The following is a 67,776-nucleotide window of genomic DNA, read 5'->3' on the forward strand; positions in this document are numbered from 1 at the left end:
AGCCAAAGATTGGTTAGAATCGTTACCTGAAGGAGCGATTGATACATGAGATGTTTTAGTTGAAAATTTTCTTAAAAGATTCTTTCCGGCATCTAAAGCCGTGATACTTCAAGGAGAAATTGTTACGTTCACGCAAAAGCTAAATGAAACATTATATGAGGCGTGGACAAGATTCGGAAAGTTATTGAGAGGATGTCCTCAGCACGGTTTAGACACTTATCAAATAGTACAAATATTCTACCAAGGTGTCGATGTTGCTACACGAAAAGACATCGACACAGCAGCTGGTGGTTCTATTATGAAGAAAACCGCAACCGAAGCTCACAATATAATTGATAACACAGCCTCCCACTCACATGAGTGGCACCAGGAAAAAGATATTTTTCGTTCATCGAAAACGGCTAGAGCCGATTCTAGCCATGACTTTGATTCCGTTTATGCAAAAATAGATGCTTTTGAGAGACGAATGGAAAAGATGACTAAAGATATTCACACAATATGAATCAGTTGTGATCAATGTGGTGGACCACACTTAACGAAAGATTGTCACATTGAACAAACGATGGAATAAAGAGAGAATGTTTCATACATGACCCAAAGGCCGGGAAATAATTATCAAAATAATTATCAACCGCCAAGGCCAAACTTCAATCGAAATCAAAACATTCTTTACAATCCAAATGGACCCAATAATAACTTGTACAACCAACAAGTTCCGAATAACCAACCAACTCAAAACAACACTTTCAATCAACAAAGACCTGGCTTGTATAAACCACCACAACAAACCGAAGAGAAAAAGCCAAATATGGAAGAAATGATGGCAAAGCTAATGGAATCTCAAACACAATTTATTACATCTCAAACCCAAACAAATGAGAGGTTTGATCAGTCATTTAGAACTCAACAAGCTTCCATTTTGAATTTAGAAAAACACGTAGGTACTCTTGCTAGCATGATGAGTGAGAGGGAACAAGGAAAGCTACCGAGTGATACTGAAGTAAATCTTCGGAATGAGAATGTTAATATGGTGTCAACAAATTCTGAAAAACCAGCACCAGAAGATGGGAAGGTTTTAGATGTGAGTAACAATGAAGAAGTTACAACAACACCACCACCCGAGTATGTAAAACCAGTGGTGGCACTATACAGGCCACCCATCCCTTTTCCAAGAAAAGGAGTTGAGTATGAGCAAATGATAGGTAATAAAGTTTGTGATACCTTTGGAAAGAAGAAGAAGAATAAGAAAGTGCAAGAAACTAAAACCGTAAAAATAAACCCGGTGAAGACAGTTCCACCAAAACTTCCACCAAGGTTGGGTGATCCGGGTGAATTTATTGTTCCTTATCTACTTAGTGATTGTGTCATGTATGATGCACTAGCAGATTTAGGTGCAAGTGTGAGTGTTATGCCTCTTTCATTATATTAGAGATTAGGAGTAGGTGAGTTAAGTCCAACGAAAATGAGTGTTCGACTCCTTGATCAAACCATTAAGCACCTAGTTGGAATTGCTGACAACCTACCCGTTCAAGTGGGTAATTTAACCTTTCTAGTCGAATTTATTGTCATTGACATCGAAGAGGACTCAAACATTCCTCTAATTTTAGGTCGACCATTCTTAGCGTCCACCGAGGCTTTATTTGATGTAAGAGAGGGTAGAATGACAGTTAGTGATGGTGACAAATCGGTCACCTTTATGATTCGAAAGTCTAAATCTCCACCAACCAAAACCGTTGAACCAATAAAGATGATTGGTAAGAACCATGTTGTTTTACCAACTTCAGCGGTAGTGCTTAACAATAATAAAACGCCTAAGTAATGATGACTTGATAACAAAGAACTCCGTTGTTGATACGAAATTAAATGACCCCGATATTAACAGTTCAATGAAGAAACTTTATAAACGGGTTTACGGTGCTAGAACTAAGGGGAACTTTAAGTTATGTAATCGGTTAGTATCCAATCTATTGCCTAAAGAAAAGGCGAAACTAGTTGAATTTGTGGATATTACACAAGAATCCGACCAATGGCTTAAAGCAAAAGTCACAGATATGCAAGTTGATTATGGTCCAAGAGAAATTGACGATGAAGTTAATCACAAATTCGACACCGCAGCTACCTAAGTGTGGGGAGATTCAAATGTTCTAAAAAGAAAATGCTGTTTAGAGTTAGTTGTTCTGTTCTCGTGTAGTTTCGAGAATGGAATCCGATTGGTCTTTTCCACTAGCAGACACTAAAGAACTAGTTTTCTCCCCCCATTCTGAATTTTTTTTGTTTTGTAGGTTTTATATGAAATTAATATGCTTTTTAAATTTAAGTTTTGTGTAAATTTTAAAATAACAAAATTTACTTTATTTCATTAAGTTTAAAAAATGATTTCTAAAATTCTTCGTAAGTTAAAGACTAGGTCATGAAACCGAAATTGCTTAACCCAAAGACGGGGCGAAAAATTTTGTTATCATTATTTTTAAAATTATTGATCTAAAGTATGCCAAAAAATTAAAAAACTCGAAAATCTTTGTTTTTAAAACAATCGCTTTAAAATGACAATTTTTAAATTTTGTCGAGGGATGGACTAGGTAAACGTACCGAAACTACCTCTACCTAAAGTAAAAGGAAACAAAATTTTAAAAAAATTATTCATTTAAATTGTTTTAATAAATAAAGGTTTTATATATATATATATATATATATATATATATATATATATATATATATATGTATATATGTATGTATGTATATATATGTATATATGTTTGTAGTCTATCTTATGTACAAAACAGGTGTAAGACCCTAATATTTAGTATACTTAGAGTATAAATGATGTGCGTATAATGGGTGAAGCGTGTTATAAATCAAAAGGCTCAGATTCTGCCCAGACCAGTGTGCGCGCCGCGCACCCTTGGGTGAGCGCGCCGCGCACTAGCCCAGCGACAGAATCCTGTCTTTTTCTATTTTGAGTTTAATGAAGGGCATTTTGATCTTTTCACATGAGTCCGGATCTCAGGCCATATCAGCTGGTTTGGATTCACTTTTGGATCATATTTCACATCCACAAACACTCTCAAATATCTAGAGAGAGGGAGTTCTAGAGAGGGAATTGGGGTTTTGGTGAAGAAGAAGCTTGGTTTGATCAAAAGCTCAAGTGTTAAAGTTGTTCACCTCGTTCCTAGCTACGTTTTGGTTGCTGTGGTAAGTTCTAACTTCGAATTTCATTGTTTGATTTGATATTCAAAGTTAGGGTTTGAACTTAAATTGTTAAGAAACCCATTTAAAACTCTTGAAGTGAGTTTGTTGATGCTAGTAATCGGGTTTATTGTTATTGTTGGTGGATTTTGGGTTGGTGAACAAATTGGTCTTGTTTATGACTTGTAATTGGGTTTAATCACTAGGTTTAGTGATTATGGAAGTATTGGAACCCTTTTTGGTGTGTTTGAAAGACTAATTTTGGAATTGAGTCAAAATTAGGGTTTTTGGGTGATTTTGAGATTGATAAGTGTTAAACACTTAAGTTTGGGTTCATTTGGCTTATTAGGACCATTTTCACTTGTGATTAGTGATTAGTGGTTAGTTTGGACGCGTTTGGTGTTTGTAAGTGCAATTGGTCGAATTTGCACTAAGTGTCGAATTGAGTTGGTTTGTAAATCCACTCTAAGTGTGTTATTGTATTTGTGATAATGGATTAGGTACTTTCCATTGACGTGTTGCGGAATTACTCGGTTGCATTCATCAAGGCGACAAGGTGAGTGTTAATATCCTATGTGCATATGTATGTGTAGGATGGGTGCGGGTCGGGTGAAGTAGTTCTCGGTTATAGAGCTCACTTCACATATAGGTGGATTTGATGGACTTGCGTTTAGATCCAATTGGCACGGTTGTGCATTTTGGTTGACCACCTTTGGCGAGGTACACGTTTTGTGTGTACACTATCACACGTGGTTGTGATGTGGATGATATAACCCCAATGGCGAAGGGTTTTGATGTTGAAAGTGAATCGCGTGTGGTTTCGGGTTCACGATGACATGTGTAGTTCGGTCATCTTATTGAGGTAGTGATCTCGTGTAGTTCGGATTACTAAGGCTCGTATAGTTCGGCCAACCTCGATGTTGTCTTGTTAAAGATAGTAATCTCGTGTGGTTTCGGATTACTAAGGCTCGTGTAGTTCGGCCAATCTTCATTGTGGTGTTTGGTATTCGGTAATGGGTTAAGGGGTTAACCTTACTCGTTTATATATTGTTATATATATATTGTTGTATTGTCGTGATGTAGCTAACCCTCCGGGTGTAGCTTCTTGGCGTTGTTCGCATCGTCGTTGGTGAACTTATGTTTGTTGATGCATATTTAGCTTGTTGCTTAGTGATCGTACGGTATGATATTCTGTGGCGTGTCCATTTTATGCATATATATGTATGTAGTATATTTTCACTCACTAAGCATTAGCTTACCCTCTCGTTGTTTACATTTTTATAGATTGAATGGACGTGGTGGCTCGGGTAAGCGTGAGACTAGTGAACTCGCGTAGTTGCTTTAGAAGGCTTGCTTTTAGATTGTTTAGGATTGGGTAGCGTATCCCCAATCGCCATGCTCAGCTTTATTTTGTATTAAAAGTCGTGTGGTCGAAACTAGTATTATATACTTAAAGGGTAATTTGGGCATATGTGGGCCCGGTGTCGTAAAACCCTTTTTATTAATGGAACGTGTTAATTTTAACTATTGTATTATGTTGTGAAAAGCATTTGGTCTAAATGTGTCGGGAAGTCGAAGATCTTTTCGCGTGAGTTGGAAAATCCGGACAGCGGGCTGCCAGGCCCTGTGCGAGCCGCGCACAGGTGTGTGTGCGCGCCGCGCACCCCATCTGGTCAGCCCAGTCAGTTTTATTTTTTTTTTATTCCGCGTTTTTGGTTTGTTAACGGGTTGAGATGTTACAACAGGGTAAAACAGCGCACTTTCAAAGACTGACATTAAATTCAGCAAAAGCTACTAATTTTGACGATAAGACGCAAAACATATGTGAAATTACAACAAAAGGAATGAACGATGAGGCGCGCCATCTATCATTCGACGAGCTTAGTAATTACAAATTGGGTATTTTTAATCACTTTTCTACACTAATTACCCTCATGAATTTATAATTATAGTCTGATTTCTTGCAAATGAGGGCATTGCAAGATCTTAAGTGTGGAAAGGGATTAAATTCTTTCGGGTTTTAAACATTTGACTTATACACTTGGTTTAATAGTCACCGTTAAATTTTACTAGTAAAGCAGTAGTTGTGTTAGAATCTAGTGCTCTCTGATAATAAAGAACAGCCCTAGTCTTATATACTGGCTACCCACTTCTAGTAAAAAAATTTAAAATTTTTTCAAATAAATGAATTCAAAATCATGTTTATACATATTTATGAACGATAAAACTAGGTATTAACACCGAAATTATTGTTACCTCGGAAAGGACATAAATTGAGAAACACCCAAAAACGTTTGAATTCATTTAAAATGAAATAGAAGAGAATAAAAAGGCAAAGAAAGAAATATAAAAGCCAAGTGTGGGAAAAATTTACCATGTTATTTAAATCACATATTGTTATACAAATAATTGAAAGTACTTTTGTTTTGGACGATTTTAATCAGTTTTACCCGATTTCTTATAATATATTTGAAAGAAATGTTCCACTTGATTTAAAAGGAAGTAAAGTCTTTCGGAAAAAGAAATAAAGGAAGTAAAGTCTTCCGTAAAAGACACGCGCTTTTTGATTTAGGTCAAGAAGTTGTCGTCCAGACCAGCTGTAGGTTGACGAAAAATCTAGAAAAGTCATCTCTAAAATCAGCAGAAAATCCACGGACCTCAGCATCAAACAGTGTCGCCATGTGGTCAGACTTATCCTAACCATGAGAGGATCTGTCTCGTAAAATGGGGAGGGCACCGTGCAAATTAGGTTGATAAGACTAATGAATCAGACTCCCAGAAAGGATAATCTCATTAAAGATTAAAAATCAGCTTTTAAGCCTGATATTACTCAATCCTTGAGATTGACTTTAAAGATTGAGAATTCAAACTCATGGAATTCAATGATATATAAACTCGAGCTTGAACGAGAAAATATTTTGATCAAAATTAAAACCGATTTGTTTTCCGAAAACCTATTTTCAATACGTTCATTACCATTAAACGTAAAATCCTAGGAATTCACCTGGAATTCATTAGGTCACCTGAACTAAATCGGGTGTCAACAGTAAGAACGGTGGTTGCATAGCATGGTCGAAGACAGGACCTTGTGCCAGACCAAAAAATTATAGGGTGATCTTTACTATTGCTCCTACAAATGATAGTAACTGCATCCGACACGTTTTTGACCATAATTATCTGCATGTCATGGGACATTGCCTTAACAGTTGCTTGTTCATCGCTTTCCTTTACAACCGGACAGTAGTTTACTGAAAGGTAATATACGGAGCAAGTATACTAGACGTGTGCTTTCCTAATACAAGGTTAGCAAGTGGGTGACACAAAACGGCAAGTTTTGAGCTAAAATTTTAAAATATGAAACCCACAAAAATATTTTGCAACACCGGTGAAGGGTTATTCCGGAAAACTTATCTAGGGTGAAATCTAGAATGAATTTTCAAAAGATCAAATGTTTTCATAAAGATTCAATTTCCTTAAAGGATCTAAATTTTCATAGTCATGTGGGACTGTAAACCACATTGTTACTATCATTGTTTATACCACCGTATCAAAATCACTGATGTATAAAGTGTGAGAATAAAAAAGTGATTCGAGTGAAGTGTGATTTAATTTCAAGTTGTATATTGCTTGAGGACAAGCAACGTTCAAGTGTGGGGATATTTGATAGTGCTCTAAATGAACATATATTTAGTATCAATATCCTTCCAATATGTAAAGCTTTTAGTTGCAATTGTTCTATTTTCAAGTAATATTCGTTTAAATAAATAAGTGCGAAGACAAAAGAAGAAAACGACGATTTGAAGACGCAAATGACCAAAAAGGCCCAAATGTACAAGATATAATTCAAGCGGTTCAATTTATTGATGGATAACGTCTAAAAATGACAAGAGTACAAGCTGCGAAATACAAAGTACAAGATATCTAAGCGTACGAAAGGACGTTTGAAAATCCGGAACTGAGACATAAACCGAGCATCAACGCGCGAGGCAACGGAGCTAAAATTACAAGTCTACTATGCACATGAATATAATATAATATATATATAATTATATAAAATTATATATATTATATTATATTATTAAATAAAACGTCGGAAAACTAGAAAACAAACTGATGGGAGCATGCCAGGCTGGCCATGCGATCGTATGGGAATAACACTGAGAATCCATGCGATCGCATGGCCCTCAGGATCAGGTCAGGTCTATAAAAGCCAGCGAATTCTGCTCGAATGATACACTCTCTTTTCATTTTTCTTCCTTCTGTAAACATAAATATATATTTATAATTTTAATTTAAGTTAATTTTAATAATAAAGTTATGGTTTAGTTGGGTTAGTGTAAGAAATGTTGTACGGGCTTTAGAGTCGAAACTCTGTCCGTGTGACGCTACGCGATAAATAATCACTGTAAGCTATGTTCTTCCGTTTTAAATAAATGTCTCGTAACTAAGTTATTATTATGCTTATTTGAGGCGAAGTAATCGTGATGTTGGACTAAATATTAAAGACGGGGTTATTGGATTTTGTACCATAATTTGGGTTTGGACAAAAGATAGACACTTGTGAACATTGGACTATGGACTATTAACAGATGGGGGGTATTATCTAATCAAATGACAACTCATTGGAACCTGTCGAACCTATCTTCAAATTAGTTAATCTAATAATTATTAAAATGATTACGAATGTCCTATTTAGTGACATTTATACGACATCGTTTACAATCATTTAATTAATCAATTGGATTGGGTAATTGATTATTCATTATGGCCAAGTGAATAAATTAATGTATCATGGACTAATTAAAATAGGGGTGGATTACATACAAGGATAATTGGTGTAATTATTAACAAAGTATTAAAACCTTGGATTACACGCAATCGATAACCTGGTGTAATTATAAACAAAGTACTAGTATTAAAACTTTGTTGCAGTTCGAATCCCTAATTAGTTGGAATATTTGACTTCGGGAATAAGATTAATTTGACGAGCATATTATACTTATGACCGATGGACTATTATGGGCAAAACCCAGATAGGTATCAAATAAGCCAGGACAAAGAACAATTAACCCAGAGTAATGAATTAAAATCAAAACGTCAAACATCATGATTACGGAAGCTTAAATAAGCATAATACTTTTATTTCATATTTCATCGTACCTTTATCTACTGTCATTTAATTACTGCAATTTACTTTATCACAATTTAAATTCTGTTATTTATATTATTGTCATTTATCTTTACGCTTAAAATATAAAATCGACAAACTGGTCATTAAATGGTAAACCCCCCTTTTTATAATAATAATATTAGTATATATATTTATATAAATTTCATATAAATGTTGTTGTTAAAAATATAGTACGTAATCACTAGCTCCCTGTGGAACGAACCGAACTTACTAAAAACTACATTACTCTACGATTAGGTACACTGCCTATAGTGTTGTAGCAGAGTTTAGGTATATCTGATCCGTAAATAAATAATAAAACTTGTGTAAATTATATCGTATTTCGCAATAAAAATAATAGTATTTCGTATACACCGCTGCGCACATCAAGTTTTTGGCGCCGCTGCCGGGGAACCGGCGAAACGCTATATTTTTACGCTATATTTTAGTAAAACTATATTTTAAATATATATATATATATATATATATATATATATATATATATATATATATATATATATATATATATATATATATATATATATATTATTTCTTATTTCGTAAAAATATTTTGTATAAGTGTTAAAAAAATTAAAAAAATATATAAAAATATAAATATTTTTAAGATTTTATTTAAAATATATAAAATTAAAAAGTATTTCTATTTTATTTTCAGTTTTTTTTATAAGTTTGTTTTTATTATTTGGTAAAAAATTAAAAATCAAATAAATATATAAATTATATTTGGGCCGAAGCCTGTTAAAGGCCAGATGGATTCAGGAATTCTTGGGCCATGCGATCGCATGACCCAGAGGACCAAAAACTCATGCGGTCGCATGAGCTGGTCTGACAGGCACAATACCTCGTACAACAATTAATACGCGTAGGGTTTTATTTAATAATTATTATTAATTGGAGACAAATATGAACATTTATTAAAGAAACTTTGTGATAAATGTTTTTATTTTGTTGGAAAAACGCTCGAAGAATTAATATATAACAATTATCGTATTTTTCGAGCGTATGTTGAGGTTTTAGATATTAGGGTTTATAGGGTTTAGATATTAGAGTTTAGAAATATGGGGTTTAGATTTAGGGTTTAGATTTACATAAATATTCTAAGTGGTTGAGCACTTGGTAACCATACTTAACATTTAATCAACGTCGCATATTCCCTTTATTATGAAATCTCACTACACTGTACCAAGTGTAGTCACCGAAACGAAGCACTGTGCAACCGTTAAATACTGGTCGTCCAGCCCGGTTGGGGTTGTCAAGCCCGATAGATCTATCAACAGGATTCGCGTTTACAATACCGCATGTAAATGGTAGTTACCAAGCTATACGGAAGTATGCCAGTGGTACAACTCAACGTAGAATATATTTTAAGTACTTATGTCTATTTCGTAAAGCATTCATAAAAGCAGCGCATGTATTTTTAGCCCAAAAATATATATTGCAAAAGCAATTAAAAAGGGAGCAAATGAAACTCACCATACTGTATTTTGTAGTAAAAATACATATGACGTCATTGAACAAATATAGGGTTGGCCTCAGATTCACGAACCTATATCATTCATATATATATTAAAACATATATTCGTAATTGAACAAGTTTTATATTATTATATATATATTTATTAACACACATAATATTAATCAACTAATTTTTATATATAGGATATAATTTAATTAACGTTATAATAATAATATATTAGTTAAGATATAAAAACATAGTAACTTGTAACTTTAGTTATACTTATGTTATATGTAATGATTATAAATCATATTTGTTGTAAAGATAATAATACTATTAGTAATTTTAGTAATACTCAATAATGATAATAATAATATTGTTAAAAATAATAATAATAAAAATAATGATCACTCTAATAATAAAAATGATAGTTTTAATGATAAAAATGATAATTTTAATAATACTAATAATAATACTAATAATACTTATATAGTAATAATAATAATAATAATAATAATAATAATAATAATAATAATAATAATAATAATAATAATAATAATAATAATAATAATAATAATAAATAAATAAAATGACTACCTTAAATGGAAAAAGGCTTTTCAAATAAAATAAACTACTCCGGCCCGGGCTCAAACCCACGACCTCCCGCTAACCCGTTAACGCCTTTAACCATTTCTTCTATCTTATTCATCTCTGATTTATATAAAAGCCTAAATCTATTTAACTCGTATATTCGTCTGTTTTCCTTTTTCTCCTTCTTCACCAAACAATCCGATCCCACTAAACCAAAACCAACCAATCAATTACAGTTTCCTTATCATTTTGCTATAACCATCGTCATAATAGTTCTAACCGTAACCATCATAAACATGATCACGTATCATATTTTCATCATCATTAACTTGTTTATTATCATCATGATCCATCATTGATCTACCATCACTCCCAATACCAAGATCCAAAAAAAATATAACACGTATGATCTCAAGGATTTTTGTCAAGCATTTGGGCCCGATAACACAAAAGAAAATCGGCTCAATCAAAACACTTGGATCTCGGCCCAAGTTGATACCACAGCCCACGTTTCATCAATTAAATCAAGGCTTCAGTATACAAAAGGAAAAATAAAAATAATAGTGGCCGACACAGGTAGATAAAAGGGTTTCTTCCTTTATAAATATATATATTTTTTTAATCGATGGATTAGAAACCATGAGTGACGGTTTGTATGGTGCTCTGGACGAGTTCTAATTTCAATCGATCATCTTCATCTTATCGTTTCATCATTTTATCTTTACGTTTTTGCTGAATAGAAAAAGAAGTGTAACAGTAATGGCTGCCATTGCAGCTGTGATTTTATGATAGCGACAAGTGATTTCTAGTTGGGTTTTGGTCTCGGTTTAGTTTGCAACATGAAAACAATCTCACTGGTATAAATTTGAGACCTGTGGGTGGCGAATTGAATCATTAATGGCAGCGGTTTATGGTTGTTAATGGCTAGTTTATGGTTTGAATGAAAACAGAAAAAAAATATAAGTGGGTTTCGATTTAACATGGTAGAGTTATGATTGGGTTGTTGTTAATAGTGGTGGGTTTCGGATATAACCCAAACGGTAGTAGCAGCTCTTGATTATAACAGGAAGTTTGATGGTGATGATAGGTTGTCATGGTGAGTTTTATGTTGGTGACGATGATTGAATCAACAGAAACGATATTCATAGCAGCGGTTTAATTAGAACAGAAAAACTGTAGCGGCAAAAAAAAAAGATGAGAGAGAGTGAGTGAGGTGATGATGGCTGTACGTGTTAGAAAGACAGAAGACAGTCGAGAAGTTTTAAAGAAAGTAAAGGGTTGTTCATGGTGGTGACGAGGGTGATTGGTGGTTGTGAAAATGGTGTTTTCGACTTCAGTTTAACAGAAAAATGTCGAATAGCAATACGATTAACAACTCGATGGTGTTTTGATCTTCTCGATCGGAACAGTAGTAAAAGTCATAGTGATGGTGGTGGTTTGGTTGTTCATGATGTTGGAAGTGGGTTGGGTGGTTTTATGACTCAAGTAGTCTCAACAGGTGGTGATATTTGAGTTGAATCGAAACAAATGCAAAAATTAGTTCGGAGGTTGGTGATCGGTCGATGGTGGTGATCACTAGTAACTGAAATAAGTATTATGTGGGTTTGGTCGAGCAAGAACCCAAACAGGAACTAGTTATGGTGATGTTTGTAGTGGAGATCATGAGTGAGTGTGATGGGGTTTATGGTGATGGTTTTTGCTTACAAAGAAGAAGAAGCACGAAGTAGAAGTGAGTGTTGGTTTAATTTGCAGAAGAATGGAAGAGATAAATGTATGTATAAGAGATATGAGTGGTTACCAATCATTCATTTATATATAAAGAAAAGTGTGAGAAAAACAAAATATATAAAAAAAATATCCTACTTGACATGTAGAAGGAATCATATAACAACCCGTGAGTTAACTTGGATGTTTGCTACCGACACTTTTAACTCACAGTATAATATCGTGTCCACTGATAAACAATTAATGTATAAAAGTGTCCCTAAAAATCCCAAATTTTTAGATTAAATATATTTAATTATTTCACTCATTAACTGTTTGAAACCTGATAAAAAAGGTTCGATAATTATTTATTTTCTATTCCAATTTATATGTACAGAGTACTAATATTTAGACTTAAAAAGGTAAAAATATTTTTAACAAATCTAACATCTTCGTAATTGATTTACAGTTCAACTTTTATTTCGATCCATCATGAACATGTATTATTTTTATATTAAAACTAACGAAATGTCAACCGAGTATTACTGACGTTTACTAATTAGGCTCGAAATCATTTATTTTCCATATACTATATGTATATATAAATATATTTTAATATCAGGTTTTATTATATAACTAAATATATATTTTTTCAAATAAATATATTTACAATTAATATTCATATATATATATATATATATATATATATATATATATATATATATTCATATATATATATATACATACATATATATATGTATCTATTTACAAAGAGTTGTTCGTGAATCGTCGAGAACAGTCGAAGGTCAATTGAATATATGAACAGTTCAAAATTTTTGAGACTCAACCTAACAGACTTTGCTTATCGTGTCAAAGATAATGAATCATATCGAGAGTTTGGTTTAAAATTAGTCGAAATTTTCCAGGTCGTGACAGTACCTACCCGTTAAAGAAATTTCATCCCGAAATTTGATCGAGGTCGTCATGGCTAACAATAAAAATGTTTTCATGATGAATATGAGTTGATAAATAGAGTTTTATCATCATTGAGTAAATGGATAAAATGATTCGATTACTTGAAGAGTATAGGTGAAGCTATCACAAAAGAGTGAAAAGTGTCGTCTTAACTTTTGACGTAGTCATGGTGGATTTCTGGAATTCAAGGAATTTAAGTAAATCTTCTAATCAGAAAGAAAATGTGATATCATGATTAATTAGCAAACTGTTGGAATCACGATAAGGATAGAACTATCAAGAAAATAATCTCTTGATATGTTTAGAGGTTAAGTAGAATGAAAGAGTTATGTAACATGACACATGATGAAGGTAAGATCTGTGAATCATCATATTTCATTAGAACTTTCAGCATGACTTACTGTAATATAATCACGTTGGCCAAGTGTCATTATATTATACTAACTCATGCTCAAATTCTTAACACTTCTCCAGAATTCATTCGTAATGATACTTAGGTTTTATAGAAGTTTCCAATATAAGGTAACACAGAAAGCACGAAGAGGTATATAATTTCGGACTAGAATACTTATGAAAATATCCTCTGAAATATCGAGGATATTTATGATGATATTTTGGAATTTCTAAGTTCGAAGGTTGATGAAGAAAGATTTTCTGCAAGATTTTAATCATGGGTATGGAGCAAGATATTCGTTGAAGGTTTCATCGGATCCAGAATTACCTGGATTCTTTGAATATAGGGCTTGGTCCTTGTATTTGTCCATGGTCTCCTTCATGGTTAGCTCAATCCGTTTTTCAGTACCAAATTTTCTATCGAGCGTTCCCTAACACTCCATTCTTTATCATCAACCTCTTGGCCATTAGGCTATCTACAATTTTACTGTTTCCTCTGCATTTAATGCAGCCATATCTGAATTCATTGGTTAGCAATCCGAGGTGTTTTCAAGAGAATTGTGTTTTTAGATGATTAACACTGATGGTAATATGGTGGAATATAAAAGGTTTTCTGGTAACAATAAATAAGCACGCTTATATATCAAGGTTATAATAAGGTTGTTTTGAATGAAAAGTCAAAGTTGTCTTGCTGGAGCTGTGACAAAATTGGCTATTTTGAAAAAGAACTGCAAAGTTATTTTAGGTAATAATAACACTAAAGGAATTAACACAGCTACGTGTTAAATGTTTACTCAGTTTTCGAGAGTTTTTCAGGTGCCATACTATATGCATTAATCTTTTCTTCCGTAGATGAAGTGCGGTTGGTTCATCCTCCCGATTGAGGTGTTTTCAAGAATCATGAAAGGTTTGAACGCAGGTTGTAATTGTCAAGATACAAATGAGGTTTAAGATGAAATCAAGTGGCAAACTTGAAAAATTGTTTAGTTTCATATGTTATAATCAATATTTTAAATTCGTTTTTAATTGTCCAATGTTGATAGTACAATAATCGATTTATATATATATAATCTTAGAATTATCTCACAACGTATTGTATACGTATTGTCTTTGCATCAACCCAGAGACGTATTGTATACGTATTATCTTAGAATTAACTAAGACGTATTGTGTACGTATTGTCTTAGGATTTATCAAAACGTATTGTATACTTATTGTGTTAGGATGTACCAAGAATATTATTATACATATATACAATTACCTTTGTATACGTGTCCCGATATTTAAAGTTCGTAAAATAAATAACAGAAATTAAATGACGATAAATAAAATTGCTAGAATTAAATTGCGGTAAATAAAATGTAACCAGTTAGCTAGGAACAGTTAGCTAGGAACAGTTAGCGTGGATTCTTAACAAAATTCTTTATAATTAATTTTTTTGTTTCTAACAAATTTTATTTTGTCCAATGTTTTCTTCATTATGCCACTTGTTGGATTCTGATAGGTCAAAATCCAAATATGAAATTGAATGAAAATGGTTATTCTGCGGTGAACGGATTCGTATCTCTGTGGATATAAGTAGGATAGTAAATGACTGTTGAATCAGATTTGAAGAATGTACAGTGTAACTTATTAAAACCCAAATATTCCTCGGGTATTACCTACCCGTTAAAATATTCTCATCATTAACAGTTTGTACAAAAGATTTTTTTTTAATTACAATCTTTATGAAAATATATATACATATATTTTCTTCAGATGAAATCATGGATTTAATGAGTCAATAAGATATTAAACTCATTTGATTTATTGTTAATACTAGATTACATAATCTCTAAAACTTTAGAAATTACATAATCGCCATGTCGAGCGAAGATAATCGATGTAGAACGATATGTAGAACGAAGATAAAGTAAATAGAACGATACGTAGAACGATGATTATGCTCGAGGTATAGATTGTGATGTTGAGATGTGTGGTGTTGAGGCTTGTGTTGTTGATGGTATTGGTGCTGATGCTGGTGGTACTGTTGGTGCCGGTGTTGACGGTGATGCCTGCAAGTTGTGTATCGTAATCTCCAAAGCTACTACTCGAGCACGAAGTTCGTTGACTTCTTCTATTATTCCAGGATGATTGGCGGTTTGAACAAGAGGATGAATAAGGTTTAGAATTTTAGATAGTAGATAATCGTGACGAGCTACCCTGGAGATGAGGCTAAAAATGGTGTTTCAGATAGATTCACCGGTAAGTGCTTCAGGTTCTTCGCCGAGGGTGCAGGTTGGTGGGTAGAAAGGATCGCCTTCTTCTTGTCTCCATTGGTTAAGTCGACTATGAACCCATCCCCATTTCATCCAAAATAGGTGATGTCTAAGTGGTTGATCCATTCCGGTTACACTGCTTTCGGAGCTCAAGTGTATATCCAGGTCGGAATAGCTGTCGAAATCTGAAGAATTTGAACTAGTTGCGAGTTTCATCTTGCACGGTCAAATAAAGTATTTTCGATAGGAAATAGATTATAGGATTTAGTTTGGTATGGTTCAATACATAATTTACTTATGTATATACAATACCAAAATCCCATAAGCCACAGAGGAATCTTCGGAAGCTGTCGGACAAAGTTTATAGTAACTGATACGCTAGGATATGAATTTATCTATACACTATCTATACAATAAGTGCAGGAAGTCGTGTCTAGACTTAGGAATAATAAGCAGGTAATTTTCCACTAGGAATGATAAACAATACGTATAATATGCAGCTAAGGTCGAAGTTCAGACTGCTAATGCATCCTAACAACTATCAGTTAGTGATAGTGCTCTAAATGAACATATATTTAGTATCAATATCCTTCCGAAATGACAAGATTTTAGTTGTAATTGTTCCATATTCAAGTAATATTCGTTTATATTAAATAAGTGCGAAGACAAAAGGCGAAAACGACGAATTGAAGACAAAAAGGTCCAAAATGCTCAAATATACAAGATACAATTAAAAAGGCTCAAAATATTGATGAAGAACGTCTAAAAATGACAAGAGTACAAATCGCGGAACGCAAAGTACACGATAAAAAATAGTACGAAAAGACGTTCGAAAATCCGGAATCGAGACCCGAGCCAAGAAGAAACGCCCGACGCAATGTACCAAAAATATCTAGTCTACTATGCATATAAATATAATATAATATATAAATAATTATTAAAATTATTTATATTTTATATATATTTAATAAATATGTCGACGAACAAGAGGACAAAAGATATGTGAGCTGTCCAGCGTGGCCATGCGACTCGCATGGCAAATAGGCATGATCCCATGCGAGTCGCATGAGGATCAGAATCAGCTCACATTCTATAAATTGCCAGTTTTTCGTTCGTTTTTAACACCACACACACAAATACATAATAATACTCTGTAAGAATAATGTAATAAATATATATATATATATATATATATATATATATATATATATATATATATATATATATATATATATATATATATATATATATATATATATATATATATATATATATATAGATTAGATGTATATTAGAATAGATTGGGTAATGTAAAAATCAGTTTTATGGAATTCTAAGTTAAAATTCTGTCCGTGTAACACTCCTTTGATTAATCCCACTGTAAGTTATGTACTTCCTTTTTATTTTAATGTCTAGTAGCTAAGTTATTATTATGCCTATTTAAATCGAAGTAATCATGATGTTGGGCTAATTACTAAAATTAGGTAATTGGGCTTTGTACCATAATTGGGGTTTGGACAAAAGAACGACACTTGTGGAAATTAGACTATGGGCTATTAATGGGCTTTATATTTGTTTAACTAAATGATAGTTTGTTAATGTTAATATAAAGATTTACAATTGGGCGTCCCTATAAATTACCATATACACTCGATCGGACACGATGGGCGGGGTATTTATATGTACGAATAATCGTTCATTTAACCGGACACGGGAATGGATTAATAGCCACTAGAATAATTAAAACAGGGGTGAAATTACATTCAAGGGTAATTGGTGTAATTGTTAACAAAGTAGTAAAACCTTGGAATACACGCAGTCGTTAACCTGGTGTATTTATTAAACAAAGAATTAAGACCTTGTTACAGTTTGAATCCCCAATTAGTTGGAATTATTTGACTTCGGGTATGAGAGTAATTTGCCGAGCATTTTATAATTATAACCGATGAACTATTTTGGTCAAAAGCCGGATAGCTTTCAAATAATTCCAGGCCAAAGGACAATTAACCCATTGAACTAAATTAAAAATCGATACGCCAATATCATGATTATGGAAGTTTAAATAAGCATAATAATTATTTTATTTTATTTATTTTACGCACTTTAATTATCGTCATTTAAATTTTGTATTAGATTTTAATTGTGACTTAAAATATAAAATCGACAAACCGGTCATAAAACGGTAAAACCCCACTTTTATATATTATTATATATATATTTTTATATTGTTGTACAAAAATATTTATATAAAAATAAGTGTTTCATAAGCCCGTCTCCCTGTGGAACGAACCGGACTTACTAAAAACTATACTACTCCGTGACTAGGTACACTGCCTATAGTGTTGTAGCAAGGTTTTGGTATATCCCACTCGATAAATAAATAATTAAAACTTGTCATAATTTGTAGCATTCCGCATTAAAAATATATAACTATTTCGTACACCACGCTGCACATCATCAAGTTTTTGGCGCCGCTGCCGGGGAGTCGGCGAAATTTTTATATTTTGTTTTTAGAAAAACAATATAAAATCTTTAAAAAAAAAAAAAATTAAAAATTTTTAAAACCGAAAAAAAAAAAATTATATATATATATATAAATCTATTTTTATGTTTTTATTATAAAGTATTTTTATTTTATTTTAGTTTGTAAAATTAAGTTTTTATTTAAATTATATATATATTTTATATTTTATATATTAAAACAGAAAAATTAAAAATTAGAAAAATAGAAAATAAAAATAAATATAAATTAAATACAAATTGAACCTTTGTTTGAACCCCCATTTGAACCGGCTCTGCAGGTCATGCGACTCGCATGACCGTAGCCTGAACCCCATGCGAGTCGCATGATGGGTGCTGACAGGCCAGGTTTTACCCTAGTTACGCATTAATTACGGTGTAATATTATATTATTATTATTAAAACCCTATTTAGGTTATTTGTTTAATATTATTTAGTTTTATTAATTTATAATATTTACTTATAATTAGTTTATTAAATATATAAAATTAATACTTTTATAATTTAAAATATAAAAATAATATTTTTATAAAAATATATAATTTTATAACTTTTTATTTCTTTTTCTATTTTGTATTTTTTAATCGTTTAGCGTAATATTTGTATTTTTATCGTTCGTAGTTAGTTTTTAGTCTAGTTTTTTTGCCATAATTATTTTATATTTCTAGATTCTTAGGCTTTGCCGTAAAATCTCTTAAGTGCTTTTTCTTTAGATTAAGACTTAGGCGCTTTAGAATTTTGCGACGCCGTTTATAGATTTTAGTGCCTAATAAATTGCCGTTTTTCCTTTAGAATTGCATTTACCTTTAGACTTTTAGACGCAACTTTTTAGATTTAGTTTTTAGACTTTTAAGTTTCGACGTTTTTCTTTCTTATTTTTATTTTTCGACGTTTTTCGACGCGCAATCTATTTCTTTCTTATTTCTCGACGCTCTAGTTTTTAGGACCTAGAATTTTCTCTATTTCTTATCTAATTCTCAAAACGGAAAGAAAAATTATTTAAGCGGTTAAGTTAATGGACGTTGACATTTTTCTGGTTCGTAGTAATAGTTGGATTTGTTAGTGGCTAGTTGTGGGCTTCCGATTTAAAGGGTCCTGGCTACCTGCTGTATCTTTTGGCTATTCGAAACGTGGGCAAAAATCAGAAAAGTCTATTAATTGGACAACTTATATAAGTTTTTCTATTTTTATAACTAATAGGATCATTTGTGAATGTAGCTAAAATTTGGCCGTCGCAATAAAATGGAAAATTTTGAAAACAAGGCCTTGGAAACTCTTTTTGAACTCCAAAATCAATTAAATCAATACTCTCAACCGAGTGTTGATGACAATTCATTCAGTCAATCTTGGATCGCGAACGATGAAACAATAACTGGTTGTGAAATCTGTGGAGATTATCACTCAACATGGGAATGTTACTATTACGTTCCTATGGAAAATTACGCACCCACAGAACCTGCATGGAACGATTATGAAGAACGCAATTCAAACTGGGATTATTCCCAAGAATATATCCAAACTCAACAACCAGAAGACGAGGAAAATTACGTGTCCGAAAATTCTTTAGATCATATGAAAATCAAACTCGAAGAACTCGATGCTCAAAATGAACAAATGAGTGAGTTTGTAAACCGGCAAGCTGAAACTCTATCAGATTACACACCTGTTGATCTGAGGAGTATTGTTCAAGAAAATCTCAAATCATCGAATTTTGATGAATTCGAGAGCTCCGAAATCACCAACTATCCCGATGATACTTTTTATTCAGTTTTACCAATTTCACAACATATCGACACATTAGCCTCTACCGACGAAATCATCGATCCACCAATGGATGAAGAAGAAGTAAGGGTGACAAATTGGTACTCTTGGGAAAACGATAACGTTGAAAATTTTACCCCCGAGACCAAAGTGGTGGGACCGATAAGTACCATTAATGAAGAAGAATCTACTTCGATCCCGAAATTCACCATTCCACAACCTTCCAACCCAATATTCTCAATAGACAAATCATCTACCGAAGATGAACTAAGAACTGTAATAGATAATGACACCTCGGATTTCACCCAATTGGGTAATAGAGGTGAAAACTTTAATCCCGAGAATAAACGGAAGGACACTTTTGGAATTGACCACCCTATAGATATAAGTATGTCGGTGTATATCGATCCATTTGACCAAGAACCAGAAAAGAGACATATCCATTTACTAAAAGCTACACTTAAAAAAGAATTAAGTAGTGACGATCGGGTGAGTCTAAACTTTAAACCCGTTGATATATTATACACCACCCGAGATGCAAATAACTGGCTCACTATTTTAATTCGTGGAACTTATTCCACCGATTTCACATGTCGTCAGCTAAGTGTGGGGAAGTCTAACCCCACTTAACGTTAAATTAGGGGTTCAGGTTAGTACATAACTCGTTAATAAACATGCATAATAAATTAGGGTAAAAGATGCATTTTCAAAGATTAGCAAACAGTTCAGAAAAGCAACCATTTTTGAAGAAAAACATGTGTGATAATACAAGAAGGAATGAACGATGAGGCGCGCCATCTATCATTCGTCGAGCTTTGTAAGTACAAACTAGGTATTCTTAATCACTTTTCTACACTAATCACCCTCATGAATTTATAATTAGAGTCTGATTTCATGCAAATGAGGGCATTGCATGATCTCAAGTGTGGGGAAGGGTTATAAATTCTCTCGGGTTTACACTTGGTTTATTTGCCAAATTTTGTGAAAATTTGAAAAAAATTTCAACTAAATGAATTTAAAATCATGTTTATACATATTTATGAACGATGAAAACTAGGTGTTAATACCGAAATTATCGTTACCTCGAAAAGGACATAAATTGAGAAACAACCCAAAATGCTTGAATTCATTTAAGAATGGAATAAAGGAGAATAAAAAGGCAAAGAAAGAAACTAAGTGTGGGGAGAATATACCAAGTCATTCAATTAAGAACTATCTATCACATGTTTCTGTAAAGTTATTACAGGTGCTTTTGTTTTGAACTAAATTAATAGTTTTACCCGGTTTATTGTGATACTTTTGAAAGAAAGATGGATCTACACGATGAATCAATTCCATCATTAGAAGGAAGTAAAGTCTTCCGAAAAAGACACGCGCTTCTTGATTTAGGTCATGAAGTTGTCGTCCAGACCAGCTGTAGGTTGACGAAAAATCTAGAAAAGTCATCACTAAAATCGGCTGGAAATCCACGGACCTCAGCATCAAACAGGGTCGCCAAGTGGTCAGATTTATCCTAACCATGAGAAGGATTTATCTCGTACAATGGGGGGGCACCGTGCAAATTAGCTTGATAAGACTAATGAATCAGATCCCCAGAAAGGATAATCTCCTTAAAGATTAAAAATCAGCTTTTAAGACTGATATTACTCAATCCTTGAGATAGACCTTAAAGATTGAGAATTCAAACTCATGGAATTCAATGATATCTAAACTCGAGCTTGAACGAGAAAATATTTTGATCAAAAATACAAACCGATTTGTTTTCTGAAAATCCATTTTCAATACGTTCATTACCATTGAACGTTAAATCCTAGGAATTCACCTGGAATTCATTAGGTCACCTGAACCAAATCGGGTGTCAACCGTAAGAACGGTGGTTGCATAGCATGGTCGGAGACAGGACCTTGTGCCAGACCGAAAAATCATAGGATGATCTTTACTATTGCTCCTACCAAGGATAGTTCTAGCATCCGACACGTTAAAAAGACCATAATCATCTGCATGTCACGGGACATTGCCTTAACAGTTTCTTGTTCATCGCTTTCCTTTACAACCGGACGGTAGTTTACCGAAAGGTAATATACGGAACAAGTAAAATGGATGTGTGCTTTCCGATACCGGGATAGCAGTGGATTACACGAACCTAAAAGTTTTTAGCCAAAATATTGATCCACAAATATATTTTGCAACACCGATGGTGGGTCAAATCAGAAAACTTGTCTAGGGTAAAAGCTAGAATGAATTTTCAAAAGATCAAATGTTTTCATAAAGATCCAATTTCCTTAAGGATCTAAATTTTTATAGTCATGTGGGACTGTAAACCGCCTTTCAAATGTGCACTTTGCTTTGGAAACCGAAAGTAAATCGGCTATTTGATTGCCAGTGTCGTTGACCTAAACCCGAGGCAACTATAAAAGACACACCCACCTTTAACCACATCGTTACTATCATTGTTTATACCGCTCAATCAAAATCACTGATGTACAAAGTGTGAAGAATAAAGAAGTGATTCGTATGTTTTTATTTCAAGACTGTATTGCTTGAGGACAAGCAACGTTCAAGTGTGGGGATATTTGATAGTGCTCTAAATGAACATATATTTAGTATCAATATCCTTCCGAAATGACAAGATTTTAGTTGTAATTGTTCCATATTCAAGTAATATTCGTTTATATTAAATAAGTGCGAAGACAAAAGGCGAAAACGACGAATTAAAGACAAAAAGGTCCAAAATGCTCAAATATACAAGATACAATTAAAAAGGCTCAAAATATTGATGAAGAACGTCTAAAAATGACAAGAGTACAAATCGCGGAACGCAAAGTACACGATAAAAAATAGTACGAAAAGACGTTCGAAAATCCGGAACCGAGACCCGAGCCAAGAAGAAACGCCCGACGCAATGTACCAAAAATATCTAGTCTACTATGCATATAAATATAATATAATATATAAATAATTATTAAAATTATTTATATTTTATATATATTTAATAAATATGTCGACGAACAAGAGGACAAAAGATATGTGAGCTGTCCAGCGTGGCCATGCGACTCGCATGGCAAATAGGCATGATCCCATGCGAGTCGCATGAGGATCAGAATCAGCTCACATTCTATAAATTGCCAGTTTTTCGTTCGTTTTTAACACCACACACACAAATACATAATAATACTCTGTAAGAATAATGTAATAAATAAATATATATATATATATATATATATATATATATATATATATATATATATATATATATATATATATATATATATATATATATATATATTTATATAGATTAGATGTATATTAGAATAGATTGGGTAATGTAAAAATCAGTTTTATGGAATTCTAAGTTAAAATTCTGTCCGTGTAACACTCCTTTGATTAATCCCACTGTAAGTTATGTACTTCCTTTTTATTTTAATGTCTAGTAGCTAAGTTATTATTATGCCTATTTAAATCGAAGTAATCATGATGTTGGGCTAATTACTAAAATTAGGTAATTGGGCTTTGTACCATAATTGGGGTTTGGACAAAAGAACGACACTTGTGGAAATTAGACTATGGGCTATTAATGGGCTTTATATTTGTTTAACTAAATGATAGTTTGTTAATGTTAATATAAAGATTTACAATTGGGCGTCCCTATAAATTACCATATACACTCGATCGGACACGATGGGCGGGGTATTTATATGTACGAATAATCGTTCATTTAACCGGACACGGAAATGGATTAATAGCCACTAGAATAATTAAAACAGGGGTGAAATTACATTCAAGGGTAATTGGTGTAATTGTTAACAAAGTAGTAAAACCTTGGAATACACGCAGTCGTTAACCTGGTGTATTCATTAAACAAAGAATTAAGACCTTGTTACAGTTTGAATCCCTAATTAGTTGGAATTATTTGACTTCGGGTATGAGAGTAATTTGCCGAGCATTTTATAATTATAACCGATGAACTATTTTGGTCAAAAGCCGGATAGCTTTCAAATAATTCCAGGCCAAAGGACAATTAACCCATTGAACTAAATTAAAAATCGATACGCCAATATCATGATTATGGAAGTTTAAATAAGCATAATAATTATTTTATTTTATTTATTTTACGCACTTTAATTATCGTCATTTAAATTTTGTATTAGATTTTAATTGTGACTTAAAATATAAAATCGACAAACCGGTCATAAAACGGTAAAACCCCACTTTTATATATTATTATATATATATTTTTATATTGTTGTACAAAAATATTTATATAAAAATAAGTGTTTCATAAGCCCGTCTCCCTGTGGAACGAACCGGACTTACTAAAAACTATACTACTCCGTGACTAGGTACACTGCCTATAGTGTTGTAGCAAGGTTTTGGTATATCCCACTCGATAAATAAATAATTAAAACTTGTCATAATTTGTAGCATTCCACATTAAAAATATATAACTATTTAGTACACCACGCTGCACATCATCAGTTAGACACACTAATGCAAGACCTGGTTCGCTAGGACCAAGGCTCTGATACCATTCTGTCAAACCCCGTCCTAATCCACCTGGACGAAGTCATCAACATCTGGTCCCATTGCGAGGTACTGACCTAAATATGCCATGAATGACTCCAAGTAATATCTTTAAAATGAGCAAATGCACAGCGGAAGGTTTCTTTCATACCTGAGAATAAACATGCTTAAAATTGTCAACCAAAAGGTTGGTGAGTTCATAGGTTTATCATAATAATCATTTCAATATATTAATAGACCACAAGATTTCATATACATACATATTTTAATAAAAATATTCTAAGTGGTTGAGCACTTGGTAACCATACTTAACATTTAATCAACGTCGCATATTCCCTTTATTATGAAATCTCACTACACTGTACCAAGTGTAGTCACCGAAACGAAGTACTGTGCAACCGTTAAATACTGGTCGTCCAGTCCGGTTGGGGTTGTCAAGCCCGATAGATCTATCAACAGGATTCACGTTTACAATACCGCATGTAAATGGTAGTTACCAAGCTACAGGGAAGTATGCCAGTGGTACAACTCAACGTAGAATATATTTTAAGTACTTATGTCTATTTCGTAAAGCATTCATAAAAGCAGTGCATGTATTCTTAGCCCAAAAATATATATTGCAAAAGCAATTAAAAAGGGAGCAAATGAAACTCATCATACTGTATTTTGTAGTAAAAATACATATGACATCATTGAACAAATATAGGGTTGGCCTCAGATTCACGAACCTATATCATTCATATATATATTAAAACATATATTCGTAATCGAACAAGTTTTATATTATTATATATATATTTATTAACACACATAATATTAATCAACTAATTTTTATATATAGGATATAATTTAATTAACGTTATAATAATAATATAATAATATATTAGTTAAGATATAAAAACATAGTAACTTGTAACTTTAGTTATACTTATGTTATATGTAATGATTATAAATCATATTTGTTGTAAAGATAATAATACTATTAGTAATTTTAGTAATACTCAATAATGATAATAATAATAATATTGTTAAAAATAATAATAATAAAAATAATGATCACTCTAATAATAAAAATGATAGTTTTAATGATAAAAATGATAATTTTAATAATACTAATAATAATACTAATAATACTTATATAGTAATAATAATAATAATAATAATAATAATAATAATAATAATAATAATAATAATAATAATAATAATAATAATAATAATAATAAATAAATAAATAAATAAATAAATAAAATGACTACCTTAAATGGAAAAAGGCTTTTCAAATAAAATAAACTACTCCGGCCCGGGCTCAAACCCATGACCTCCCGCTAACCCGTTAACGCCTTTAACCATTTCTTCTATCTTATTCATCTCCGATTTATATAAAAGCCTAAATCTATTTAACTCGTATATTCTTCTGTTTTCCTTTTTCTCCTTCTTCACCAAACAATCCGATCCCACTAAACCAAAACCAACCAATCAATTACAGTTTCATTATCATTTTGCTATAACCATCGTCATAATAGTTCTAACCGTAACCATCATAGACATGATCACGTATCATATTTTCATCATCATTAACTTGTTTATTATCATCATGATCTATCATTGATCTACCATCACTCCCAATACCAAGATCCAAAAAAATATAACACGTTTGATCTCAAGGATTTTTGTCAAGCATTTGGGCCCGATAACACAAAAGAAAATTGGCTCAATCAAAACACTTGGATCTCGGCCCAAGTTGATACCACAACCCACGTTTCATCAATTAAATCAAGGCTTCGGTATACAAAAGGAAAAATAAAAATAATAGTGGCCGACACAGGTAGATAAAAGGGTTTCTTCCTTTATAAATATATATATATATATTTTTTAATCGATGGATTAGAAACCATGAGTGACGGTTTGTATGGTGCTCTGGACGAGTTCTAATTTCAATCGATCATCTTCATCTTCTCGTTTCATCATTTTATCTTTACGTTTTTGCTGAATAGAAAAAGAAGTGTAGCAGTAACGGCTGCCATTGCAGCTGTGATTTTATGATAGCGACAAGTGATTTCTAGTTGGGTTTTGGTCTCGGTTTAGTTTGCAACATGAAAACAATCTCACTGGTATAAATCTGAGACCTGTGGGTGGCGAATTAAATCATTAATGGCAGCGGTTTATGGTTGTTAATGGCGAGTTAATGGTTTGAATGAAAACAGAAAAAAATATAAGTGGGGTTCGATTTAACATGGTAGAGTTATGATTGGGTTGTTGTTAATAGTGGTGGGTTTCGGATATAACCCAAACGGTAGTAGCAGTTCTTGATTATAACAGGACGTTCGATGGTGATGATAGGTTGTCATGGTGAGTTTTATGTTGGTGACGATGATCGAATCAACAGAAACGATATTCATAGCAGCGGTTTAATTAGAACAGAAAAACTATAGCGGCAAAAAAAAAAGATGAGAGAGAGATGAGAGAGAGATGAGAGAGAGTGAGTGAGGTGATGATGGCTGTACGTGTTAGAAAGACAGAAGACAGTCGAGAAGTTTTAAAGAAAGTAAAGGGTTGTTCATGGTGGTGACGAGGGTGATTGGTGGTTGTGAAAATGGTGTTTTCGACTTCGGTTTAACAGAAAAATGTCGAATAGCAATACGATTAACAGCTCGATGGTGTTTTGATCTTCTCAACAGGAACAGTAGTACAAGTCATAGTGATGGTGGTGGTTTGGTTGTTCATGATGTTGGAAGTGGGTTGGGTGGTTTTATGACTCAAGTAGTCTCAACAGGTGGTGATATTTGAGTTGAATCGAAACAAATGCCAAAATTAGTTTGGAGGTTGGTGATCGGTCGATGGTGGTGATCACTAGTAACTGAAATAAGTATTATGTGGGTTTGGTTGAGCAAGAACCCAAACAGGAACTAGTTATGGTGATGTTTGTAGTAGAGATCATGAGTGAGTGTGATGGGGTTTATGGTGATGGTTTTTGCTTACAAAGAAGAAGAAGCACGAAGTAGAAGTGAGTGTTGGTTTAGTTTGCAGAAGAATGGAAGGGATAAATGTATGTATAAGAGATATGAGTGGTTACCAATCATTCATGTATATATAAAGAAAAGTGTGAGAAAAACAAAATATAAAAAAAAAAAATATCCTACTTGACATGTAGAAGGAATCATATAACAACCCGTGAGTTAACTTGGATGTTTGCTACTGACACTTTTAACTCACAGTATAATATCGTGTCCACTGCTAAACAATTAATGTATAAAAGTGTCCCTAAAAATCCCAAATTTTTAGATTAAATATATTTAATTATTTCACTCATTAACTGTTTGAAACCTGGTCAAAAAGGTTCGATAATTATTTATTTTCTGTTCCAATTTATATGTACGGAGTACTAATATTTAGACTTAAAAAGGTAAAAATATTTTTAACAAATCTAACATCTTCGTAATTGATTTACAGTTCAACTTTTATTTCGATCCATCATGAACATGTATTATTTTTATATTAAAACTAACGAAATGTCAACCGAGTATTACTGACGTTTACTAATTAGGCTCGAAATCATTTATTTTTCATATACTATATGTATATATAAATATATTTTAATATCAGGTTTTATTATATAACTAAATATATATATTTTCAAATAAATATATTTACAATTAATATTCATATATATATACATATATATATATATATATATATATATATATATATATATATATATATATATATATATATATATATATATATGTATCTATTTACAAAGAGTTGTTCGTGAATCGTCAAGAACAGTCGAAGGTCAATTGAATATATGAACAGTTCAAAATTTTTGAGACTCAACCTAACATACTTTGCTTATCGTGTCAAAGATAATGAATCATATCGAGAGTTTGGTTCAAAATTAGTCGAAATTTTCCAGGTCGTGACACACACACACACACATATAGTGAGAGAGTGTGAGAGAGAGTCATGGATTCCAATTAGAATCTTTTTAGGCTAAAGAACAATGAGAACTCACGTTCACACAAAAAAGGGGAAAGGACGCACAATTTGGGTTGTCCTATAACAGTTTTCGCTCCACAACACAATATTATTCTTACACACAGGATTGTTTTAGTTCACCTTTTTTGTTCTAATTAAGTTTTTCTTCTTCTTCAAAATTTAACCCAATTCAGAGTTTAGGGTTTAGATTAATTTTTTTGGTAAAAGGGTTTAGGGTTTAGCGTTAAGATTTTTGGGTTTATGGTTCAGATTTAGCGTTTAACACGGACAATTTAAAGTTTAGGGTTTGGGATTTAGGGATGTAAATCCAAAATACTAAACTCTAAACTCCAAATCATGCTAAATTTAGAAAAAAATTTGAATTCGAACAAAAAAAGGTGAATTAGAACAATTTTATGTTTGTTTTAACATTTTGTGTTATAGAACGGAAATTGTTGTAACATAGCCCAAATTATGGGCCTTTAACCCTTTTATGTGCGAACATCGAATTTGAACAAAAATAGGTGAATTAAAACAATTTTGTATCGGTTAAAACAATTTTGTGTGTGTTAGAACATTTTGTGTCATAGAAACGAAAATTGTTCTAACACAGCTCAAATTGTGCACCCTTTCCCTTTTTTCAGTGAACGTCGAGTTCTCTTGATTCTCTCCTTAATTGAGTTCTCATGGGATCACACACACACACACACACACACACACACACATACATACATACATATATATATATATATATATATATATATATATATATATATATATATATATATATATATATATATATATATATATATATATATATATAAATATAGTATCATATAAATTTCTAAAATGACGATGTCATAAATAATTATTATCCAAACTTAAAAAAAATTCAAAAATAAAGAAAAAATTTATAAACCCCTCATGATGATGTCATTAAAATAATTAACTATTTTTTAATAAAATATTAACATGTTAATTGTATAATATATGAAGCATTATGTACAACTTTATGATAAAATACCCTCATTACCATATGTACAATTTTTGAAGCATTATGTACAATATTATTGTAAAACACCCCTATGACCATATGTACAATATTTGAAACATTATGTACAACATTATGATAAAACACTCTCATGACCATATGTACAAACTTTTAAAACAAAATGTACAATCTTTTAAAAAACACCCATGAACACATGTACAAACTTTGAAGCATATTGTACAAAATTAATATAATAATTGTATTTTAGTTATAAAAAAATTAAGCAGGCATATGTTAGTACTAATATTTATTATTAAAAATATAAATACTCAATTTCAGCGCAAACTTCATTATTATTATATTATTATTATTCAAATACGGGTTCTCTTTACGAGATTAATTACGTTATATATGTATGCAAAATACATGTCTCGATAAAATGTGTTAATATAGCTTTCATGACAAGAAAAATAATAATTGTGAAATTGGAAGAAAGTGGTGGTTAATAAATGTACATCATTTATTCTGAAAAAGTTAATTATATCAATATGTTTGTAAAAATGACAAGTTTCTTAATCAAAATATGTAGTTTCACGGATCATTAAAGAGTGTTCCCCAACAATAAAAATTGAATTTAAGATATGTTGTCAAAATGTTTATTTTGTCTTTCATTTAATATTTTATCTGAATATATTAGTTTCTTTAACAAAGTAAATGAGAGAATAAACTATGGGTAAATGTTTGGTGACTTCCATATATAAAAAAGGTAAATTTAAGTTTCAATGACTTTTAGTGTTATTTTGAGTAAGTGAGTTTTAATTTGGGACATATATAAATAGTAATGTTGACTCTTTTTATGGGACAGATGGAGGTTTATGTAGCGGCGGCCTAAAGGGAGAGCAACCCGATCGACCGCTCAGGACACAAAATTTTCAGGGTATCAATTTTTTTTACATACACAAACACAATTGGAGATTTGAAAAACAAATATGTCATAGAAATAACAATCAAATGCCCATAAAAAAAGAAATCAAAGTCCACTAGCATTATAATAAGATCTAAATGGTCAAATTAAATAGCTTATATATTATTCGTTATAGCCTAAGAGATTTGTTTTCATCTCGTTCTAGGTACTTAAATTCTCAGGACTAACGATGTATTTATGCAAAAGTTTTATAAAAAAATCAAGAAAAACTTATTTACTCGATTAAATTCGGATCCAACATTTTCTAATCATAGCCGTTAACGGCTATCCATAAGAAATTAGTTATGCATGAATTGTTGTACAAAAAGGCTAGAAAGTTGATTATTGAGAAGTTACTAGCAAGTTGCAAATTATCTAAGCATCTATATCTAGAGTTTCTATTAAATCTCTAAAATGATAATGTCATTATTAGGCTAATTCCTTTGTTAAGAAAAAATAAAAAATAAAAAGAAAAAAATCTAAGCATGGTGGGTGATGTCATTAATTTAAATAATTTTGAATTAAAATTAAATCTTATTAATTAATTATTATTATTAAATTTTATTAATAATTATTTTAACTATTAAAATTAAAAGCTAGGCAGAACGAAACCAATTCTAAATTTATATTTTAATTTACACTTTTAAAATAAAATGACAACCAATATTATCTCTTATGATTGGATGTAGATTGTTTAATATGCATTTTAGGTGTTTGATGAAATGTTCAGCTGACGAGTTTCTTAGTCGGGCTATGTGGTTCCACGAGTCATTAAACTAAATGATTTTAGCATTTACGTTCACTTAATACCTAAAACATATCATTAAACGTTTTCGTATAAACAAACCTGCGATTTCACTGGTAATTTCACTAGTAGTCTAATAAACCTCTAAAATGATGGCATTATCATTAAGCTAAATTACCTTTTACTTTTCATAATAATGATGTCATAATTATATATTAATTTAATTAAAAAATAATACAAAATCTTTTATAAAAGAAAATATTAATCTCTCCTAAATTGTAATTTTATTTTTATAAAAAAATTTAAAAGGCATTTATTATTATTAATATTTATTATTATTAATAATAATTATTATTATTAAAAATATAAATATAAATATTCAACTTTGAGCGAACTTTATGTTTGTAAAATCAACGACAAGTTTCTTAGTCGGAATCCGTGGTTCCACGGAGCAATAAACTAAATGACTTTAACATTTACATTCTCTTAATACCTAAAACATATCATTAAACTGTTTCGTTTAAACAAACCCGTGTTGCCACGGATCATTTCACTAGTTGTATATAAAGTCTTAAAAATAGCCTGTGGGATTATCTTTAAAAAAACTTAAATAATTAAAATTAAAAGTAAATGTATAAATAAATTTACGGGGATGCAAAAAGTGCTATAATTCTGAATAAATATTTGCAAAGATCATATATAATATGTACTCCGTATTTTGAATTAAAAAAACCATAAAATTCATTTTAATTATATATATGACGGAAAACCATTAATCTCTCGCACATATAACGATTTTGATCGATTTAGCTCTTAAAAAATCCTAAATTATAAAGTACTCCGCATTAAAATATGTAAAAAAAACTTACACAAATATGATTTTTTTCGAATAAAAGTGATTCACATGACGGGTCTAAAAATATAAAATGTACTTTTTAAGCTTCCTTCTAAACTTCTATTCTACATTAATAATATAAAACGCAACATAAAAAATGTAAAATCGAGCAGTGGTATAATAGAACTTACCAAGTGTGTACTGTAGTTGACCCCAATTTTTCTTTCAACCTCCTTTGAAGAAAAATAAAATTTATTTATATTAGTGGTGAACTGGTGATACTAGACAGATACTACAAATTTAGGAGACACCACGAGGAGGTATTTAAAGAATTTCGAAACAAAAAGAAAGATTAATAATATTACAGATGCATAATATGTATGTTTAATTAATTAATTAACTCAATAAAAACAAAAAGTTATTACTTTTCATTAATTAATTGAGTATTAAATATAAAATATACGGAGTAATACTACAGAAATTAAGGGTCTTGTTCCTCATGTTTTAGTCATGCTAAACATGTGACCATGCCACTTTGAGGTTTTTTTTTTTTACAGACAAAACAAGTTGTCAGCATCATTCAAAGGCGTCTTAACCATTTTCACGATCATTTATCACACACAGATGCACTTAAGAAGTGTTGGGAAAATGAAAATAATAATCTGATGAGTCAAAATTATTTTGCAGATTTTAGAGTCTGGAGATTTAGAGTCTGGAGTTGCAGACTCTGGATTTGATGAAGTCAACGTTTAAAGATTTCTTGAAGCCAAAGCTAAAGATTATTCTGGAGATATGTTTGTAGATTAAGAAGATTTGTTTTGAAGATTCAGTTTTATCTCCAGAGTTGACTTTCGATTTATTAGCAAATTTATTTGGTTTTTTAGTTTATCTTTTCCATTTTTATAGCTAAGTAGTTTTGGAAACCAAATCTCTAGATTTGATCTTTATCTGTATAAATAGGAACGTATGGTTCATTTGAAAGATGTACTTGACACGATTAATATTATCAATCCTTTATTCCAATATCGTGTTCTCTCATTTTCTGCACTTAAATTCTTATTTATTGTATAAATTGAGAGTCTGGTGTTCATAGTTGTATTACTGTGAACTGAAATTCTTCTCAGACACCTGTGTCTGACTTTGCTATAGCAAATTACTGCTTCTTTTCTTGTTTTCTTTCACTAATTGATCCTAAAGAAGTAGATGAAGCATTGACTGACAATGATTGGGTTGAGGCTATGACTGAAGAATTGACAGAATTTGAAAGGAATGATGTTTGAGAATTGGTTCCAAAGCCTGCTGATAAAACTGCAATAGGCACAAAATGGGTTTTTAGAAACAAGGTTGATAAAGATGGTATTGTAATCAGAAATAAAGCAAGGTTGGTTGCTCAAGGGTACAGACAAAAAGAAGGAATAGACTATGATGAGAATTTTGCTCCTGTTGCTAGAATTGAAGCTATTAGACTGTTTCTGGCTTATGCTGCTCACAAAGATTTCAAGGTGTTTCAAATGGATGTGAAGAGTGCTTTCCTGAATGGTAAATTGCAATAAGAGGTTTATGTGAAACAACCTCCTGGTTTTGTAAATAAGAAATTTCCTAAGCATGTCTACAAACTGAAGAAAGCATTGTATGGTCTGAAGCAAGCTCCCAGAGCCTGAGGCAGACTATGTAGGTTGTAAATTAGACAGAAAAAGTACTTCTGGTGGATGTCAATTGCTAGGTGGAAAGTTGGTCAGCTGGTCTAGTAAAAAGTAAAATTATGTGGCCACTTCCACAGCAGAAGCTGAATATGTTGCTGCAGGAAGTTTGTGATGACCCGGAAATTTTCGATCAAATTTAAACTTTGATCTTTATATATTCCCGACACGATAAGCAAAATCTGTAATGTTAAGTCTCGAATGTTTTGAAACTATATTCATGTAATCAAATACCTTTTGACCATGCCTAACGATTCACGAACAATTATGTGTAAATAAATATAGATACATATACATGTGTGATTATTAAATTGAGATATATTAATAAAACATTGAACGCATTAGTTAATATAAATATAAGCTATGAAATCTATTTTTATGAACTTGGAAATGCTATCAAGGTATTGAATAAATAATATTTTATATGAACGTGTTTGTTCAATGTAAGTTCATCGACGAGATTAAAAGATAATATCAAATGATTGGTTTATCAGATACATTGAATTAGGATTACGAGTCTCCGTTATGAGGTCCACTTTGAATTAGGAAAACCTTACCTTTTTAACGGTATTCGGAAATTTAATAAGGTGATTTACATAAAAGAACAAAAGTGTTATTATTGAGGATTAGACAGAAGTTAGTGGAGATTTGAATTTCATAAAACTTGATTGATCTATTTTTAAACGTGCGAAAACATTTTCCGAGATAATAAAACTTGTTATTTAAAATATCTTTGTTTAAATAACGTAAGTTAGAATATTGGTTACTAGATATATATATATGTATAATGTGCAACGTGTATTTAAAACATGTTTAGGTATAGTAAATATATATAGGATTGCAAATTAGTTATATAAACGATAGTAACATTTGTTATTTGATTCGATAGATATTAAGATATATTATTTAGAAAGATCAAGGTGATTAAAATAAACATGGACGTATATCAAATTAAGTTTAAAAGTGTAATGTTACGTGTTATAAGATTTCCTAAACGAAACTTTGAACTATTATTTGTTTTGGATAAACTAAATACTATATTAATATTTTCATACGATATGTACAAGGTTATATTTTTCAATGAAAATATATTTATATTTTACAAAGGGATAAATAATAATATCAAATCAGTCACAAAACGTTTTGATTTAAACTAATATTATTAAACATGTTTTGATAAACCACGAGATTAGAATTTATAAAAGGAAATGATCAAAATACTCAAAAGATAAAGTTACACTTTGAGTGGGTTAGTTTTTAATTAATTTAAGTCTAGTTATTAATAAAGGTACATGTCACAAAACATTTAATTTAAAAATAAATTATTTGACAAATAACGAGACTTTGATTTATATAAGGAAATGACCACAACGCTCAACTTTATAAGTTATATTTTTATAAAGGTAATTTATTGTTAAGTAAGTCTAATTTTTGTAAAAGGTACACGTCGCGTAACGTAAAAGGCTAGTTTTCTAAACGTACGAAAGTGCGCCCGAAAAACCGAAAGTGGTACATGAGTCGTGAGACCACGACCGTGTCATTTTTGTAAAAATTATATTTTTACCATGAGCGTAAATATAATATAATATTTAATTAATTCTAAAGATTAAATATATTAAATATTAAATTATATATAACTTAACTTACGTGTTACATATGTTTGTTTAAAAGGAAAGAAGTGTCGGCCGAATGAAAACAAGTGATCATAGCTGTAAATTAGTGTCATGCAATCACATGAGATGGTTGGTGAGGCCAAATTCGTTTAAAAGCCGAACATTCTCAGTTTATGATCTATTTCCCATTCATATCGTCCCTCTCTCTCTTTATATATATTACTATTATAATTATTATTATTATTATTATTAATAAGATTATTTTGATTAATCTTAATATTATTATTAGTAGTATTAGAGTTAGTATTATTAGTATTATACATAAAATACTACGACGAGGTGCTGCCCAAATGTTTTCAAACGGGTTTTGTAAGTAGGATAGGGCTAAGGAAATTATGGGTTATAGCTTTGGAGATTATGGGTAATGTTCGGGGGTTATGCTCATGAGATCAATCTAGTGTTTGTTATCTCCGTTGCGTCTACGTACCCTTCCTACAATATTGAACCTCAATATTGATACGTGAGCACTCATAACTTAACTTTTATTTACTAATAGTGTATCCCTGACTAGTGCTCGAGAATATAGGATTGTGCATGCTTGTATATTTGATATTGCCCTTAGCTAAGTTATGTTGAATCTTAAAGGTTGTTATACTAGGGATAAGATAAGGTATAAGATATGCATGTCATTGGAAAGCTAGTGAAAAATTAATAACTTTTCCTTTAGATGCCAAAGGAATCTGATGGACGGATTAGAAATTATAGCCAATTGAAATTTTGTAAAAATGATTATTATTATCGTCGTTAATATTGTTGTTCCAATCTTTATCCAATTGTTAATATTATTATTATTATAATTATTATTATTATTATCATTATTATTATTATTATTAGCAATAAAAGTATTATCATTAAGAATTGTTATTTTTATAGTTATTATAGTTAAATTTACAATTAGTATTATTATTATTATCACATAAAATAGTTATTAGTAATTATTAATATTATTATAATTAAAACTAATATTAGTAACACTTAATTATTATAAATATTATTATTATCATTAAAATGAACGCGATATAAAAGACGATTTAAAAACTATTAACAAACTGCTTAGGAAATAATGAGTATGAGTATTATGATGAAATATAAATATTGTGAGATAATGATTTACATAAAATTATCGTTCTTATTATTTTTAACATTACTAGTATTATTAAAAATATCGTTAAAACTATCATTTTATCAAAAACTATCATTTTAATAGAAATATCATTATTACTATTACAAAATAATATGACTTTTAATTATTATTATTATCAATGATATTTAATCAAATAAAATGTAATATGAATATTATAATTACCTCAATAGAATCTATTACAATATTTTTTATAATATTAAATGAACTTTATAAATTTTATTACTTAAGATATATAAAAGTATACTTTAATATAAAATTGCATTTATTAATAAATCAATTATATTATTTACTCTATTAAATCTTTTAAAAATATTTTAAAAATATAAAACGACGATATTTAAAATTATAAAATAATCATTTTTAAATTTTGGAAATCATTTTGAGTCAAACTAATTTTTTGTCGACCTTTGCATATTAGACTCGAGCATTAGGATTGTGGTACACTATGACTTAACTTAATGTATTAGACAAATATTGACAAATACATAATTATATATATGAATAATTTAGGTTCGTGAATCCGAGGCCAACCCTGCATTGTTCAATGACGTCATATGTATTTTTACTACAAAATACAGTATCGTGAGTTTCATTTGCCTTTTTACCCTTTATATTTTTGGGCTGAGAATACATGCGCAACTTTTATAACTGTTTTACGAAATTGACACAAGTACGTGAAACTACATTCTATGGTTGGATTATCGAAGTCGAATATGCCCCTTTTTATTAAGTCTGGTAATCTAAGAATTAGGGAACAGACACCCTAATTGACGCGAATCCTAAAGATAGATCTATCGGGCCCAACAAGCCCCATCCAAAGTACCGGATGTTTTAGTACTTCGAAATTTATATCATGTCCAAAGGAGGATCCCGGAATGATGGGGATATTCTTATATATGCATATTGTTAATGTCGGTTACCAGGTGTTCAATCCATATGAATGATATTTTTGTCTCTATGCATGGGACGTATGTTTATGAGAAATGGAAATCTGAAATCTTGTGGTCTATTAAAATGATGGAAACGATTGTTTAAGTTAAACTAATGAACTCACCAACCTTTTGGTTGACACTTTAAAGCATGTTTATTCTCAGGTACGAAAGAAATCTTCCGCTGTGTATTTGCTCATTTTATAGATATTACTTGGAGTCATTCATGGCATATTTCAAAAGACGTTGCATTCGAGTCGTCGAGTTCATCAAGATTATTATCAAGTCAATTATAGTTGGATATATTATGAAATGTTATGCATGCCTGTCAACTTTCGATGTAATGAAAGTTTGTCTTTTCAAAAACGAATGCAATGTTTGTAAAATGTATCATATAGAGGTCAAGTACCTCGCGATGTAATCAACTGTTGTGAATCGTTTATAATCGATATGGACTTCGTCCGGATGGATTAGGACGGGTCTTCACAGTTGGTATCAGAGCGGTGGTCTTAGCGAACCAGGTCTTGCATTAGTGAGTCTAACTGATAGTCGTTAGAATGCATTAATGAGTCTGGACTTCGACCGTGTTTGCATGTCAAAAGTTTTGCTTATCATTTAGTATCGAAAAATTATTTGCTTATCATCCTTAAAGTCTAAGACACGTCTTACTGCCTTTATTGCATAGACAGTGTATAGTTAAATTCATATCTTAGCGTATCTGTTATTGTTACCTTTGCCTGACAGCTTCCGTAGATTCCTCCGTAGGTTATGGGATTTTAGTATTATATATGCATATGTAAATTATGTATTGCAGGGTACTAATCTACATCCTATAATCTATTTCTTATCGAAAATCCTTCATCTGATCGTACGAGATGAATCCCTCAACCAGTTCGAGTCCATCAGATTTCGATAGCTATTTCGATAGTTATTCCGACAGCTATTTCGATATGGATTTCCACTCGAGCTCCGAAAGCAGAGTAATCGGAATGAATCGATCAATTAGCCATCATCTATTCTGAATGAATTGGAGATGGGTTCGTAGTCGACTTAATCAATGGAAACGCGAAGAAGGCGATCATTTCCACTAACCAAATTCACCTCTTGACAATGAACCTAAAACGTTTACCGGCGAACCTGTTCGAGACACCATTTTCTCTCTCATTTCCAAAGTATCTCATCACGATCATATACTATCTCAGATTCTAAACCTCATTCATCCGCTCGTCCGAACCGACAATCATCCCGGTGTAATAGAAGAAGTTAATGAACTTCGCGCATAAGTTGTAGTCTTGGAAAATATGGTGCAAAACGTACCAGCTTCATCCAAATCACCGGCACCAACAGTACCACCAACAACCCAAATTTCAATATCACATGCCTCAACATCTCAATCTATACCTCGAGTATAATCATCATTCTACATGACATTCTACATCAGTTATCTTCGTTCGACATGGTGATTATGTAATCTCTAATGTTTTAGAGATTATTTATTCTAGTTCCAACTGAAAACTAAATGAGTTTAATATCATGTTAACTCATTAAATTCATGATTACATTTGAAGAAAATATATATGTATATATGTTTTCATAAAGATTGTAATTAAAAATTCTTTTGTACAAACTGTTAATAATAAAAATATTTTAACGGGTAGGTAATACCCGAGGAATATTTAAATTTCACATTAATAAGTTACACTGTATATTCTTCGAATCTGATTCAACAGTTATTCACTATCCTATTTACAACCACCGGGATACTTATCCATTCACCAAAGAATAACTATTTTCATTCAAATTCAATTTCATATTTGAATTTTGACCTATCAGAATCCAACAAGTGGCATAATGAAGAAATAATGGACACAATAAAAATTGATTAGAAACAGACTAATTAACAATATTAAATTTTATTAAGAAACCACGCTAACAAAATTCTAGCTAACTGTTCCTAGCTAACTGTTAATTCCGTATTACATTTTATTTATCGCAATTTATTTATCGCAATTTATATTCTCGCAATTTTATTTATTGTCATTTAATTTCTGTTATTTACTTTACGCACTTTATTTATCGTCATTTAATTTCTGTTATTTATTTTACGCACTTTAAATATCGGGACACGTATACAAGGTTTTGACATATCATATCGACACATCTATATATATTATTTGGAATCACCATAGACACTCTATATGCAGTAATGATCGAGTTCTCTATACAGGGTTGAGGTTGATTCTATAATAATATATATACTTTGAGTTGTGATCGAGTCTGAGACATGTACACGGGTCACGATACGTATTAATTAATTCAAATATTATATATTAAACTATATATGAATGATTGCACTGTCAACTGTGGACTAATAACATTGGACAATTAAAATGAATTAAAATATTGAATATAACATATGAAACTAAACAATTCTTCAAGTTTGCCACTTGATTTCGTCTTAAACCTCATTTGTATCTTCACGATTACATTCTGCGTTCAAACCTTTCATGATTCTTGAAAACACCTCAATCGATAGGATGAATCAACCGCACTTCATCTACGGAAGGAAAGATTTATGCATATAGTTATGCACCTGAGAAACTCTCGGCAATTGAGTAAAAGTTCAACACGTAGCCGCGTCAGATCCTTTGGCATTTATTAACAAAAACAACTTTGCGATCCCTTTTCAAAATTGGCCAATTTTGTCATAGCTCCAACAAGTCAACTTCGACTTTTTGTACGAAACAACCTTATTATAACGTTTATATAGACGCGTGCTCTTTTATTGTTACCAGGTAACCTTTCATATTCCATCATATTACCATCAGCGTTTAATCATCTAAAAACACAATTCTCCTGAAACCACCTCGGATTAATAACCGATGATTCAGATATCATAGCATTAAATGCAGAGGAAACAGAAAAATGGTAGATGGTCTAAACGGACAAAAGTTTGATGATAAAGAAAGGAGTGTTAGAAACGCTCGATAGAAAATTGGGTATTGAAAAACAGATTGAGTTACCCATGAAGGAGACCAAGGACAAATACAAGGACCAAATCCCATATTCAAAGAAACCAGGTAATTCTGGATCCGATGAAACCTTCAACGAATATCTAGCTCCGTACTCATGTTAAAATCTTGCAAAAATCTTTCTTCATCAATCATCGAACTTAGAAATTTCAAAATATCATCATAAATATCTTCGATATTTCTGAGAATATTTTCATAAATATTGTCGTCCGAAATTAATTATCTCTTCGTGCTATCTGCGTTACATCATAAAGGGAATTATTTTAGTTTCTAAATTCTATAAACTTTCGAGTTTAAATTATGAATGTTTTTGAAGTAGTGTTGGAAACTGATGCATGAGTTAGTATAATAAAATGACACTTGATCAACGTCATTATATTACATTAATTCATGCTGAGTTTCTAATGGAACGTGATGATTCACAGTACCATCATCATGTGCCATTTACACGACTCTTACATTCCATCCAATCTCCAAACATATTAAGAACATATCTTCTTGATAGTTCTATTTTCTAGGATATTCTGGTAATTTGACAAATCAAGATCGTACTCTTTCAAATTCCTTCTTAGAACATTAACAATGTTCATTCTGAAATCTATACATGCGAATTCCGGACCATTATAAGAGATGTTAAATCGCAAGAAGAAGAAACGAAAGGACAAAGCTCCGAAACAGAAATTGGAGTATAGATCGCAACAAATAGAAGGGAGCATTAACTATGGATGACAATGATTATAGAAGACAGAAACAAGGGCATCGAAGTATAAGGGAAGATATAAAACCCAACAACCACCCATAAATTATAAACCGTATATGTCAATGCATATAGCAATGTAAAGACACGGGAGAACTAAAAACACTATAAACCCTAGGGTATAGTAAAAGTAAATAGATTCTTCCGGTGGCAGATTAAAAAGAAGGATGACAGATATGAAAGTCAAGAGGATATCAAGGATCAGGATGGGATGGAGCATATTAACGAATACTTTAAAGTATGAATTGAGGAAGAAAGAATAGAAGGTGTGAGTTGTAAGGAAATGGAGAGGGTAGATTTATAGGAAAAATATCCGACAGAGCAATCGAAGTAGATTATCGCATTTAAGCAAAGAAGATCTGAATCTCCTTAATTATCGAAGAATCAAATCTTATTCTGAAGATTTCTTCTAAGTTCCTTAAATTCCGGAAATCAATCTTGAATACGCCGCCGGTTAAGTCAAACCTGCATTTATTCAATTTCACTCTTTTGCGATAGCTTCACTTATACTCTTCGCATAATCAAATTGGGTTATCTATATTACTCGATGATGATAACACTCTACGTATCAGTTTACATTCGTCATAATAACATTCTTACTGTTAACCATGACGACCTCTATCAAATTTCGGGACGAAATTTCTTTTAACGGGTAGGTACTGTGATGACCCGGAAATTTTCGATCAAATTTAAACTTTGATCTTTATATATTCCCGACACGATAAGCAAAATCTGTAATGTTAAGTCTCGAATGTTTTGAAACTATATTCATGTAATCAAATACCTTTTGACCATGCCTAACGATTCACGAACAATTATGTGTAAATAAATATAGATACATATACATGTGTGATTATTAAATTGAGATATATTAATAAAACATTGAACGCATTAGTTAATATAAATATAAGCTATGAAATCTATTTTTATGAACTTGGAAATGCTATCAAGGTATTGAATAAATAATATTTTATATGAACGTGTTTGTTCAATGTAAGTTCATCGACGAGATTAAAAGATAATATCAAATGATTGGTTTATCAGATACATTGAATTAGGATTACGAGTCTCCGTTATGAGGTCCACTTTGAATTAGGAAAACCTTACCTTTTTAACGGTATTCGGAAATTTAATAAGGTGATTTACATAAAAGAACAAAAGTGTTATTATTGAGGATTAGACAGAAGTTAGTGGAGATTTGAATTTCATAAAACTTGATTGATCTATTTTTAAACGTGCGAAAACATTTTCCGAGATAATAAAACTTGTTATTTAAAATATCTTTGTTTAAATAACGTAAGTTAGAATATTGGTTACTAGATATATATATATGTATAATGTGCAACGTGTATTTAAAACATGTTTAGGTATAGTAAATATATATAGGATTGCAAATTAGTTATATAAACGATAGTAACATTTGTTATTTGATTCGATAGATATTAAGATATATTATTTAGAAAGATCAAGGTGATTAAAATAAACATGGACGTATATCAAATTAAGTTTAAAAGTGTAATGTTACGTGTTATAAGATTTCCTAAACGAAACTTTGAACTATTATTTGTTTTGGATAAACTAAATACTATATTAATATTTTCATACGATATGTACAAGGTTATATTTTTCAATGAAAATATATTTATATTTTACAAAGGGATAAATAATAATATCAAATCAGTCACAAAACGTTTTGATTTAAACTAATATTATTAAACATGTTTTGATAAACCACGAGATTAGAATTTATAAAAGGAAATGATCAAAATACTCAAAAGATAAAGTTACACTTTGAGTGGGTTAGTTTTTAATTAATTTAAGTCTAGTTATTAATAAAGGTACATGTCACAAAACATTTAATTTAAAAATAAATTATTTGACAAATAACGAGACTTTGATTTATATAAGGAAATGACCACAACGCTCAACTTTATAAGTTATATTTTTATAAAGGTAATTTATTGTTAAGTAAGTCTAATTTTTGTAAAAGGTACACGTCGCGTAACGTAAAAGGCTAGTTTTCTAAACGTACGAAAGTGCGCCCGAAAAACCGAAAGTGGTACATGAGTCGTGAGACCACGACCGTGTCATTTTTGTAAAAATTATATTTTTACCATGAGCGTAAATATAATATAATATTTAATTAATTCTAAAGATTAAATATATTAAATATTAAATTATATATAACTTAACTTACGTGTTACATATGTTTGTTTAAAAGGAAAGAAGTGTCGGCCGAATGAAAACAAGTGATCATAGCTGTAAATTAGTGTCATGCAATCACATGAGATGGTTGGTGAGGCCAAATTCGTTTAAAAGCCGAACATTCTCAGTTTATGATCTATTTCCCATTCATATCGTCCCTCTCTCTCTTTATATATATTACTATTATAATTATTATTATTATTATTATTAATAAGATTATTTTGATTAATCTTAATATTATTATTAGTAGTATTAGAGTTAGTATTATTAGTATTATACATAAAATACTACGACGAGGTGCTGCCCAAATGTTTTCAAACGGGTTTTGTAAGTAGGATAGGGCTAAGGAAATTATGGGTTATAGCTTTGGAGATTATGGGTAATGTTCGGGGGTTATGCTCATGAGATCAATCTAGTGTTTGTTATCTCCGTTGCGTCTACGTACCCTTCCTACAATATTGAACCTCAATATTGATACGTGAGCACTCATAACTTAACTTTTATTTACTAATAGTGTATCCCTGACTAGTGCTCGAGAATATAGGATTGTGCATGCTTGTATATTTGATATTGCCCTTAGCTAAGTTATGTTGAATCTTAAAGGTTGTTATACTAGGGATAAGATAAGGTATAAGATATGCATGTCATTGGAAAGCTAGTGAAAAATTAATAACTTTTCCTTTAGATGCCAAAGGAATCTGATGGACGGATTAGAAATTATAGCCAATTGAAATTTTGTAAAAATGATTATTATTATCGTCGTTAATATTGTTGTTCCAATCTTTATCCAATTGTTAATATTATTATTATTATAATTATTATTATTATTATCATTATTATTATTATTATTAGCAATAAAAGTATTATCATTAAGAATTGTTATTTTTATAGTTATTATAGTTAAATTTACAATTAGTATTATTATTATTATCACATAAAATAGTTATTAGTAATTATTAATATTAATATTATTATAATTAAAACTAATATTAGTAACACTTAATTATTATAAATATTATTATTATCATTAAAATGAACGCGATATAAAAGACGATTTAAAAACTATTAACAAACTGCTTAGGAAATAATGAGTATGAGTATTATGATGAAATATAAATATTGTGAGATAATGATTTACATAAAATTATCGTTCTTATTATTTTTAACATTACTAGTATTATTAAAAATATCGTTAAAACTATCATTTTATCAAAAACTATCATTTTAATAGAAATATCATTATTACTATTACAAAATAATATGACTTTTAATTATTATTATTATCAATGATATTTAATCAAATAAAATGTAATATGAATATTATAATTACCTCAATAGAATCTATTACAATATTTTTTATAATATTAAATGAACTTTATAAATTTTATTACTTAAGATATATAAAAGTATACTTTAATATAAAATTGCATTTATTAATAAATCAATTATATTATTTACTCTATTAAATCTTTTAAAAATATTTTAAAAATATAAAACGACGATATTTAAAATTATAAAATAATCATTTTTAAATTTTGGAAATCATTTTGAGTCAAACTAATTTTTTGTCGACCTTTGCATATTAGACTCGAGCATTAGGATTGTGGTACACTATGACTTAACTTAATGTATTAGACAAATATTGACAAATACATAATTATATATATGAATAATTTAGGTTCGTGAATCCGAGGCCAACCCTGCATTGTTCAATGACGTCATATGTATTTTTACTACAAAATACAGTATCGTGAGTTTCATTTGCCTTTTTACCCTTTATATTTTTGGGCTGAGAATACATGCGCAACTTTTATAACTGTTTTACGAAATTGACACAAGTACGTGAAACTACATTCTATGGTTGGATTATCGAAGTCGAATATGCCCCTTTTTATTAAGTCTGGTAATCTAAGAATTAGGGAACAGACACCCTAATTGACGCGAATCCTAAAGATAGATCTATCGGGCCCAACAAGCCCCATCCAAATTACCGGATGTTTTAGTACTTCGAAATTTATATCATGTCCGAAGGAGGATCCCGGAATGATGGGGATATTCTTATATATGCATATTGTTAATGTCGGTTACCAGGTGTTCAATCCATATGAATGATATTTTTGTCTCTATGCATGGGACGTATGTTTATGAGAAATGGAAATCTGAAATCTTGTGGTCTATTAAAATGATGGAAACGATTGTTTAAGTTAAACTAATGAACTCACCAACCTTTTGGTTGACACTTTAAAGCATGTTTATTCTCAGGTACGAAAGAAATCTTCCGCTGTGTATTTGCTCATTTTATAGATATTACTTGGAGTCATTCATGGCATATTTCAAAAGACGTTGCATTCGAGTCGTCGAGTTCATCAAGATTATTATCAAGTCAATTATAGTTGGATATATTATGAAATGTTATGCATGCCTGTCAACTTTCGATGTAATGAAAGTTTGTCTTTTCAAAAACGAATGCAATGTTTGTAAAATGTATCATATAGAGGTCAAGTACCTCGCGATGTAATCAACTGTTGTGAATCGTTTATAATCGATATGGACTTCGTCCGGATGGATTAGGACGGGTCTTCACAAAGTTGTTGTGCTCAGTTACTTTGGATGCAACATCAACTTCTGGACTTTGGGTTAACATTGACCAACACTCCAATAATGTGTGACAATGAAAGTGCAATTGCTATTACTAAGAATCCAGTGTTTCACTCAAGAACCAAGCATATTGAAATCATGCATCATTTTATAAGGGATTGTGTTGAAAAGGGCAAAGTTTTTTTAAAGCACATTGGCACTAAGGATCAATTGGCAGATATTTTTACTAAAGCACTTCCTGAGAAAAGGCATTTCTATCTTCTTGGACAACTTGGAATGTTAAATCCATCAATTGAAATGTTGTCCAGTGATGATATTCTCTAACATGTTGTTGTAAAAAAAAGAAAAAAAAAGAAAATTAGAGTCTGGATTTCGTCGTATTCAGAGTCTGGATGACATCATGTTATTTGGAGTCTATAAAGGTTTACTCTGCTGGTGTATTTTTACTGTAAACTTGTTTCCTTATTTGGTCAATAAAGGTTTTCTTTATTCGGTTTTCTAAAGTAAAAAGTTAAATTTTGAAGGGGGTTAATGGTAACTTTTTGAAATTTTTTTGTCAGGGGTATTTATATCTCTCCTAATTTTTCTTCTTCAAATTAATCTTCAAACATAAACCCTAATTCCTCTCATTCGATCATCATCTTCTTCAAAACCTCTCTGGATTTTCATAATTCACTCATGTTCTTGAAAGTTTTTGATTGAAGCTAATGGCAAATACGAAGTTCATTCCTTTTGTTCTTGTTCCCACCGATAACATGATTAGGGCTAAAGAAATCAGAGGAGAGAAGGATGTGCATGTTTCAGCTAACAATAGGGTTGCTTGTGATACTATTCCTGCGAATTTTGCTAATGAAGGGTATGAGGATCTCGTATTGTTCATGCGAAATCACCCTTTGAAGGATGCTTTCTTCATGACAACGATCATGTTTTCAGAGATGTTAGGAGAATTTTGGTATACTTGCGTTGGGAACAGAGAAGCTAGAACTATCACTGATACTTATAGAGATGGTAACAATTATTTAACTCTTACTGAAAATCATTTAAGAATTGCTTTGAATCTTCCTGTTCAAGATAACTTTGTTAGAACTGTGTCCAGATCTGCTGTAAGATCTTGTTTCCTATGGTTGGTCAACCTTTAACTGATTCATCTGTTAAGATTAGTATGTTTTCTTCAAGGTGGATGTTTTTGTTGTCGAATATCATTAGAAGTTTGAGCTTCAAGTGTGGTAGTCTGACTGAGATTAATGATTTTGAGGCACATCTGTTTCATGCTATAGTCACAGGGAGGAATATTGATTTTGCACGTTTATACTTCAATGAACTCTTGGTTCTCACTGAAAAAACTCCAAGAGATCATAATGTGCCTTTTATCAGATTCTTAAGTTTAATGTTTGAACAAGCTATGACTCCTGCTTTATATGATGGGCTTAAAGTGTTTCTTGTGTATGAGTATACATTTATTCCAGAATGTAGTGTCAGAATGTTTCACAGTCACATTGTGAATGATCAAGAAGTTGCTCTTACTCCTGCTATGATGCATTGGGTCAATCTTGGCCGTGCAGACCAACCTACAGATTCTGAGCAATCAGAGTCTACAGGGGCATCTTCCTCAGAATCTGAGCAATCAGGGTCTGCAAAAGATCACAACAATGGTCAACAATTTTTAGAATCTGAGCAATCAGATTCTACCCCCACACAAACTCCATCCCATGTTGTTACACAAACAGAGCAGGCTGAAGACATGAATGAGGAAATCCCACCTCATTCTAACCCATCTTCACCCACTGCTACTGAGCAAATTTCCCACGCAACCCACCTTATGTGATGACCCGGAAATTTTCGATCAAATTTAAACTTTAATCTTTATATGTTTCTGACACGATAAGCAAAGTCTGTAATGTTGAGTCTAAAAATTTTGAACTATTTTATTTCATTCATTTAACCTTGACCAGTTCCGACGATTCACGAACAACTGTTTGTAAATATATATATATATATAATAAATGTTAGTAATCATTTGTATGAAATTATTGTTATAAATAAATATGTAAAATAATATAGAATAGTTAAATTGTTAATTGAATAAATATATATGTGTGACTTCTATAATATATGGAGTATTATATATAAAACATATAAATATTAAATATTAATATGGGTGTTATTATTGTTATTCTATATAATACATAAATATGGAATTTGATATATTAATTACTAATATTACTGTTATCACTACTAATATCAGAACTATTATAATTATTATTTCTATTTGATATATATAATTTAGTATTGTAAGTAATGATATTATTATTATCATTTTCATATTAAACCTATTATTCTTTTCTACTATTATTGTTATTAATATTAGTATTCTTATTATTATAAATGTTAACCATATTATTATCATTAATATATTAACAATTAATAATATTAGTTAAAATTAAATTACATAAACAAATATATAATTACAGATATATATAAATACATATAAATATACAAAACACTGTTATATCCATATGAAATTACATATACAGATATACATATATATAAATACAGTTATATAATTACATAAGTACATATTTATATGCAATTCTTATTTAAAAATCATATTTAATATATATAAACCTAAACACACGAACGAATTCTTTTGTCAATTCTTTTCAATGCTGTAGATAATTGATTCATCAAGTACCAATCAGAAATTTAATCACAGGAACAATCCAAATTCTGTTTCCAATCCTTGTCAAACTGTAGTTGATGGGTTCTCTTTCGTACAAATCAGATTCTGAAACATTAGGATGAATCCAATATTCCGTTAGCAATCCCTTTCTTTCTTTTTATTTATTTATTTATTTATTTTGATGTACCTGGTTAAAGATTCTATCGACTTCAATATTCAATACCAAACAAAAATCAATCCTATCATATGTACTGCCTCAACTATTCGATTATCATTCATATATACTGACAACTATTACTACAATTTGAATTATTAGACAAAAGCAAATAAATTAAGCAAAACAACTCAAAACCTCTGATCTTGAGTCATTTCTCTTCTTCATTGTTTTCTTGTCAACCCGAAACCATGATCACCACTTTCATCGCATACTTTTCTTCTTCTGTTTCTATGTAAATCATAAATTAACTCACCTTCACGACACCACAACAAGCATCGAACCACCATGATAAACATCCATCATCCTTTAAAATAATACCACAACTATCGACACCTTCCATCACTATAGCATCATCTGTTATCACCTGTTAACCACCATCTTCGCGATCAACCCATCAACCACCACCTTTGTCATTTGAACTCCATCTCGACAAGCACCTTTAGTTCCTTACTCTTTTCTTCGATTAATACCTGAGACTCCATTTGAATCAAACAGGTATGAAACAACTTGTAAATCATCTTCAACTACAACTATTTCCTGCCTTCTATTTTGATTTCTGTTCGACCCAAAACCAGCTGCTATTCCCTCTCTTATCCACTCAAACTGCTACTGCTCGCTGATTTTTTTTTTCTTCTTCTTTATGCTACTCTACACCTGATGTTAAATATATGTTCGGTTGTTGAGCAATTAAACGAGATAGAAGGATATGATAGACTCGCAGTATTATAGATTAATATCCATCCACTTGAAGATAAAAAGATAGTGCATATTAAAACACTAGTAATCATATTCTTTTTACTGTGATCGAAGAAAATAATAAAGCTAATGATGGATTATTTTATACTACTACTAGTGAGTGCTAATTGATGCCATTTGTTTCCATATTCACAACAACAAAAAAAGAAGTGGGGGTAGATTATGGTTGTTATGATACATAAAATATTAGAATCCTCTTGGATTCCAAAAACCTCACATTCATCAGATTCCTTAATGCCAAAATAATCAATGTAAATTTCGGATTACTTGTGGGCCGTGAGTATTATAATAGTTGGGCCGATATTCTTCTCCCTCTAGTGAGCCACGAGTTTTTTTTTTATCTTAAAAACCATAACGTAAAGTGGAAGACAAGAGCATAAGTTAAGTTTGTGGTCCCTTTTACTCTTGGCCGACATTCACTAAAGATATAGTCCCACTTGATTGATGAAAGGCATAAAAATAATGATATAAAGGGATAGATCAGCGGTATAATTTTTTCTGTTATAACAATACAAGATCTCGAATTATTACAACTTCTTATACTTGGACCGATGTAAATTTCATTTGGGCTTGAGTAAGAGGATTAGTGGGCCTTTGGGGTGAAAAAGTTGATGGCGAGATAGATACATGATGAATATGGGTTAAAAGGAGTTATTACATGAATTAAAACAAGAATGTAATGGATAGAGGAACGGTTTGAGAGAGTGAAGGGTTTACGAGAAGTCTAGAGTTCGAACCCAGGCGGTTGCAATATTTTTTTTTGAAAAAGAAGAAACATGGAAACAGTATTACACGAGTTATATAGTTTAGGGGTAAGGTTATAACAGAATAAGCATGGTAGAGCAGATGGTTAAGTGTGTGTCGGGGTAGCGAGTGGTCTCGAGTTCGATTCTTGGCTTGGACATTTATCTTTTTAAAGCCTCTTCTAAGGTAGTCTCATTTTCTAATTATTATTATTATTATTATTATTATTATTATTATTATTATTATTATTATTGTTATTATTATTATTGTTATTATTAATATCATTATTAGTAAAAATATTATTTTTATGGATATTATAGATATTATAGCTATTATTATTATTATTATCATTATTATCATTAAAAGAACCATTATTTTTGAAATTATCATGTTTATTAAAAATTACATTTCTACTTCCATTATTATTATTAAAAATGATCATGTTATTATTAAAAGCATCATTATTATTAAAAAATTTCATTATTTAAAAACTACCTTTTTATTTAAAATTTCATTATCATTATTATTATTATATTATTATAACAAATAAATATTTTGTAAATAAAAAAAATATACTTATACTATAATTATATTAATAGTACCTATAATTATATATTAAGAATATTAACATTTCTATTATATATATACACAAAAAAAATAAACATATAACATAAGATATATAAATATAAATAAATAAAATATATATATATATATATATATATATATTAGAATTTAGTACCAATTTATATATAATCTACAACACTGAATATATAAATATTATATAACTAATAGATGGAATTATTTGAATTACGATTATATGTGTTAATATATATATATATATATATATATATATATATATATATATATATATATATATATATATATATATATATATATATATATATATATATATATATGATATAGGTTCGTGAATCCGAGGACAACCCTATATTTGTTCAATGTCGTTCTATGTATTTTTACTACAAAATACAGTATGGTGAGTTTCATTTGATTCCCTTTTTACTATTTACATTTTTGGGACTGAGAATACATGCGCTTTTATAAATGTTTAACGCAATAGACACAAGTACCTTAACTGCATTCTATGATAGAATTATCTGGGATTGAGGTTGATATGAATGATTTTTATCTCTAGTACGATGCGAAATGCCTGCTATGAGATGGTTGGTTGATATGAATGGTTTATTATTTATGATATTTTGGCACCGGTTGGCCTATATTTTATAAACATGTGTTCAGCCGTGGGGTGTAAAGACCGGCACAGAGGTTCTATATTTTGAAGGCACATGTATTCAGCCGTGGGGTGAAAGACCGGCACAGATGGTTACTATTATATTTTGAATCCTCACCAGGTGTTCTTCATATGAAAGATATTTTTCGTGCAGTTGAAATGGGACTTCTGCACGTTTTATAATAAATGAAATCTTGTGGTCTATTAAAATGAAATGATTACTATAAACTAATGAACTCACCAACCTTTTGGTTGACACTTGAAAGCATGTTTATTCTCAGGTTTGAAAGAAATCTTCCGCTGTGCATTAGCTCAGTTTAAGGATATTACTTGGAGTCATTCATGACATATTTCAAAAGAAGTTGCATTCGAGTCGTTGAAGTTCATTAGAGATTATTATTAAGTAAATGACAGATTAGGTCATTTATAGTTTGGATATTATGAAATGGTATGCATGCCTGTCAATTTTCGATGAAATGAAAGGTTGTCTTTTAAAAACGAATGCAATGTTTGTAAAATGTATCATATAGAGGTCAAATACCTCGTGATGTAATCATATGTAATGTTCTCGTCCATATGGATTTGGTCGGGGCACTACACCTTATGAACCCACCAGTTCATACAGAGAATACCACCATAATTAAAACCTTAGATAATACAGCACTTGTGGATTCACCTAAAAAAATTCACTAGGAAGAGTGCTGCACGTACTACTCCATCACCTCTGCTAGAGGTTGGTGAAAGGAGTGCTTTGACCCAACTTGAACCTGGTAGGATAGTTAACTTGGATACCCACATTACAGTCACTGAAGAAACTCACTCAGTTGACTTACATGAAGAAGTCCCAATCCTGGACTCAAATAACCAAATCCAAAAACTAACTGAAATGGCCAAGCCAATTTTTATCCCAGACTTAAGTCTGCCACTACCCACCCAAAATGTTCCATCCTTACACATTCTTGCACAGGCTGCCAATATCACACTCATGTCACGGGGTGAGATACAGGCCTCAAAACCTTCTATGTCCAAAGATCAGTTTTCTTTACAACATAAAGGCTGTAAGGACATACCAACCCTACCCTCATCCATTGGCACTACTTCTCAGACTGAGGCACCAGTCACCATGGTTGGCCTATATCAGGCTTTGACCAAGTTGACTAAGGAGTTTGATGACAAGCTTTCTGTTGTACGGTCTAAGATTACTAATCTTAACTTTAATAATAATTTTGTTTCTAAAAATGAGTTGATGGAGGTGAGGAGGTTGGTTGGGGATATGCAGGGGTTGTCTGGTACAAGTGGTTCAGGGTCTGTCACAGAGATTAATCAAAGGTTGACTGAGCCGGAGAAGAAAATGGTTGGTGTTGATGAACTGAGACAATGTTTTACTGGGTTTGCATCTGATATTTCTTCTCTCAAGGCTGAACAGGCTGAAATTTAGAAGTTCCTATCTACTCTTCCTTTGGATGATGTCAAAAAGGGGGAGAAAAGAAAGAGATCAGATGATGCAGGTATTGCAGATGCAGGTATTGCAAGTGTTGAGGGGGAGCAATCTAAGAAGACTCACATTGAGGGGGAGGATATTGTTGATAAGAGTACTGGTGACAAACAGGGTAATTCTAGTGGTGTTTTGGTTGCTGCTACTCAAAGAGCAGATGGTGATCTCAGGGCTCAGATGAACAAGAGGTTCAGATTCAGAAGATAGGATGGTAATGTTGTGAAAGTTGAGGTTGAAAAATCTGAGTTTGAAGGTGTGATTTTGCTGTTAACAATGGCTCATTTGCCAAACAGAAGGTTAAGAGTTAAAATGAATCAAATTGTTCGTTTAGGTTTTTGTGAATGGAGAGGCATAGCTGTTTGTATCAAGAAGTATGCAGGGGATCAAGTTATTGTGAATGAAGTGTTAAAGAGAGTGTGCATGTTGGTTCACTTGGTGTTTGAAGAAGGATTCATCAGTACTAAAGATTATGAAGTGTTTTGTGAAACTTTTAACCTGAGAATGAAAAAGAGAAGAGTTAAGGGACATATTGAAAGATATGCTGTTCCTGAGCATTTGGAGTTTGTTGATAACAAGTATGTTGAACACTTGGATGGCTTGATGATAAAGACTACTGGAAATCAAAAGATGTTGATTAGGTGTGATCAGTTTGAAGAGGCAAGCATTGATATGTTGATTAATCTTTTGTCCAGGTGTGAAACAGAGCAAACATTTCCTTTCAGGGTGCAATTGTTGAAACACTTGTATAACAAGCAGAATATGTTGAAGAAAATTCCTCACATGAAGAGCAAGTGTAAGCTTATTGAAAAGGAGTATGCTAAGGTGGTTAATTAGGTGTACATGTTGTTTTGACATCATCAGATAGGGGGAGATTGTTGGGAAAATGAAAATAATAATCTGATGAGTCAAAATTATTTTGCAGATTTTAGAGTCTGGAGATTTAGAGTCTGAAGTTGCAGACTCTGGATTTGCTGAAGTCAACGTTTAAAGATTTCTTGAAGCCAAAGCTAAAGATTATTCTGGAGATATGTTTGCAGATTAAGAAGATTTGTTTTGAAGATTCAGTTTTATCTCTAGAGTTGACTTTCGATTTATTAGCAAATTTGTTTGGTTTTTTAGTTTATCTTTTCCATTTTTATAGCTAAGTAGTTTTGGAAACCAAATATCCAGATTTGGTCTTTATCTGTATAAATAGGGACGTATGGTTCATTTGAAAGATGTACTTGACACGATTAATATTATCAATCCTTTATTCCAATATCGTGTTCTCTCATTTTCTGCACTTAAATTCTTATTTATTGTATAAATTGAGAGTCTGGTGTTCATAGTTGTATTACTGTGAACTGAAAAGAAGGAAATCCAAATCACAATGCAAGAACCCGATCCTTAAACCATCCTGAAGGGCAGACGGACCAGGTTTAAATCCTGAATGGATCCGAGAGAAACATCAAAGAGTCAAAAGTAAAAATTAGAGAAACATCAAAGATTCAAAAGTAAAAATTAACAAATAGCATTACGGAAGAGACAACGTTACCTGATGAACAGGTCGATGTTCAGTTCTAAAACACTGATCGAAAGCATGATGAACAATGTGTATTTTTCTGACCGGTCGATCTTCTTTCGATCCTCAATTAAAATTTTTAATCGATCTTTAATTTTGTATCAATCAATTCGCAATTTTAATGTAGATCTTCGTTGTGAATTAGGTTTTGAATCAGGGTTCACATGGATGTGATGTATACCGATCGATGGATACCGATTAACACCAATTAGGGTTAACATGTTTGAATTTATGGCTTTTGGAGTAGATGATGAAACATGTTAATTTTGAACGATCATTTGATTGTAGTTAACGGTCGTATAATTGGTGTAGTTTGAACGATCGAAAGAGGAAAATTGAAATGAGTAGGAAGGACTAGGTATTCGGAGGGATTAGGTATTTGGAGCAATTCTCTGGAGTTTATTGACTCGTTGATGTTTTTAGACACTACTAAATACGAGGGTATTTTATATTTTTTACGCGATGCTTAGCTAATGTAGATTATTTGCTAGCTATTACCTCAAATGGATGACTTAGATTGAATGTTGGTAGTGGTTATACGGTCATAGAGGGACTTGTTTTTGAAAGTAGGAAAGATAATGCTCATAATTTAATGTTTAATAAAAAATAAATTAAAAAAGAGATTGGTTTAGTTAACATCCGATTAATTCCCGAATTTCCAATTAATCCTTCCAAGAGCCCGAACGATTAACCCTCGAATATAGTTTTTTTTTACAAACTACGTATGTACACACACGAACCAAGAGTGATACCGTTTTTTCGCAGTTCGTCTTTCGACGCTGGGAGTTCGGCGTTCCGCCAATCCCGGACGGCGTTCTCCTCGATGTATCATATTGCAAAATTTTGAAATTAACTTCGAACTCAACACTGGGCCACTCTCCTGTCTCAAACCCCGAGACCGTCACATGGGGCTGGGTTTACATTTTCCACTTTATTTGAACTTCAGATTTGAGTAGGGATGACATCGAGCAGGGTTTAAGTAAACCGAACCCGATTAGAAAAACCTCTCTCAAACCCGGAGGCTGTCAGGTCCTCATTTAGTTACTAAGTAACGGTAAACAAGTTTCTTCAAGGGTATTCGGGCAGCAATTTAATTAAGAAGTATCGAGTTTTGGGTTTTTTATACGGGTATCTGAATATTTTTTCGGGTATACCATATATGGGTCGGGTAATCGGGTATACGGACCGAGTAATCGAGTTTACGTGCATGTATACGGACTCAGTTTTTTTTTCGAGTATACGAGCCGAGTAACCGAGCTTGTGTCTAAAACCACCCCTAAGTTCGGACTCGCGAAAAAATTTATATACATACTATTAGGTACAGCCAAGTGTGTCATTTGATTCATCACTTTGGCAAAAAAGACATTTTATCTTTTTTCCCGTCAAATTTACAGTTCACCTACCTAAAATTTGGATACTAATTGTAATATTTCAGGTATATAAAAGATAAATTTAGAGGTATAAAATGTAAATTCTCTATTTAATAAATAAACTACCAAATAAAACCCACTAAAATTTATGAACGAATTTATCTTTTTGTTCGCTGCGGGTTAGGTCTCACCGACATTCCCGTTTAACTCTAAATAATTTTACGAACTAAGCGTAACAAATTATGTTCGAAATGAAGTTTCGACGCACTACTAACAAAACTTTCTTTTTAGCAATATATATGAAAGTTATTTGAATTTACAGTTTAAGTCCTCAAAATCTATGAAATGCAAATATAATTATTGCTAATATTAATATTAATTATACATAAGCAGTATCCCGAATACCTTTTTCTTGATGAAATAACTAACAAATTTTTAAAAATTAAACTCACGAGTTATACTTTAATTCAAAAAATAATAGTACAAGCCATTTAATTTAACCACCGAGAATGAAAAAGTTTTGTGTTACATCCAAAATTTAAAAAAATACTGGTTATAAGTAACACCATTAGTCCAAACCGTCGCTATGCACGGAGTACGTAAACATACATAGCTCAGCTGTTTTGTGTATAACATATTATGGCGTTACTGACATGAATTATGTATCGTCTATGTAAATGGAACTACGATAACGCGAGGTCCGTTATTTATCTAGGTAAAAACCATTTGTAATAAGTAGCCCTCCACTCATTTAACCGGTTCCACCCAAGGCTAAAAATATTCGGTTTGGGGTAATTGTTTTGCCATCACTATTTGAGTAGGTCCTACTCTACAGAAAGGAAAAAAAGAAAAAACCTAAAGCACAGTTGACGTCCGGAGTGAAATTTTGCGACGCCGGCGTAGGGACTATTTCCGTGTGTAAATTTTTCCTGCAAAAAAACCCTAAATTACTCCGTTTGAAGCTCAGATATTAATGTGAAGTGATGATAAAGATGACAGTCAAGTCAATTGCCTCACGTCGATCAATATCTACAATGCCATTTCTGTCTGACAGAATTAAACAAACAGGTACTCTGCGTTCTTCTTGTTTTACTCAGTTTAGTATCTATTTAATAAATTTTTTGTTCATTTTCTTTTGTTTGAATTGTTCCCAAATGGCAATTTGAGCAGGGCATGTTGTTGATTTACAAGATAAGTAAAAAAGTTCCAATCTTTAATTAAAAAGGGGGATTTTTGTTCATTTTCTTTTGTTTGAATTGTTCCCAAATGCTAATTTGAGCAGGGCATGTTCTTAATCTACATGACAAGTAAAAAAGTTTCAATCTTTAATTAAAAAGGGGGAATATTTTTTTGTTTCTTAACAAAAAATGAAATTGTTCAAATGTTCCGGTTATAGGCTCCCAGAGAAGATACAAAAAACTTGCCTTGTTCATTTCTTTTGTTTGAATTGTTCCCAAATGCTAATTTGAGCAGGTTGTGTTGTTAATTTACACGATATGTAAAAAAGTTTCAATCTTTAATTAAAAGGGGGTAATTTTTATTTGTTTCTTAACAGAAAAAGAAATTGTTCAAATGTTCCGGTTATCAGCTCCCAGAGAAAGAAACTTGCCTTGTTCATTTATTTTGTTTCTAAATGCTAATTTGAGCAGGGGATGTTGTTAATTTACGTGATAAGTAAAAAAGTTTCAATCTTTTATTAAAAAGGGTTTTTTTTTTTTTATTTGTTTCTTAACAGAAAATGAAATTGTTCAAATGTTCCGGTTATCGGCTCCAAGAGAAGACACGAGAAACTTGGGTGCTAATCAAAGAACATTACGTAAAGGTAGTGCATCAAGGGTGTTAGATGAGAGGTTTATTAGGATTTTAAAGATATTTAAGTGGGGCCCTGATGCCGAAAAGGCTTTAGAGGTACTTAAATTAAGAGTAGATCATCGATTAGTTCGCGAGGTTTTGAATATCGATGTAGACATTAATGTTAAAATGCAGTTTTTCAAATGGGCTGGAAAGAGACGGCATTTTGAACACGATGCCACTACTTATATGGCTTTAATTTGTTGTTTATCTGATTGTGGATCGTATGGCGATATGTGGAAGATGATTCAAGAAATGGTACGAATGTCTGTTGTTATCGATCCGAAGGATTTATCAGAAATTGTAAGACTATTAGGTAAGGCTAAAATGGTTAACAAAGCCCTTTCGTTGTTTTATCAAGTTAAAGGTCGAAAATGCAAGCCGACTGCAAGTACGTATAACTCTGTTATCTTGATGTTAATGAAAGAAAATCATGCTGATAAGGTGTTTGATCTTTATAACGAGATGTGTAATGAAGGTAATTGTTTTCCTGATACTGTAACGTATAGTGCCTTAATGTCGGCTTTTGCTAAGTTGGGTCATGATAACCATGCTATAAGGTTATTTGATGAAATGAAGGAAAACGGGTTTCACCCTAATGCTAAAATTTACACAACGTTATTAGGTATACATTTTAAAGCAGGTAGAATAGAAAAGGCGTTAACTTTAGTAGCTGAAATGAAAGATAAGGGATGTGGGCCCACCGTTTATACTTACACGGAGTTAATAAGAGGGCTAGCGAAAGCGGGGAAGATAGAAGAAGCGTACGGGATTTATGTCGATATGGTAAAACAAGGGTTTAAACCGGACGTTGTTCTTATAAACAATGTGATTAACATATTGGGTCGGGCGGGTCGTTTAGTAGATGCTAAGAAGGTATTTGAGGAGATGAAGTTGGTTAATTGTGAACCTAATGTAGTGACTTATAATACAATGATTAAGGCGCTTTTTGATTCTAAATCTTCATCTTATGAAGCTTTTTTGTTATTTGAGAAAATGAAGGCAAGTGGGATTGTCCCTAGCTCGTTTACTTATTCTATTATGATTGACGGTTTTTGTAAAACGAATAGAGTCGAGAAAGCGTTGTTGCTACTTGAAGAAATGGACGAAAAGGGTTTTCCGCCTTGTCCGGCTGCATATTGTAGCTTGATTAATAGTCTTGGAAAAGCAAAACGTTACGAAGCTGCAAACGAGTTGTTTCAAGAATTAAGGGAAAATTGTGGGTCATCTAGCTCTCGGGTGTATGCTGTTATGATTAGAAATTTTGGAAAATGTGGACGGTTGGATGAAGCAATCGATCTTTTTGAAGAAATCAAGAAAACGGGGTCCGTCCCAGACGTTTATGCGTACAACGCGCTTATGTCTGGGATGGTACGAGAGGGTTTGATAGATAAAGCTTATTCCTTGATGAGGGAAATGGAAGAAAATGGGTGTGCGGCGGATGTAAATTCACATAATATAATTCTGAATGGATTAGCTAAGAGTGGTGGCCCACAACGGGCTATGGTTATGTTTGAAAAAATGAAACGGTCGAAAATAAAGCCGGATGGTGTTAGTTATAATACTCTTCTTGGGTGTTTAAGTCATGCTGGTTTGTTTGAAGAGGCTGCAAGATTAATGGGAGAGATGAAGTCATTAGGGTTTGAATATGATGCTATTACATACTCATCTATACTTGATGCAGTTGGCAAGATCGATGAAGATGATGCACATTAAGCTCCATAAAAAGTACTTCGTAAGTTTTCTTGATAACGCAAAATTTTGATTAGGTTTTGAGTAGATGAGTTGTTTTTCTTATACGGTCCCATGACACGTATATATGCCGATGTGTATTTCAGTTCAAGGTGCCAATAATTGTATCCACTTAAAATTCTCTTAAGTTGTAGGTTCATATAAGATCATTTCTTTTTAATTTTTTCGGTATAGGGTTTATGGTGATTTATATGTTAAATTCTCGGTTTACAATCTCTACTGCAGGTTTTTATTGTATTTATTAACTAAAGATGCCAATTTTGATTAAGTTTTGAGTAAATGAGTTGTTTTGAGTCAAATGGCAAAATTCTGAAATTAGCAGAAATGAAAAGTGGTCATGCGGGTTGAAAGGTATCATGTATTGTGTATGTCAGTATGGTGTTTATGATCGCAATTTAACACATTGGTTATCCACAAAGTAAAAAAAAAAAAAAACGCATCAACAAAAGGATTAACGGGCTAGCTGTATGAAAATTACCCATCTTGACATGTTACCCAACTCGCACCCCTATTAGGAAAATTTGATTGTCTTATTAATTTTCTATCATATTGCTTTATCTCTGTTTTTACAGGTAGAGATGGGCATATATTTACACCAATTGTTCAATGGGACTCTATTTTCGCGCAACTTTGAATGGAATCATTGGGTTCACTGAGCATTGAAGTGGTAAATTGGCCGGGTTTTCTCGAGTTGCTCCAAGTTCATATGATAACTACAACTGTTTTGACAAACGCGAGTGGAGTGATAGATGAAGGTCCAGTACGATCAAAGACAGTGACTCAGATGACGGGGACTTAAAATCAGAGGTCTTTTAACTGATCTTGATAGCTCAGTGGCTATTTCTTTTGAAAATGTAACACATGTTATAATAATCATCTGCATTAACATATGAACAAAAAAGGCCCACTTTATAACATACAGAAACTTATGTTATATATAGTGATAACCAAATCAACAATATAAAGATCTATTACCTAAGTGAAGTAGTTGCCTACCGTGTCCGGCTTCAATAAAACTAACAATGCCGAATGAATGGTTAACGAATCTTATATAATGATCACGCGGCGCTCAAAATGACAAAGTTCCATCATAACCAGAAACGTATAAATGTCTATATTGCAATCAACAAAAAAGCCAGATCCTTTGTTCCCAAAACTCAACTCGGGATTACTCGGAAAGTCGGTCCTAATCGGTCAAGATCAAACTTGGTCTACATCAAGTTACACCCGAGTTTCCGGTTACCCCCTAAAAACCCATGTACTCCTCAAGTTGCGATTTTTGCAAGAGATATGACTCAATTGTACAACCAAGAATAATTCTAAAAACTATCATCATTAATAAAAAGTGTGCAAAACAACCATAGAAAAGTATTTTATTCTTAACTAGTCGTCATCTCATTATACGTAAAATATCAAATTTAATATTATATTTGTGAAACAGATTTATATACATATATAACATATCTTTTAAAAATTTAGGGACCTCTAAAATTTCGACCTTGTCCGACTGCCTATACCCGCACACCCTTTAAGACGCCCTGTTCATTAGGTTATGGCTTACAACTACTTGCGAATGAAGAGTTGCTTATCTTTTTGTCATATTTTCAAAAGACGCATGTCATATTTTCAAAAGACACATGCTATTAAATGTAAGTCGGCGATTTAAACTTTCAACGGAGTTGTCAGTTTGAGACGTGCAAGACAGGAGTTTCATGTGATTCAATTGTTTTATGAATCTAGTCAATTAGACTCGAATGATATCTATCAATTTCTACTAAATTATTATACCGAGTGTCATTTTAATCTAATTTCTTATATCTTATTTTCTGTCAAAAAGTGAATTATTAAATTACACAGTATATTTCAGATTATTATTACTAATTACACTAAATCACGTAAACACTATCCAATACGAACCTGACAAGTAACCAACTTCCACTGTTATACTGTCGCAACTTACTGTTATACTGTAGCAATTTTTTTTTTTTTTTTTAAACTCGACTTACCAGAAACTCCCCATCACCACCATCAACTAATTAACTAAATGACCAAAACCCAACCATCGCAATCCTCCACCATCGGCTATTTCTGTCAACATATACTGCATCAACCACCACCGGCGCTTATCTAACAATAGCACCCAGATCTAGAGAAAATAAACGTATTGAACACAATAAAAAATGTAATTAAAATACAAAATAAATATATAAACGCAAAACAGAATGAGATCTGGAAGAAGAAAAAACTAGAATCTGAAGAAAAATAATCAGATCCAAAGAAAAAAATGAGAGGTTAACTTATCTGAATATCAGGCCGCCCACCAAATTAACTTCGTCGTAAAACGGTTGGGTGACGACCACCGCATTCTATAACTGACGTTAGCCAACAAAAAAAATACATGAAACGGCAGTCGGGAAGAATAGAAAGGAAGAAGATCTCCGTATTTTTAACGATGGCGGCCGGAGTGGGTGGTAGCATGGTGACGACGCAGATTAGAGGGAAGCAAAAGATCTTCGACGAATGAAGTGTAATTAAAACGAATTAACCTTTCTACTGTGATGATTATGGAAATATGGGCCGGAATTTGAGAAACAGTATCTCACAACGAGTTGATTTAGGATTTTTTTTTTTTTTTTTTTTTTTTTTTTTTTTTTTTTTTTTTTTTGTGTTCTTGAACTAACCCTGGACCCCAAAACTGAAATATGGTAAAAAACTATTTAGTGGTATTTTCATATACGGGTATCTCCCGGTTTGACTCAAAAAGGGTTGGGAATTACAGTTAGACCCTTGCATCTTTAGCGTTGTTAATAAGGAGCCACTAACTTTTAGAAAATAGAGTGATATTAGAGTTTGATATTTTAGTCCTACTATACCTACCACGTTTTGAATTAAAAAAAATAGAATATTTTTGCTTTGATTTGATTGGTGCAAGTGACTTAGTGGTGATTATCATTTCTAATGTAATTTTTTAATATTAATGCAATGTATACATTTTCAATAGAGTTATTGGAAAATACCTATATTAAAAGAGTACTATCTTTGCACTATTTAAATTTTATATACACGCCATCTTATTTTTATAACACACTAGATCAGGTCATCTTATTTTTTAATGTAAAAAAGAATCATCGTCGTTTTAATTTATGTTCATCAACAAAAGTAGCTTATACCCGCAGCGAAGCGCGGTAACCATTTTCTAGTTTAATATTTAATAGTATTAAATACGGTAAACAATTAAGATTTTTAAAAACTGAATGGAGTAATTTGAAAAGTTAGCCATGGCTTGAAAAATATTTGTAGAAGTAGAGCACGATAGTTCTATAAGAATGTGGCTTACAAAGTTACAAACTCCCAAACCCTAACCAATCCTCCATTTTACTTGGTACCGGAGCTAATCCGTCTTCATCGTATAATTGAAGTAAGTTATCATTTCTCCATACTTTTTCCTCTCCTTTTAGTTTTTCCCCTCCTTTTGCTTAACTGCCTTAAGATAAGAAACCCAAATTACATTTGCATCCTTCATTATTTTCCTCAAATCATGTCGGACCCAAATAACCAAATGTGTGCCCTAAACCACCTTCCACCAGACCTCGTCGAAGCAATTCTCCCTTTTCTACCAGTTAAATCCCTAGGCCGTTTCAAATCGGTTTCGAAACGATGGTACTCACTAATTTCCAGTCCCAATTTTATTAAAACCCATATTCATAACTACACCAAAAACAATCCCAATCCTAACCCTACCCACCTGCTTTTACTTCCGTTATATGCCGAAATTTCGCTCTACTCACTCGATGTCAAACAACTCAACACCCAAACCACAACTGCAACCGCAACAGTTAAACACCTGATTTACCAGGAACAATGGTATAATATACAAGGGTCTTGCAACGGGCTTGTTTTAGCCAATGATATAGATCATAACCTCTATATACTTAATCCAACCACATGAAAGACCTTTAAAATTCCAGATGGAAAGGGTTTTGGTGTAGCATACGGATTTGGTTACGATCCTTCTAAGGATGATTATAAAGTAATCCATATTACTTATAATGTTATTGGCACCTTGGTACACATGTATAGTTTACGTAACAGTTCATGGAAGATGTTGCCTAATCCCCCTTACTATCTAAATGATCTTTGTACTACATTTCCAGGGGTACTCATAAACAATAATCTTCACTGGGTTGTAACAGGCAAACGAAGAACATTGACTATTGTTGCATTTAATTTAGTTGATGAAGAATTTCATGAAATCGAGTTTTCTAATGATTCTGTTAGCTGGGATAGAGGTAGGTGTTTGCGGCTCGATACTTTCGATGGGAAGTTATCTGCTCTTCTCTCTTTGAAGTCTGCATCCGTTATTGAATTGTGGGTGATGGAGGAATATGGGGTTCCTAAGTCTTGGACTAAACTTTGTGTCTTTGAAAAGATTCCGGATCTACATTGTCGATTATGTACTCAATTAAGCCATCGGGATATTTTGTTGGGGAATAATAGTGCGAATGTTATGTTTATATACAATATGGATGAAAAAAGATGCACAAGTGTCGCAATTGAAGGGTGCCAAGAAGAATTATCGGTTAATGGTACGTTTTTTGAAAGCCTTGAATCACCTGAACGTTTCCGTTAGAGCAGCACCTGTTTTTTATATTTCAGTAATGTTTATGGTTGTAGTATGAAGTATGATATGGTACTTGATAATAAAGTAGATGTTTGATCAATATAAGTTTCTAGACTGCACATTTAAAATTTTAGAGTGTATGAAATGTTGAGTTGGATTCATGAAAGGGCAACATTGTGATTGTAGTCCCTCTCGTTTTGCTTATAGTGCCTTGCTAGAGTACGTCTTTCATTGCTGATTTTTGATTGTGGTAGAAGGTATAGTACATTTTGAATTACCCAATGAATCCCTTAATTTTTGTAATTAATTAACAAAATAACCTGTTATAACCCATAAAGATAAATCAAAAGAAGTGTTTTGTTACCTTCAGCATTTTCAGCATCCAGTCTAAATACATACATACAGTAGTTTTTAAGCTTTCGATATGATGCTAGCTGTTCCAATTTTCAACCATCTTTAAAAGATGCTGAAAGAACTGCCACAAAACTTGACTTTTATGTTGAGCAATGAAGATCTAAAACCGATTAATAAAAAATTAAATCATAGAGGCGACTTGATCAGCATCTTGCCTTATCCATTCTTTTGTGCAATTGTGACACTTGAACAAGAAAAAAAAAATGGATTGCATACATTCAATTGTGCTACCCATGCAGCACACCAAAGCATACTCAAATGCAACTGATCCACGCATTCAAGATCCACCCGGTCATAATCTATAACGTATTTAGATACTTCTTTTGATGGCTGGCCATAATTACTTTAGTGATTCAGATATGGTGTTCATAGCGGAGTAATATATATGTTAGCTTCTCGGTTTATAGTCAGAGGTCTTTTACCTGAGAGATACTTGACGTGAATAGTTTAGAGAATATCGAATAGATGATTTTTTGGACCGTATAAGTCCAGTTCCAGGTGGGATCAGAACTGTATAGTAGGACCTGTAGGAACAAACTACAGATTATGTTTTCATTATCGGAAAAACTCGCCAAGTACTCGGTTAAAAGTTCAGGAGTACTCGGTCAATAGGAATTAACTGGGTCAAAACTCAAGATTAATTACTTGGAAAATCGGTCAAAATTTGGTCAAGGTCAAACCTTGGTCAACATCCGTTTATTCTCTAAAAAGTGCCGACTGTCCCCAGTAAGCGATTTTTGCAACCTTGTGGGCAAGAGATACGACTCAATTCTACAACCAAGCCTATAGTCCTAATCAAACGAATTAGGCTATATCTGTTCCTATATTAGTCCGTCTAATAATAACTGAAACACGAATCTTAACAAAATAAGAAACTAACGATAAAGAAAGTTAATAACCGTCTTATGCCTTTTAATACATTCTTTTATATTCCATGATTTGTTTTGTCCTCGGGGTTCAACCTCTCGAGGTCTTTGGTGTAACATCCCGCCTTTTTCCATTTACTTTTCCGTTATACTAATATAAAGTCCGTTATATGTTTATAACATTCTCCCGTTGATACGCGTTTTAAATTATCTCGTTTAGGTAATTCCCGCACCCGAACGAAAGTTGAGGGACTAAACTTGACAAGGGATCAAACCCTTGACTAGGTCAAAGGGTCAAACCCCTTTCACCCATTCATTTTCATCTCCATCTCTCTCTTTCTCTCTAGCAAGAACACACACACCCAAAAACCATATTCATTCATTCATCATCTAAATCCGGATTAGGGAGCTAGCAACCAAATAAATTACATATTCGTGATCCTCTCTTCATCCTCTTCATTTTGGTACCAACTTCATCTCATTTGGGTAACTTTCTAAAATCACTAATTTTATGTGTTCTTGAGATTTTTGAGTTATAAAGTTGTTAATTAGTGTCTATGGCTCATTGTGATGTCGTGTATGTAATTTGTATGCTCGATTCGTTGTTTTTGGTGTAACTAGTTCAATATGAAAATTACTTGCTAAATCCTTGATTTTGGATGATCAAATGTTGTTAGATTGTTAAAGTGCATGTTTTAAAAGTGTTACTAGTATCATTAGCTTCGTTTTGATGTATAGGTTAATTAAGGAAACTCCAAGAACATGATTAATGATTTTGTGAACTTGGATTAGGGTTTGATGAGCTTTACATGAACTTTTGATGCGTCAAATGCTATGAGATATTGTTGTTAAGTGTTTTGTTGCAATGTGTGTTTGATTACCTTCAAAACGGCATATCACATGTGTGAATTGGATTCCCGAAACTTAAAATGCATTTGATGAACTTGAAACTTTGAAAATGGATTCTTAATGATCACTTGACGGAAAATTGGTTATTGAAATTGATGTTTTTGTTTGATGAAACGTGTTTAGTTGTTTTCCTTGTCAAATTACCTTTCCGACGATATATAGTATGCATTTTGGATGTTTTCGGTTCATAAAATAGGTTAATTTGAGTTTTGGTTCGTGACTTGGTCTTTTTCTGCAAACTGCATGTTTCCCAGGTATTGCACGCCGCGCATATACCCGCGCGCCGCGCAAAATTAGAAATCCCAGATGTTTGCCTTCGTGGTTAAGTTCTGACCAGGATTTACACTTGGGTGCGCGCCGCGCAACCCTTTGCGCGCCGCGCATATGCCCAGCTCATTTTAGTTTTCATTTTTCCTTTCACAAAATGTTTCCCGCTTAACCGTAACTCCGATTAACATGAAACTTGGCCATTCTGCTCATAAATGATTTCTCATCATGAGAAAATTGTCGGACACCCGATCCGACCCCGTTGACTTTGACTTTGACCAAGTTTGACTTTTAGTCAAACTTAACCAAACAATTATACGATCGTTCTAACATGCTTAGTTACTTGTATCGTGCATGAAACTTGACTAGTTGATTCACATGCTACATAATCGAGTCGTAACGAGCCATAGGACTAATTGAACATCTTTGACCTATCGTGTTTACCGTTATTGATACAAACCTATTGTTTAGGTCAAGACTAGCATTGTTCTTTGCACACGTTTACTTGTCGAAGTACTTTACTACTCGTGCATTCAAGGTGAGATCATAGTCCCACTTTTACTCTTTTTGAACTTATATTGGGATGAGAAAACATAAACGATTCTTTTGAACTAAGTGAACACAAGAACGGGAAAACAAACATTCTACATACGAGTTTAGAACAAAAATCCTCAATTCGATTATCATTAGTTACACTTGCCGGGTGTAAGCGAGAACTTATGTTATATGGCCATATGGGTTGACAACCCTCATCCTTGACGGTTCGCTACCGTCTACGGATGAAATATATTTTCGAGAATCAGTGTTTGTTCTAGCACTAAGTGATGGGGTATACTATGGAAGGAATGTTAAGCTTTGATAATTGGGTGCTCGTGAAACAAACTTTTGGAATGTATTACTATTATTTCATTGATGCA

The 67,776-nt window shown here is 31.9% G+C and overlaps 1 protein-coding gene and 1 pseudogene across 2 annotated transcripts; both read left to right on the top strand.

Moving 5' to 3' along the window:
* Positions 1–57,042: 57,042 nt before the first annotated feature.
* LOC139866737 (pentatricopeptide repeat-containing protein At3g16010) lies at positions 57,043–60,684 on the top strand. Of its 2 annotated transcripts, XM_071855027.1 has the most exons (4): positions 57,043–57,247; positions 57,915–58,508; positions 58,656–59,765; positions 60,355–60,684. In XM_071855027.1, exons 1-3 carry the CDS (start codon positions 57,163–57,165, stop codon positions 59,744–59,746), a joined length of 1,770 nt encoding a protein of 589 aa, XP_071711128.1. In that variant the 5' UTR covers positions 57,043–57,162; the 3' UTR covers positions 59,747–59,765; positions 60,355–60,684. The 2 variants fall into 2 exon arrangements, with proteins under 2 accessions (XP_071711128.1, XP_071711127.1); XM_071855026.1 differs by having other exon boundaries at positions 57,915–59,765.
* A 2,591-nt stretch (positions 60,685–63,275) lies between these two features.
* On the top strand, positions 63,276–64,533 carry LOC139867600 (F-box protein CPR1-like; annotated as a pseudogene).
* Positions 64,534–67,776: the final 3,243 nt, after the last annotated feature.

The sequence above is a fragment of the Rutidosis leptorrhynchoides genome, chromosome 9 (assembly GCF_046630445.1).
Source record: "Rutidosis leptorrhynchoides isolate AG116_Rl617_1_P2 chromosome 9, CSIRO_AGI_Rlap_v1, whole genome shotgun sequence".
Taxonomy (NCBI): Eukaryota; Viridiplantae; Streptophyta; class Magnoliopsida; order Asterales; family Asteraceae; genus Rutidosis; species Rutidosis leptorrhynchoides.

Bases quoted from the DNA above. Each gene is read 5' to 3' on its own strand.
- LOC139866737 (XM_071855026.1), top strand. From the start codon at position 57,163: ATGATAAAGATGACAGTCAAGTCAATTGCCTCACGTCGATCAATATCT. The intron at 57,248-57,914 runs GTACTCTGCGTT...GTTTCTTAACAG, and splicing joins TGACAGAATTAAACAAACAG to AAAATGAAATTGTTCAAATG.